This window comes from Bos javanicus, chromosome 2 (assembly GCF_032452875.1).
Source record: "Bos javanicus breed banteng chromosome 2, ARS-OSU_banteng_1.0, whole genome shotgun sequence".
Classification (NCBI taxonomy): domain Eukaryota; kingdom Metazoa; phylum Chordata; class Mammalia; order Artiodactyla; family Bovidae; genus Bos; species Bos javanicus.
Genome location: NC_083869.1, coordinates 121,691,120 through 121,763,208, shown reverse-complemented (window position 1 = coordinate 121,763,208; position 72,089 = coordinate 121,691,120). Strand labels below are relative to the sequence as shown.

The following is a 72,089-nucleotide window of genomic DNA, read 5'->3' as shown; positions in this document are numbered from 1 at the left end:
TTACAACAGTTCTAAAAAAATTACCGGGCTGAGGAACTGCCGTTTATGGGATTTCACCTTTCTTGGATTCTACCTAAACCCCAGCGGAGGAGCCCTTTTTTGGGCGCCCGCTGTCCATCCCGAGGGCAGGTGCTCCACCTATGGTGGAGAACAACATGCAGACATGTCCTCACAAAGCTCCCAAGCGGGTAAAAGACAGTTAATGTGTGGTTTCCACCAAGGGCGATGGAGGCAGGTGCAGGTGGTGAAGAGCTTTTCTCCAAATGCCCAGTGACTAAGTGGTTGGTCCTCCAAACAGTGTTTAAGACCAAGGGTTTTAAACCCAAATTAAAACCCTGGTTTCATTCCTTTAGCTGTGTGAGCCCCACACCACCCCCATCCCAGGTAATAACTAAATCTCTCGGCCTGGTTTTGCTCTCTGTAAAAAGGTTCGTTGAAAGATCAACTGAGACTATTGTTGTTGTTCAGTCACTCAGTCATGTCCAACTCCCTGCGACTCCGTGAACTGCAGCACACCAGGCTTCCCTGTCCTTCACTATCTCTCAGAGTTTGCTCAGATTCATGCCCAGTGAGTCAGTGATGCCAGCCAACCATCTCATCCTCTGTTGCTCCCTTCTCTTCCTGCCCTCAATCTTTCCCAGCATCAGGGTCTTTTCCAGTGAGTCAGCTCTTTGAATTAAGTGGCCAAAGTATAAGAGCTTCAGCTTCAGCATCAGTCCTTCCAATGAATCTTCAGGGTTGATTTCTTTTAGGATTGACTGGTTGGATGTCCTTGCTGTCCAAGGGACTCTCAAGAGTCTTCTCCTTAAGGAAAATAATGCATGGAAAATACTGAGCTCAGTTCCTGGCCTACAGGGAGTCACTGATATTAAAGGCATTTGACCCAGCACTCCCAAATCCAAGTTTGTTGCCCTTCTCAAACAGTGAGAAAAGTGCTCTTCTCGCTGCCTCTAATGAGGAACAGGCCTACTTCCTCAGTCACAGAGGTGCTCCCTGCAGTGCTGTAGGAACTTTGCAGCATGCTCAACTGCTCAGTCAGGCTCTCTGTGACCGCCATGGACTCTAGCCCGTCAGCCTCCTCTGTCCATGGAATTTTTCAGGCAAGAATACTGGAGTGGGTTTTCATTTCCTCCTCCAGGGGATCTTCCCGAGCCAGGGATTGAACCCGTGTCTCCCGCATCTCTTGCATTGGAAGGCAGATTCTCTACCACTGAGCCACCAGGGAAGAAATTGTTGTCTCTAAGGAGAGAGAACTGGGAGGCAGGGGTGGGGAGACTGCAGAGCCTTCCAGACTGTTTGAAAACATTATTTTCTCCTTCATGAATTCTTCTCAGGTTCAAAAATATAGGAATGAAATGATTTTAAGAATTTGAATTAATTAATTCCTCAGTGACTTCTTCTGCTTTTCCCTCTGCAGAGCCGGGCTTTCCTCAAAGCCGAGTCTGAGGACTACCTTTATGAAAATCTGTGCTCCCCTCCACTGCCAGCTCCAATGAATCAGAACTTCTGGGGCTGTGAAGGAGGGGGGCGCCTGGTTGGCCTCACTTTTAATTAGCTCCCCTGGTAATTCTCCAAGACACCAAAGTAGAAGAATCACTGCTTTATGAGCCCTTCGGCATATCAAGTGCTCAGAAATGTTACCTTCCCCTTAGTCTGCCTTCCCTGAGATGACATCACAGCCCAGCAGGCCTAGAGAATCCACCTATAACTTTGACATGATTTACTGTGCAAACTAAAATTATTCACCCTGTCAACTGTTGTCATACCAATACTGGTGGTCAAGTGCTGCCTCAACAGGTTAAATCCAGCACAGTAGAATTCTATGTAAATGTTAAAAAAAAAAAAAAAGAATGAGCAGACTCTTTTCACCGTACTATGTACAAGTTCTAAATAAGATAAGTAAAGTGAATAAAAATCAAAACGTACGACAATGTGCTTGGCCTGTTAGCACTTGTGTAAAAGTGCTTCACACACACAAGATGTACACATGTGTATTTGTGTATGTAGTATATGCAAATCTCTGGAAGGATAAACAAGACCTGGGGAGGGAGGAGTTGTGGTTTGCCTCCGGGAAGAGGAAGTGGGGATGTGGGTAAGAAACAGGCCTTTCACAATGCTGTATACCCACCCAAGCTCTCGAATTTTTGAGCCATCTGAATGCATTCCTTTTTCAGAAATAAACTCAAATGTAAAAGCATGCTGCCACTGTCTTGAAGCTGCTCTGAATGCATGAGCCTCGTTCTCAGCTCATCCCGATGGCTCCCTGTTCCTCAAACCGTCTTTTCATCTAAGGCTCTCTTTCCACAGAGTCAATCACTGACCTTGTCCATCCACAGGCGTATTTTGATCAGACTGCTAAGTCAGACAACTCCACTGGCACTTAACATTCCAGTCCAGAGGCAGCGAAAGCATGCTTGCAAAAGATTTCATGATTTTAGACTCTGGCAAGAGGCAAGAGGTCAGTGTGCTTATGTAAGCCGACACAGCTTCTCCACTGAGACGTGCTCAGGAAGGCAAGGTGCACTGTGGCTCACACAGGACAGAGGCAGCTCGGAGACACTCAGAGAGGAGGAACTGAGTCCGTCTCCTGCAGAGGGCCTTGACTGATCCTAAATTGATGAGTTTCAGCCAAAAAGGAAAATAGATTCTTAAGAATATCGCAAGGTGGGGCTTCCCTGGTGGCTCAGTGGTAAAGAAACCACCTGCCAATGTAGAAGACATGGGTTCGATCCCTGGTCTGGGAAGATGCCACGTGCCGCAGAGCAACTAAGCCCGTGAACCACAACTACCGAGCCTGCACTCCACAGCCCAGGCTCCACGACAAGAGAAGCCTGTGCACCGCCACTAGAGAGAAGAGAAAACCCACAAGCAGGGAAAACCCAAGCAACAGTGAAGATCCCAGCAGAGCCAAAACGAAAATAAATAAATAATTTTTTTTTAATTTAAAAAAGAATAACAGAACGGTGGGAAGTCCCTGGCAGTCCAGTGGTTAGGACGCTGTGCTTCCACTGCTGGGGGTCCAGGTTTGATCCCTGGTTGGGGAACTAAGATCTTACAAGCCACGCAGCCAAAGAAATAAGATAATGCTGTGAATGGATGTTTTGCAAACACGTCAAAAATAATGCTGTGAATGGATGTTTTGCAAACACGTCAAAGTTTTTTAAAAAATAACAACATAAGGATAGCATAGGATGCAACCACTCCACTCCTAGGTATTTTCCCAAGAGAAAAAGAAATATTATGTTCCCATGAAGACCTGTACATGAATGCTGATAGCAACTTTATTTGTAATAATCTCAAGCTAGAAACAGCCCAAAATGTCCAACAAATTGTGGCATATCCACCCAGTGAAATGCTACTCAGCAATTAACTACTGATTCTTGCAACAAACAATATGGATAAATGTAAAAATAATAATAATAAATTGCTGAATGAAAAGAGGCAGACCAAAAAAGGAGTGCATGATTTCGTTTATAAAAATCCCTAGACAATGCAGGCTAATCTATAGTTACACAAAGCAGGTCAGTGGTTTCTCTGGTTGAGGTAAAGAGGGATGGGAGGGAAGGATTACAAAGAAGTGGAAGAAATTTGGGGGGTAATAGAGGTGTTCACCATCTTGATTAGAGTGACGGTTTCATGGGTATACACATATGTCAAAATATCCAGTTACACACTTTAAATACATGCAGCTTTATTGTCTATAAGCTCAACAAAGCTTTTTTTAAACAAAAAGAATCATGGAGTATCACGTGGAACTCAAGTTCCACAGGTTACGCTTTGAGGATTGAAGGAACTATTCTTGATTTTGATTGTAGTGGTAATTACATGACTGTCTACGGCATTAAAGTTCATCAAATTTCTTTGAATCTAAATACTTAAAAGCAATGATTTTTGTTGCGCGTGAATTATACCTCAATAAAATTGATTTTTAATAAACAGGACACACACATGGGCACATCCACGCAGAGAGACCAGGTTAGCAGCTGGACCCCAAAAGCATCTGGTGCCCACCTGCCACTGCTGCAAATACACTCTTTCTCCTCTCTCTCTCTCTCTTTCTCGTCTCTGGCTCTTCATATGCCTCTCTCTAACCTTCCCACAGATTGATTCCCTTCCAGTCCTTTGGCCCAAAAGGCAGAACATTCAGCTGTCAGTACTTTCTAAGCTTTATGTCTTAAGGCTCAGGTATCAAAAAAAAAAAAAAAAGGAAACTTTTTCTAAGCCTCAGTACCTGGTTTGGAAAACGCGATGGTTGGAATAATTTCAGTAGTTCTCAGTGAGGAAATACCCACTACAGAATGCTGACCTTTAGAGAAAGAGGCCAGGGACTCTAGATATCTAGAAAATATAAATATCCCAACAATAAAGAATCCTCCTGTGGTCCACTTTCAAGTGCCCCACTGCACATAAAGATGAAAAACCTGTAAGTTTATCTGAGCCTAGAATCTACATCCATTCTACATACAAGCATGGTTTTTAAAAATACTTCCCAGGAGGTCAACTCAAATGAAAATCAACAAATTTGATCTATTTAGAGAATTGCTTTTGATAGAACTGTCACCAGTCAAAGTGCTTATAGTGTTTGAATTGCAACACATACCCACTTGGGCTTCCCCGGTGGCTCAGCAGTAAAGAATCCCCCTGCAATATAGGAGCCGAAGGAGACCGGGTTCGATCCCTGGGTCCGAGAGATACCTTAGAGGAGGAAATGGCAACCCACTCCAGAATTCTTGCCTGGAGAATTCCATGAACAGAGGAGCCTGGCAGGCTACAGTCCATGGGGCCACAAATAGACGACTGAAATGACGTAACAGCAGTAGCAGCAGCTGCAGCCTTCAGACTGCATTTACAGCCATGGCTTTCAGGGTGATTCTCCGTGTAGGTACAAACATCTATTGCAGTCTCTAGGGTATTTACAAATGTAAAATATATTTTATTATAAATTCCTTCTTTTTTCTTATGGGTCAGGTCAGTTCAGTTCAGTTCAGTCACTCAGTCGTGTCCGACTCTTTGCAACCCCATGAATCGCAGCACGCCAGGCCTCCCTGTCCATCACCAACTCCTGGAGTTCACTCAGACTCACGTCCATCGAGTCAGTGATGCCATCCAGCCATCTCATCCTCTGTCGTCCCCTTCTCCTCCTGCCCCCAATCCCTCCCAGCATCAGAGTTTTTTCCAATGAGTCAACTCTTCACATGAGGTGGCCAAAGTACTGAAGTTTCAGCTTTAGCATCAGTCCTTCCAAAGAAATCCCAGGGCTGATCTCCTTCAGAATGGACTGGTTGGCTCTCCCTGCAGTCCAAGGGACCCTCAAGAGTCTTCTCCAACACCACAGTTCAAAAGCATCAATTCTTCAGCACTCAGCCTTCTTCACAGTCCAACTCTCACATCCATACATGACCACTGGAAAAACCATAGCCTTGACTACACAGACCTTTGTTGGCAAAGTAATGTCTCTGCTTTTGAATATGCTATCTAGGTTGGTCATCACTTTCCTTCCAAGGAGTAAGTGTCTTTTAATTTCATGGCTGCAGTCACCATCTGCAGTGATTTTGGAGCCCCCCAAAAATAAAGTCTAACACTGTTTCCACTGTTTCCCCACCTATTTCCCATGAAGTGATGGGACCAGATGCCATGATCTTCGTTTTCTGAATGTTGAGTTTTAAGCCAACTTTTTCACTCTCCTCTTTCACCTTCATCAAGAGGCTTTTTAGTTCCTCTTCACTTTCTGCCATAAGGGTGGTGTCATCTGCATATCTGAGGTTATTGATATTTCTCCTGGCAATCTTGATTCCAGCTTGTGCTTCTTCCAGCCCAGCATTTCTCATGATGTACTCTGCATATAAGTTAAATAAGCAGGGTGACAATATACAGCCTTGATGTACTCTTTTTCCTATTTGGAACCAGTCTGTTGTTCCATGTAGGAAACTGCAATCCTAATATACATTGTAATCCTAATATACATTGTAATCGTAATATACATTGTAATCCTAATTCCGCCATTAGGATTACAATGTATATATGAATATATATACTAATATACTAATTTAGTTCTCAAGCAATCATATGAGGTATATACTATCATTGGCCCCATTTTATAGATGAAAAACTGTGGCACAAAACAGTACCCCAGTTCACACAGCTAATAAGCAGCAGAGCAGGAATTTGAACCCAGGACTTTTACTCCAAGAATCACATGGTCTGAAGTTCTACATCATACAGACTTTAGCACTACATCACATAGACTTTTAGCCTAAAAATCTAGAGTCTTTAAGCTACCTAAAATAGCCCACAAATTTTATTTCAGGCTAGGAGGGTTGTTAGCGGCTTCCCAGGTGGCACTAGTGGTAAGGAATCCGCCTGCCAATGCGGGAGCCTCAAGAGATGTGGGTTCAACCCATAGGTCAGGAAGATACCCTGGAGAAGGGAATGGAAACCTACTCCAGTACTCTTGCCTTTAAAAATCAGCCCATGGACTGAGGAGGCTTGTGGGCTACGAACCCTGGGGTTGCATAGAGTTGGACATGACTGAGTGACTGAGTAAGGCTGTTACTAAATAATGACGATGAGGATGAGATCCAGTGGTCTAGATGCCCTGGGTCTCTCCCAGTTCTAGAATCTATTTATTCTGGCTATGTTCCTAAACAACTCTTCCTGTTCAGTTTAGCCTTATCCTTGGAAGCCTGAGGAACTTCCCTGAAGAGGAAGAGTGTAATGTCAAACTAGTGACATTTTTAGCTGTTAAAAAACAATCACAACCTCTAGTGAGGACACAATACAGATCCTCTCAAACACTGCTGGTGAGAGGGCAATGAGTGGCTACTTCTCAACAGAAATTCAGCGAAATATCGTATCCTTTGACTCAGACTTCATTTAGAAAATCTTTCCTAAGGAAATAGGTTTCTAAGGTGGTTTGTTGTCGTTCAGTTGCTCAGTCATGTCCAGCTCTTTGTGACCCTATGGATTGCAGTATGGCAGGCTTCCCCTGTCCTTCACCAACTCCCGAAGCTTGCTCAAACTCATGTCCATGGAGTTGGTGACGCCATCCAACCATCTCATCCTCTATCATCCCCTTCTCCTCCTGCCCTCAATCTTTCCCAGCATCAGGATCCTTTCCAATGAGTCAGTTCTTCACATTAGGTGGCCAAAATATTGGAGTTTCAGCTTCAGCATCAGTCCTTCCAATGAGTATTCAGGACTGATTTCCTTTAGGATGGACTGGTTGGATCTCCTTGCAGTCCAGGGGATTCTCAAGAGTCTTCTCCACACAGTTGAACTCCACCACAGTTCAAAAGCATCAATTCTTCAGCACTCAGCTTTCTTTATAGTCCAAATCTCACATCATAGATGGACCTTTTTTGGCAAAATAATGTCTCTGCTTTTTAATATGCTGTCTAGGTTGCTCATCGGAGAAGGCAATGGCACCCCACTCCAGTACTCTTTCCTGGAAAATCCCAGGGATGGAGGAGCCTGGTGGGCTGAAGTCCATGGGGTTGCTAAGAGTCGGACACAACTGAGTGACTTCACTTTCACTTTTCACCGTCATGTATAGGAGAAGGAAATGGCAACCCACTCCAGTGTTCCTGCCTGGAGAATCCCAGGGATGAGGGAGCCTGGTGAGCTGCCGTCTATGGGGTCGCACAGAGTCAGACATGACTGAAGCAACTTAGCAGCAGCAGCAGCAGCTGGTTAGTCATAGCTTTTCTTCCAAGGAGCAAGCGTCTTTTAATTTCATGGCTGCAGTCACCATCTGCAGTGATTTTGGAGCCCCAAAAATAAAGTCTCACTGTTTCCAGTTTTTCTCCATCTATTCGCCAGGAAGTGATGGGACCGAATGCCATGATCTTTGTTTTTTGAATGTTGAGTTTTAAGCCAGCTTTTTCATTCTCCTCTTTCACTTTCTTCAAGAGGCTGTTCAGTTCCTCTTCACTTTCTGCTAACTGAAAGGGTGATGTCATCTGCCTATCTGAGGTTGCTGATATTTCTCTCAGCAATCTTGATTCCAGCTTGTGCTTCATCCAGCCCAGCATTTCGCATGATGTACTCTGCATAGAAGTTAAATAAGCAGGGTGACAATATACAGCCTTGACGAACTCCTTTTCCTATTTGGAACCAGTCTGTCTACTCTTCCATGTCCAGTTCTAACTGTTCCTTCTTGACCTGCATACAGGTTTCTCAGGAGGCAGGTAAAGTGGTCTGGTATTCCCATCTCTTTAAGAATTTTCCAGTTTGTTGTGATCTACACAGTCAAAGGCTTTGACCTAGTCAATGAAGCAGAAGTAGATGTTTTTCTGGAATTCTCTTGCTTTGTTGGTGATCCAACTGATGTTGGCAATTTGATCTCTGGTTCCTCTGCCTTTTTTAAAAACAGATTGAACATCTGGAAGTTCACGGTTCACATACTGTTGAAGCCTGGCTTGGGGAATTTGGGGCATTACTTTGTTAGCATGTGAGATGAGTGCAATTGTGTGGTAGTTTGAACATTCTTCGACATTGCCCTTCTTGAGATTGGAATGAAAACTGACCTTTTCCAGTCCTATGGCCACTGATGAGTTTTCCAAATTTGCTGGCATATTGAGTGTAAGCACTTTTACGCATCATCTTTTAGGATTTGAAATAGCTCAATTGGAATTCCATCACCTCCACTAGCTTTGTTTGTAGTGATGCTTCCTAAGGCCCGCTTGACTTCACATTCCAGGATGTCTGGCTCTAGATGAGTGAGCACACCATCATGGTTATCTGGGTCATGAAGATCTTTTTTGTATAGTTTTTCTGTGTATTCTTGCCGCCTCTTCTTAATAGCTTCTGCTTCTGTTAGATCCAGACCATTTCTGTTATTGTGCCCATCTTTCCATGAAATGTTCCCGTGGTATCTCTAATTTTCTTGACGAGATCTCTAGTCTTTCCCATTCTATTGCTTTCCTCTATTTCTTTGCATTGATTGCTGAGGAAGGCTTTCTTATCTCTCCTTGCTATTCTTTGGAACTTTGCATTCAAATGGGTATATCTTCCCTTTTCTCCTTTGCCTGTAGCTTCTCTTTTCTCAGCAATTTGTGAGGCCTCCTCAGACAACCATTTCACCTTTTTGCATTACTTTTTCTTGGGGATGGTCTTGATCACTGCCTTCTGTACAATATCATGAACCTCTGTCCATTGTTCTTTAGGCACTCTATCAGATCAAATCCCTTGGATCTATTTGTCACTTCCATTGTATAATTATAAGGGATTTGATTTAAGTCATACCGGAATGGTCTAGTGGTTTTCCCTACTTTCCTCAATTTAAGTCTGAATTTGGCAATAAAGAGTTCATGATCTGAGCCACAGCTTGTTTTTGCTGACTGTACAGAGCTTCTCCATCTTTGGCTGCAAAGAATATAATCAATCTGATTTTGGTATTGACCATCTGGTGATGTCCATGTATAGAGTCTTCTCTTGTGTTGTTGAATTAGAGTGTTTGCTATGACCAGTGCATTCTCTTGGCAAAACTCTGTTAGCCTTTGCCCTGCTTCATTTTGTACTCCAAGGCCAAATATGCCTATTATTCCAGGTATCTCTTGACTTCCTACTTTTGCATTCCAGTCCCCTACAATGAAAAGGACATCTTTTTTTGGTGTTAGTTCTAGAAGGTCTTATAGGTCTTCATAGAACCATTCAACTTCAGCTTCTTCGGCATTAGTTGTTGAGGCATAGACTTGGATTACTGTGATATTGAATGATTTGCCTTGGAAACGAACAGAGATTGTTCTGTCATTTTTGAGACAGCACCCAAGTACTGCATTTCAGACTCTTTTGTTGACTATGAGGGTTACTCCATTTCTTCTAAGGGAAGTGGTAGAATACACATAATATAAAATTTACCATTTTAACCATTTTAAAGTGTGTAATTCAGTAGCATTTAGTACATTCACAATATTGTTGTGCAACCATCACTGATATCTAGTTCTGGAACAGCTTATTACACCAAAAAGAAATCTCATAACCTCATAACCATTCAGTAGTCACTCCCCATTCCCCTCTGCCCCAGCCTCTGACAACCATTAATCTGCTTTCTGTATCTATGAATTTATCTATTTGGATATTTAACATAAATAGAGTGACCTTCTGTGTATGACTTCTTTTACAAGAATATTGTCTCTAAGGTTCATCCATTTTGTAGCATGTATCAGTACTGTATTACTTCTTTGTTTTAACTTTTTAGTAAAATCTATATAACATGAAATAAAACATTTTAAAGTGTACAATTCAGTGACATTTTGAACAGTCACAATGTTGTGCAACTACCACCCTATCTAATTCCAAAACATTTTCATTACCCAAAAATTAAATCCATCCTCATTAGACGGTTAATTCCCATTCTCTCCTCCTCCCCTGACAACCATCAATCTGCTTTATTTCTCTATGGATTTATCTATTCTGAATATTTTATATAAATGGAATCATATCTATAAGATTATATATATATGATCATATATATATGACATACGAATCATATATATATTGTGTATAAATGGACTCATATGTATACTATATATAACTTTTTTGTGTTTGGCTTCTCTTATAAACATGACTTTTTTAAAGGTTCGCCTACACTGTAGTATGTATCAGTATTTCATGCCTTTCTATGGTTGAGTAATATTTCTCTGTATGGATGCACTACATTTTGCATTTCCATTCACCCATTAAGGGACATTTGGATCATTGCCACCTTCTGGTTACTGTGAATAGAGCTGCTATGGGCATTTGTGTACAAGTTTCTGTTTGAACACCAATTTTCAATTCTTTCAGGTATATACCTAAGATTGGAATTGCTAGGTCATATGGTAATTCTTAAAAACTGATTTTTTTCTTTTTTTTTTTGGTCATGCCACATGTTAGGCAGGATCTTAGTTCCCTGAGAAGGGATCAAACCCATGACCCTTGAAGTGGAAGCACAGAGGCTTAACCTAGACCACCAGGGAAGTCCCAAAGGGTCATATGCTAATTCTAAGATTAACTTTTTGAGGTACCACCAAACAATTTTCTAGTGACTACCACTTTTACATTCCCCCAGGGATGTTCCAATTTCTTCATCTTCATATCCTGCTAATGCTTATTTTGTTGTTGTTGTTGTTGTTGTTATGGCCATCCTAGTGGGTATAAAGTCATATCTCATTGTGAGAGTTTGGATTTGCGTTTTCCTAATGACTATGACGTTGAACATCTTGTGCTTATCAACAATCTTTATATCTTCTTCGGGAAAATGTCCTTGTCCTTTTTAAAAATTGGGTTGTTTGTCTTTTTGCTGTTGAGTTGTGCCTGAGGAAATAATTTTAAATGGGAAAACTATTTAAACATAAACATCACAATATTATTTACAGTGGTGAAAAATTCAAAGTGACACTAATCTATAATAATAGGGGATATAAAAACAGTCCCAGCCCTTAAGGGGCATTCTGTCCTGAAAAAAAAAAAAGAACACAAGAAACAATGAATTCAGTAAGACCCACGTTCAGGGTGTGCACAGGGTTATGAAAGGCGCTCAGAAGAGGGCTGGGGAGAGTCGGGGACATCTTCCCCAGACAAATGAAGAACTATGAGGGTGATTATATGCAAAGCAGAGGAATGGTGCATGTCCAGAGTTGCAAAAGAGAATGATACAATTGGGGAACTACAAAGAGTTTTTTGGTCTGTGCTTTTGTCAAAGGTTCAGTGTAGAGAAGCAGGAAGGAGCTGGAGCAAGATCGTTCTTTCATGCTAAATCTTTACCTGAAACCTCAGAGGGCTTCAGAAGGAGGCAACATGATGAACTTTATGTTTTGGAAAAATTACTCTGACAGCCACATGGAGAATGGGTGATGGTGGGGCCAGACTGGGGTCTAGTTAGGAAGAGTTACCAGACAGAAGGACTAAGACGTGGCTCTAGGGAGAAGAGTTAATAAGGTCAGGGATTAGATATGATCCCTATATCATACTTCCTGCCTGTCATGAATTAGACTGTGTCCCCCCAAAATAGATATGTTAAAGTCCTAATCCCCAACATTTCAGAATGTGACCTTCTTTGGAAACAGGGTCAGTGCAGATGTAATTCGTTAAGATGAGGTCATACTATAGCAGGATGGATCCAATACGACTGGTGTCCTAATTTATTAGAAGACAATCATGTAAAGACAGAGACACTCAGGGAAAACTCCATGTGATGACAAAGGCAGAGATTGGAGTGAGGTAGCTGCAAGCCAAGGAGTGTGAGAGATTGCCAGAAAACCACCTGAAGTTAGGAAAAGGCAAAGAAAGATTCTCCTACAGATTTCAGAGGGACTGTGGCCCCAGTCAGAAACAGCTAACATTTCTAGAGTGGTTACTCTATCACAGGTTGGGTTTTAAGTGCTTCACTCAGCACAATCATTTCAACCTCTGAGTTCCTTGTGAAAAAAGATTCTATTATTATTTCCACTTTATATTTAAGAAAACTGAAACCAGGTCTTCTCTGGTGGCTCAGTGGTAAAGAATCTGTCTGTCAAGGCAGGACACCGGGTTTGACCCCTGGTCCAGGAAGATCCCACATGAGGTGGAGCAACTAAGCCAGTGTACCACAACTATTGAGCCTGTGCTCTAGAGCCTGGGGGCCGCAACTATTGAGCACGTGTGCCACAAATAACGCAACTCGTGTGCTCTAGAGCCCGCTCTGCAACAAGGCACTGCAATGAGAGGCCTGCAGACTGCAGCTAAAGAGCAGCCCCTGGCTCTCTGCAACTAGAGAAAAGCCCAGGAGACAACGAAGACCCAGTACAGCCAAAAGTAAATACATAAATAAAATCATTTAAAAAAAAAAAAAAAGAAAACTGAAACACAAGAGTAGTTGAGTAAGTTTCTCAAGGCTACAAAGCTAGGGAAATGGCAGAGCCAGAATTTCGTGCTTGGCAGACTGACTCCAAGCTCTAGTGTTCTTACTTGATATACTATGCTGCTGATGCTGTGGCTGCTGCTAAGTCGCTTCAGTCGTGTCCGACTCTGTGCGACCCGAAACGGCAGCCCACCAGGCTCCCCGTCCCTGGGATTCTCCAGGCAAGAACACTGGAGTGGATTACCATTTCCTTCTCCAATGCATGAAAGTGAAAAGTGAAAGTGAAGTCGCTCAGTTGTGTCCGACTCTTAATGACCCCATGGACTACAGCCCACCAGGCTCCTCCATCCATGGGATTTTCCACGAAAGAGTACTGGAGTGGGGTGCCATTGCCTTCTCCAATATACTACTCAGCCATTCTAATACATATTTACTGAAAGTTCAATGGAAGGATGAATGAATGAATTGTTGAGTAAATCTAGATTTGTTACCAGGGGGAAAGGTGGAAGTGATGAAGAAGAGAGAAAAATCAAGGATGAAGCCCAGATACCTTGCTTGGAAGACTTAGTAAATAAGGCATCGCCATTTACTGAGGCAGGAAAAAGAGGGGCAAAGTCAGATTCAGGGGTGGCAGCTAAAAGCTCAATTAATATATTTCTTGAAATGCTGAGTTTGAACTTCAATGGGATGAGTAAGTGGGATGTCCTGTAGTCTGTTGGACACATGGATCTGGAGCTGCAGAGAAAGATGTCGGTTGTAATTATAGATCTGGGAGCCAAGAGTGTGCTTCGTGTCAGGGGCTTGGGTGAGATCACCAAAGCAAAATGTGTAGGAAGAGAAAAGCTGACTACCTATGACAGAGCTTTGGGGGAAACTGGAATTCAGTGAGCCAGTGGGGGAAGAGGAGTCTTAACTTACTAGCATAGGGTCTGTCATGGAAAGGACAAAAGTCAGGTTGTGGTGGGTTGAGGAGTGAACAGAAAAGGAACCGAAGGGTAAGCATACATGCTGCAGGTGGGAAAGATGGATGATGACTGGGACAGCAAATAGGCGCAGAGGCAAGCGTACCCAGTGCTGTGTGGAAGTCACTCACGCCAAGTGATCATTAGACTTTAGGAATTTTGCAAGCTGGTTGTTAAATACAGCCATTATTAAAAATTAAGTTATTAATAACACCGTCCTACTACATAGCACTGCTGCTGCTGCTGCGTCACTTCAGTCGTGTCCGACTCTGTGCGACCCCATAGACGGCAGCCCACCAGGCTTCCCATCCCTGGGATTCTCCAGGCAAGAACACTGGAGTGGGTTGCCATTTCCTTCTCCATTGCATGAAAATGAAGAGTGAAAGTGAAGTCACTCCGACTCTAGCGACTTCATGGACTGCAGCCTACCAGGCTCCTCCGTCCATGGGATTTTCTAGGCAAAATTACTGGAGTGGGATGCCATTGCCTTCTCCATATAGCATAGGGAACTATATTCAATATCCTGTGATAAATCATAATGGAAAATAATATGAGAAAGAATACACATGTATAACTAAACCAGTCTGCTCTCAATGAGAAATTAACACATCATTGTAAATCAACTATACCTCAATAAAATAAATTTTTAAAAATTAGTTATAAAAACATAAATAATAAAAACAAAGCTTATACATTCTTAAGACTCTTCACTTTCTTTTACTATTATTATTATTTACTATTATGGTATCTGTTTGGTGGAAATATTAAAATGGTGTGCCACTGCACCTTTTCAAAAATCTATGTCTACTGGTAGCTTGTGATGGGCCATGGCAGGAGTATTTATACCATGGAAATTGGAAAATGCTACAGACAGGGCTTGTTTTTGTGATTGTGTACATTTAAGAAATTAATGGAGAAAATGTTAGTGATGGATATCAAACTTTAAAGTGCATCCTGTCTGTAGCCATTACATTGTAAGCAGCATCCAAAGAAATGGAGGAAGTAGTCCTCCAGTGTTCAGAAACTATTTTCCAATTCCATAAAGAAAGCATGTCACTGATGAATGAGTAAAGTTCTAACATAAGTCTTCATTGTTCTACTTCCATGTCTGTAACAAAAAGGAAAATAACAACGATCATTTATGCTGGGTTTGTTACCATAGGTTGGCTAGGATATAAGAGTTGTGGAAAAATCAACAAAAGCATTCTGTGATAATTAATTGACTGTATGGAATTTACAGTAAAGATTTATTATTTTAAAATTGCATGTTTCTTTTAATTTTCTTCCAGAAACATCTTAATAAAAATTGGCCATTTCCAAGAAACACTTATTGCATGCCCACCAATAAAAGGCAATCATAACAAAGTAGAAAATTCACCATATGGCTATTACTTAAAGAAAAAACAAAAACAAAAACAACTAGCACACACTCAAGCACATCAGCAAAGTCCAGTACCAAAGTCACATTGTTTCATACGGGCTAGGATTCAGAATAGACACTGAAATAAAACTTAATTCAAACCCTGAACTATTCAGGTCAAAGGACCTCTACAGAAGTATCTGTCCTCAAAAGCATTCCGGTTTGAGACATGATTTCAGAATCAGTTCAGTTCAGTCACTCAGTTGTGTCCGACTCTTTGCGACCCCATGGACTGCAGCACGCCAGGCCTCCCTGTCCATCATCAACTCCTGTTTACCCAAACTCATCTCCATTGAGTCGGTGATGCCATCCAACCATCTCATCCTCTGTCATCCCCTTTTCCTCCCACCTTCATTCTTTCCCAGCATCAGGGTCTTTTCCGATGAGTCAGCTCTTCGCATTAGGTGGCCAAAATATTGGGAGTTTCAGCTTCAACATCAGTCCTTCCAATGAACACTCAGGACTGATCTCCTTTAAGATGGACTGGTTGAATCTCCTTACAGTCCAAGGGACTCTCAAGAGTCTTCTCCAACACCACAGTTCAAAAGCATCAATTCTTTGGTGCTCAGCTTTCTTTATAGTCCAACTCTCACATGCATATGTGACTAATGGAAAAACCACAGCCTTGACTAGATGGGCCTTTGTTGGCAAAGTAATGTCTCTGCTTTTTAATATGCCATCTAGGCTTTCAGAATAAAGCACAACAAATGATCACAAGACATTCAGTGTACAAGAGGGATTCTATAATTCCCAACATACTCTGAACCTGATAGAACAAATCTAACTTTCTAAAAAAACTGTATGTTATACATCCTTTGTATCAGTAAAATGTACAGTAAACATATATGTGCATATGTATATATATATACACACACACACACATAGAGTCCATGGAATTCTCCAGGCCAGAATACTGGAGGGGGTAGTCATTACCTTCTCCAAGGGATCTTCCCAACCTAGGGATTGAACCCAGGTCTCCCACACTGCAGGTGGATTCTTTACCAGCTGAGCCACCAGAGAAACCCATCACGCATTCTTTTCATCAGTAAAATGTACAGTAAACATATATGTGCATGTGTATACATAGATATATATGTGGGTACATATACACACATACACATATACATACAATTGTTTTTGCCCAGATATTGTTCAACCTCCTCACTACATCAGAAGCAGAGTGGTCTCATTACCAAGGAAATGAGGTATGGATTTAAGGTAGTAAAGGCCTCTGATGCTGAGGGGCTGGAAGAGGCACTCAGTCAGCCAAGGATGAGAGAATGATGAGGGGTGGGCTTTCAAGGCCCAAGGAATTCCTTGCTCTGAGTGATGGGGAGGGCGACAGAGGAGAGCAGCAATGAGCGGCAGTGGTTGACTGTCTCAACTGGTATTGCCCAAGGGCAGAACAATAATCTAGATGTGGCCGACCCCTCATCTCCCTGTGACCTTTGTAGTACACAGGTCATGGGAGAATGAGTAACTTCTGTTTTTTGAGGTTGCAGAGAAAACAGTTGTCCTCAGGGGGCAACTTGGTTTCAGTTAATAATAGCTTCACTTATTGAAAGCAAGGGGAGTGTACCACAGAGATATGATCAGGGTTTCCGAGTGAGACATTTCAAGTGTGATACTGGGCAAGGTAGGGACCCTTTCTGAGATTCCATGTCCTCCTCTGTAGAATGAAAGTAAAGTGATCTACCATTCAAAACATAACACATTTCAAACACTGAGTGCAGTGCCGGGCAGACGGTAAACTTTCAATAAATTGTAAATACTACTTTGGCTATATAACTAAAAATGGAAGACACATAATTACATAAATACACATATTAATACATGGAGGTAAGGAGGTAAAATGAAAGAAATACCCATAATAAAGGTTGTCCCTGGATGGCAGGACAATTAGGATTTTTTTTTTAATTCCACATCCTCTGTATTTCCCAAAGTTTCTACAGTAAGCCGATTTTGACTAAAAATTTTTTTTTCTAAAGCAAGGAGTGTGCATAAGAAGAAAAATCTTCATTAAAAAAAAAAGGAAAGAAAAAAAGATCAGTGTTGTCTCAGGGCATGAGAAAATAAGTCCTCCACAGGACACACAGGCCTAGCATCTGGGCAAATTATTGCAAAAGGCAGAAAAAACACGTGAGGGTTTAGCATTTTCTAGTCATCCTTTCCCACCTCTAAAAAATTGATAAGCTCAAAGGCTATCTCTTCTTCTCTATTTTCTGTCTCATCTTTTGATTTTTAGATTTCAAGAGGACTTGTGATGAATAAAGGTGTTATAAATTAATCTAAACATGATTCAAATCTCTAATTTATGTATTCATTAAAATTTTACCTGTTATCAATCTTAGGGTTCCAGGTGTTAATGGCAACTCTAAGCGAAAGTCAAATATAATCATTTACATAAAAGCATTAGAAGATGATTAATTGGTATTTTTGTGCAGCTGTGATCTATTCTGCACTTCACAGGTGAAAAAAAAATGTTTCACTAAAAACATTTACCTATGCTGATCCTCATGAAATCGCGGAACATCCTCCAGGTTTTCATGTACTCGGTTACATTTATAGCATTTTCATTACTGGAATCACATTTCATATTTCCGGATTTCAAAAGGCATTGCAATTGCACACCCTTGAAAATTGGGCTGATTTCCACATCATTCCTTGTATATTTATGTATTCTGTTCCAACAGGAAGATAGAGATTAAATCTACTTGTGTTAACAAATTTCTGTTTGTGTGTCTTAGCATGATTTGGGTAATATATTCCAATTTCAAGGGGCCTAAACTTGCAGTGTCCTAAAAAAAAAAATGTCACAGGGCTTAGGTAGAGAAGTATTTTCAGAAAAGTGATTTATCTATGCTGAATAAAAGCTGTAGCATGGCCAGCTCAGATCCAGTTAAGATTGCTAAAGCATGTCCAGGCTGGTTATCTAATGCTTCTGCAAGAATTTAGGCCACGCATTAATGCACTGAAGATAAAATCAATTTGAAAATTTCTTAAATCAAATACCAATCCTGGAGTAATACTCTCTGTGCAGGAGTATCAGCCAACAGTAATAGAAAGCCAATTATAAATTATAAACCACTCTGCTCAAATGTCCTGGTTTGTTGCTGGTAGGGCCCATTACACACAATTTGCACAAGTTAAATCCACTGACTAGAGAGAACTGCTGTTCACACAGACACTTGCACTCCTCTCTGCCTCACTCCCCACACTTAATATAAAGATGCAGCTCAATTAATAGGGATTCACTGAGTAAGAAAACCCAGAGCAATGCGATCATAAACATCTCATTCTACTATAGCAGTACAATCAAGCAGTTAGCAAGAGTGGAAGCCTAAGAAGGTTAAATGATAATGCTTATGAAATTCTGAAGCCAGTTATACTCAGCAGATACTGGCTAGTGTCATCCTCTTGTTTCTGTCTTCCTGACTGCCTCAAGCCCAAAGCAGCAGAGGAGACAGAGGCCCCAACACTAAAAACACATCTCCTGGACTACTATAAGCCATCATCAACCTTGTTGTTGTTCAGTCACTGTCGTGTCCTACTCTTTGCGACCCCATAGATTGCAGCATGTCAGGATTCCCTTGTCATTCACCATTTCCTGGAGTTTGCGCAAACTCATCTCCATTCAGTCAGTAATACCATCCAACAATCTCGTCCTCTGTCATCCCCTTCTCCTCCTGCCTTCAATCTTTCCCAGGATCAGGGTTCCTTCCAACGAGTCAGCTCTTTGCATCAGGTAGCCAAAGTATTGGAGCCTTAGTTTCAACACCAGTCATTCCAATCAACTTTTAGGATTGACTTCCTTTAGGATGGACTGGTTGGATCTCCTTGCAGTCCAAGGGACTCTCAAGAGTCTCCCCCAACACAATTCAAAAGCATCAATTCTTCAGTGCTCAGCTTTCTTTACGGTCCAACTCTCACATCCATACACAACTACTGGGAAAAGCATAGCTTTGACTAGATGGACTTTTGTCAGCAAAGTAATATCTCTGCTTTTTAATATGCTGTCTAGGTTTATCATAGCTTTTCTTCCAAGGAGCATCTTTTAATTTCATGCCTGAAGTCACCATCTGCAGTGATCTCAGAGACTAAGAAAATAGTCTGTCACTATTTCCATCGTTTCCCCATCTATTTGCCATGAAGTGATGGGGCTGGATGCCATGATCTTATCTTTCTGAATGTTGAGTTTTAAGCCGGCTTTTCCACTCTCCTCTCTCACTTTCAAGAGGCTCTTTAGTTCCTCTTCGCTTTCTGCCATAAGGGTGGTGTCATCTGTGTATCTGAGGTTATTGGCATTTCTCCTGGCAATCTTGATTCCAGCTTGTGTTTCATCCAGCCCAGCATTTCTCATGATGTACTCTGCATGTAAGTTAAATAAGTAGGGTGACAACGTACAGCCTTGCCATACTCCTTTTCCAATTTTGAACCAGTCCATTGTTCCATGTCCGGTTCTAACTGTTGCTTCTTGACCTACACACAGGTTTCTCAGCAGGCAGGTAAGGTGGCCTGATATTCCCACCTCTTAAGAATTTTCGGGTTTGTTGTGATCCAGTCAAAGGCTTTAGTAGTCAATGAAGCAGAAAGCCTACCACCCATAAATGGTCTCTCAGCTTCTACTCTCTCCAAAACATTGCCATTCATTCAGCTGTTATTTATTGCACGCATAGTATTGCAGCAACTGAGTTTCATAAGAGGTATGGCCTCTACTTTAAGGACTTTTTAATATAATTTTATGGCTGTGCTGGGTCTTTGATGCTGTGTGGGTGTTTCTCTAGTTGCAGTGAGTGGGGTTTAGTGTCTAGATGCTGTGCACAGGCTTCTCATTTTGGTGCCTTCTCATTGCGGAGCATGGGATCTAGGGTGCACAGGCTTCAGTTGTGGCACATGGGCTCAGTAGTTGCTCTTTGGCTCCAGAGCATAGGCTCAAGAGTTTTGGCACACAAGCTTAGTTGCTCCACAGTTCGTGGGATCTTCCCAGACTAGGGATCAAACCCTTGTTTCCATCATTGGCAGGTGGATTCTTTACCTCTGAGCTACTAGGGAAACCCTAATATAAAGACTTCTTGAATAAGCTTTTTGAGCACAGATCTATGTAATTGCTATGTTTACCAACCTTCAAAGGCTCCTCATTACCCAAAGATATTACCAACTCAAGACTGATTCAGAATGACCTTCAGTTCAGTTCAGTTGCTCAGTCGTATCTCTTTGCGACCCCATGAATTGCAGCATGCCAGGCCTCCCTGTCCATCACCAACTCCCAGAGTTCACTCAAACTCATGTCCATCAAGTCAGTGATGCCATCCAGCCATCTCATCCTCTGTCATCCCCTTTTCCTCCTGCCCCCAATCCCTCCCAGCATCAGTCTTTTCCAATGGGTCAACTCTTCGCATGAGGTGGCCAAAGTACTGGAGTTTCAGCTTTAGCGTCATTCCTTCCAAAGAACACCCAAGGCTGATCTCCTTTAAAACGGACTGGTTGGATCTCCTTGCAGGCCAAGGGACTCTCAAGTGTCTTCTCCAACACCACAGTTCAAAAGCATCAATTCTTTGGTGCTCACCTTTCTTTATAGTCCAACTCTCACATCCATACATGTGAGGAAACCACTGTGAGACCACTGGAAAAACCATAGCCTTGACTAGACAGACCTTTGTTGGCAAAGTAATGTCTCTGAATGACCTTAGTGATGCCTGAACATGGACATTTTTAATAAACCACATAGGTGAATCTGATGTTTCCTCCTGAGTAAAAAATAGACTTTCAAATTTCTTGCTGTAATATGCAATACCCTCTACAATATGACCCCAATCTTTCCAGCCTCCTCAAATCCACACAATTTGGTCTCTGCCTAAATTTCACCATTACTCCTTGCTGGACTTCAGCCATACCACCCATTGCTACCTCCTGAACATACAACTTGTGTTTCAAGTTGAAACATGCTGTTACACTGCTTGGAAAGTACTTCCATTGCCTTCACACAGCATTTGCACATAGTAGGCTCCCTTACCTTCATCAGAGACCTTCCCTGACCCTTCCATCTAACTCCATACATAACCCCATCAATAACCCCTTTTACTTTCTTCGTATCTTCATAGTTACTAACCACTATCTGAAAGTGTATTACTTATCTTTGTATTTATTCTCTATCTTCACTAGAATTTAAACCCTGTAAGGGCATTTATTTGCCACCATATCTTAAGTGCTTAGAATAGTATAAGTATGTGGCAGGTGCTCAAATACTTACTAGTAAATTATCACTCTTTCTACAGGTGCTATAGTCACAGCACTTTAACATGCTATTTGTATAATCCCTTCAAGGCTCTACTATTAAGAAACTACTCAAAAGTACTCCCGACAAGGATGTGACGGTAGGAGCCTGTGGAATTTGTTTCTATTTTCTAAGTTAAAAAAAAAAGTCATAGGTTGAGAGTGAGAGCTAGAAAAATTTTAGTTTCAAGAGTACCAAGAGAGTAAATGGGACAGTGAAATGCAAATAGGATCATCAGATGATACTAAGGTCTACTTGAGATTGTGACTTTAAAACACAGAAACTGTGCCAGCAGGTTCAGCTGACTAAACTTGCAGAGGTGCCATATTGATCTTAACCAAAAATGGGAGTTCAGCCAGGCAAGTATAATGAAGCAAGAGATGGGGCAAGGCAATTGACTATGTAGCTAAGTGATTCTAACACTGGACCACAGAGTCTAAGCTGCATAATGAAAGACATGAAGTGAAGGATCAGTGAACTGTTAAGTCACATAGCTCTGTAACCACTGTCTACATATCTGGCTCCTTTACTGGACAGAGGTCCTCCAAAGTGGGATCAGTGTCTTATTTTTTCATTCTCAGTACCTCACCCATGAATTTGTTATCCAGATGGATGGAGAGATGTCCACCCATAGTTTAAGGGAGATTTCCCACCCCCAAATCGAATGATACATTAAGTTCCTCCTTTCTCACTGTTCTTGAAGCTTTCCAGTAAAAAGTTTCAGTGCTTCATCAAAACTCTATGGAATAAACAAATCCTTTGAGATGAGAAGAGATGCTGAATTCCTACAGTGCTACCTCCAAGAACTGAACCAGAAAGTGAACCTCATGTATCCCAACTACTGTTAAGTCTGCCCTTACTGAACACCCAGGAGGCATGAAATCTTCAAACTTGCCAACATCTGATTATTTCACCTCCTTATAGTAATTATAAGCAGGACCCAAAAGAAGCCTTGATAATACCAAGATTTCTAAGCAGACATAAATGAAATTCAACCTGAAGACAGAGAACAAATGCACAGACAAAGAGCATGTAAAATATGTTTTATTGTTCTTTAAAAGGGCTCAGGGTTTGGTTTTAAATCAGGCTGCACACCTTTCATCAGTCTGACATCTCTCTCACCATGTCAAACTGGCTTCAGCTAGCAGTACTTCATTAAATCCGAAAGAAAAAAATTTTTTAATTTTGAAGAAAATCCAGTTTTGAGAACAATTAACATTATTCTGTAATTTACAACAATATGAGGGCTGATGTTGCATGTTATTGTACATACCCTTCTCCTCATACAGAACCAGGAATGTCACTTTCCTAACTCAGGCAGGCACTGTTACTGGTGGGTACTGCACACTCGATCGCTCACTCACACACACACTCTCTCTCTCTCTCTTCCCCCTTTCTCTCCCCCTCCCTTCTTCTCTCCCTCCAAACAACAAAACCCAGAGTATGTCAAAGGAAAAAGGTTTGTTATGGTATTGATCAAAACCCTTGGAGTCAACAGTCTGTCTGAGCTTAGAGGGTATGCTGTTTTGATCTTGAGCCTATGTTAAAGGAATCCACTGTCAGATTCTGAAATAAAGAACTTTGGATAGTACCATCATTTTTTCACTTTAAAATCCTAGAGACAATTTCAAAAAGCATTATTTTGCTTTGTTTTCTGGGACAGGGGAGGAGAGAATCTACAGATTTTCATTTATTTAAAAATCAAAAACAGCTCGGCACAGGAAATAGGCAGTTCACATAGCCAGCCAACATCTGAGGTATCATCAGTGTGAGACAAGGTCCTGGTCCATTCCTACTGGCCTAGCTGATCCTAACAAAATGGGAAGTTTAAGGCTCTGCATAGCAAATTCCAACAGGACAAGATGACCCTAAGACTCCATTCAAATCCTTAGAAGCAGAGCACTATTAATTATGCAATATTCAAATGGAGAGTGCAAGAGCCCCTGATGGTATCTTCCAACTTGCTCTGTCAATGCAGCCTGGTCACAACAGCAAAGGAGCAGAAAAACAGCTTTTCTAGATCAGTACATTAAACCCAGCAAAGAATCTGCAGAAATGACACTACACCACTGCACTAGCCACAGTCCCTTTGCTGCTCTATGTCTCTCTTCTAACCCTGTTATGGCCTGTGGACACATACTCACTAGGCATTGTTGGTTTTGAACCAGCAAAAAAAAAATTTTTTTTTAAGTCTCATAAAGAACCTAGTAAGAAAATAACAAGGCAATCAGTGGTTAAACTGAACTGTACATATAGGGAGCAGTTTGGAAAATACCCATTTCAGGCATTTCTCAGGTCTAAAATATTGTGTCTTTGCTGCTACTCCTTTGACTGTTCCTGAAAATTCAGAGTACAAATAAGTCCTAAAATAAAAAACTTTACACTACCAGCATTCTCTGACATCATCAGACAGAAAATCAGAGTAATGCTACAGCCCACAGTTCTACAAGGTGTAGAAAGTGTACTAAGGCTCTGCCTGGACACATCTTTAGTGATGGCCTGGAGTACTCCCCTTCTGAAACAAACATCTCTGGGACATCCACTTAGCTTCATTGGTTGGAAAAGAGATGAATTCGACTCTCAGCTAAGCTCTCTGAGAGACTCCTCTTAAAATGCCATTTCCCTACAAATTTATCAAAACAAAAAATTCCTGGCTACTTTGCCTAATGCTGAATAGGGTTTTCAAGAAAAGAAACTAACATGAATACCCCATCATCAGTAAAGACTAAGAACCACCTGGATCATACAATATATATGTCACTGCCTCTTTTTTTTTTTTTTTGGTGTTTTTTGTTTGTTTTTTTCCTAAAAGTGCCCAGGTGGGCTTAAGGCTGCCAGACTGCACACACATCTATAGCAACATGGGCTTCTCCTATTCCACCTACAACTTGTATCAGGGGAAAAAAAACAGGGATAGGAGAAAGTGAGAAGAAGGGAAAAACATACCAATCTCCCCCCACCCCCCTCCCCCAAGAAAGAAAGAAATCCCACAACAGGGATATCTATGTGCCAAGCATAATGGAAGAGTGTGCTCCCCAAACAGATGGTTCTGTAGAGGCTCATGTTCTGCTGGTTTTCCTTAGAGACCTATTTTGAGAAAGTTAAAAAAGACAGGAGATTTTGAAATAAATTCAATCCTGGCAGAAATTCAAACTCCAACACTAGAAGCAAAATCATCCTTCACTAAATTAATCCCTATTTTCTTTCTCTTTTTCTTTTCTTAAACATTTTATTCACGTTATAGAGGGATTTGTGTTTGTTTTTTTCCAATCATTAGGAGAGTGGTTGAGGAGTACTGAATCCATCACTACTTTGATGACACAGTTAAGATTCCAGATTCACATTTCCAGGTACCAAGAGTTCCCTCTAAATGCTACAATCAAGTCAGCCTTCGTATACACTTCTTTTTACTGAACACAGCAATGCCCATTGGTATCTCTGAAGCGTAATCGCATCTTAGGTCGGTATTTCTCCAGGTAAAGCAGCTGTTTGGAATTGAATGCTCCCCTTCTTTTTCTGAAAATACAAGAATGGCAAACTTTATCATGTAAAAAAAGAGCTGCCTGACATGCATATTTATGGCCTATGGCCTTTCTAACTCTACACAGCTGAAAACCAGCATATTTCCCATACATCACTTCCTATGAGAAAGGGCTGAAATGAACAATGAAATTTCTGTGCCTTCCTAAATGAAAAATAGACAAATTTTCTTTGCTCTCATTAGAGTCTATTAATTGTTAATAAGTATCAGAATGGTTTATCCAAAGACATCTGACTATATTCTTCCCAATTAATATATTCTTCATATTAGAATTGGCAGCAAGTATTTAGGATAAATGAGCAAATATTTATATAAAGCAGCAGACACAGATGACATTCCTTGAAACACGTTACCTTCCAAGAGGTGCTACCATACATTTCATACCCTTTGTCACAAAGTGTCATTTTTTAATTTTTTTGGTAAGAAAAGGCTAAAAAGAGAAAGGGCAAGACAATAATTGCCAAAGAAAGAACAAAACAGCCTGTTATTCCAGACTGATGTCAAGATTCTGTTTGGGCGCTACCATCCTGATTCTGTGACTGAACAGGTCACTTTAGAGTCCTAGGTGATTACTCCCTCTGGTTTCTTCCTTTCCTCTTTGTCACAGAGTTACATCTGTAAGGCATTTTGGGCATCTATTAAAAGAAGCACTAGATCACTGAAACTCCATTACCTAGCTATTCATTTTAAAGATTTCTAGATATTCAAGTCATATACTGGACATATTCTACAATGTCCAAATTTGCCATCTAAATGAGAAAATATTTAAATCTGGGAGCCAGAGTGTTACTGTGAGTCTTTTTATCGCTTGCTATTTTTGGTATCTTCAAACAACATTCTAAGCCAAAGACAGCAAATTACTCTGTACTATAATTGGATACTTTTTATAATTGCTCCCTCTTGTATGATTTTGCTTTATGTATTTCGGAAAATAAAACTTCATACTCACTGTCTTATAAACTGAACTGCATCCTCGTACTTCATTCCACATTCAATCAAAGCAAGTGCAACTAGCACAGGTGCCCTGCAGAGAAACACTCACTTGTAAGTTAACCACAGGTCTTTGGAATTAAAGGATTCTTTAAAACCCAGGGTTACATATTATCAAAACCATTTAAAGCCTGAGCTTTCCTTATTCCTATATACTAAAATATCAGATATTTTCCTACATAGTAAAATATCTAAATTATAGATTCTAAGTTATTTTCTATTTTTAGTAAAAAGCACAAAAATTTAAACCTTTATTTAGAGATCTTTACTCTTTAAAATATTATCACGTTGTATCTTAAATTTCCCATCATTTTATATCACCAAAAATTCACTGATCTTTAAGCATTATCATAGTAAATGACCAGATGTATTAACCTGAGTGTCTCAGAATTTTCATTACAAATCAATTTATTATCATTTCTTCACCAAATACGAAAACAGTGCTAGATTTCCTCAACAAAATCGTTTGTATGAGGTAGGGGACTGTCAGAGAACTGGTAATTAGGATTTGCTTTCTATATCAACACATATATGTATTTTTTTTTTCTTTTTTAATATAACAAACGAAACAATGTTTTTAAAAAGTCCATTACAGAGCACTAACTTTGGACTGGCTACCTAACTAAGACAGCTATTAGTTTAAAAAATTTCCCCACGTCAGGAAAAGAACTGAAACTTCTTGACACTGAAGAAGAAACTGTACTAAACTGCAAAAAGGAAAACAACAAAAGGGTTGAGCAGAGGTAACAGCCTGAGTCACCACCACCATGAGGCAACAGCAGCCTTCATTAATGTTTTGAGTCAAAGTGCAGATCATAAATTGACAATCTACTGTTGTTGAGTGTTGCAACACCATTTCATGAAATGCTCAAGGGAAAAGTTTTTAAAATCAAAGTCAATTTTCATTCTCCATACATTTCCTTAGAAGAGTTTAAGGTTCAACCATCTGCTCTTTATCTATTAATTTCCTATTCATCTCAGACCAAAATGAACCATGTACAAATTCTTCAAATCTAAAGATATTTTACCATTGTTGTCAATTTAAAAGACCTAAACCTTTGATTACTGGAAATGGGAAGAAAAAACTAACATATTGAATTAAAGCTGTATTTTTGGCTCAAAGATAAGAAAATTACATTAAAACAGTTTCAAAACAACTTGAGAACCATCACCCACTAAATCTAGTATAGTATCAGACTCAGACAAACAATGAAACCTAAGTTACTTTGAGAAATCATGACACCAGCTTTTACTCTCATTTCCTTTCAGGCAATTTAGTATTTAGTGTAACAAATACACATCTCTACCAAAGTAAAAGTTTTGATAATGAATTCACAGACAAAAGGAGAAGAGCTTACCTTCCCAATCCTGCAACACAATGCACTGCAACACAGCAACCTGGTTCTTCACGAAATTTGGTTTTTAGTAGGTTTAGCCAATCATCTACTATCTGATTAGGGGGTGGCGCTCCATCGTCAAAAGGCCAATCCTAGGAGGAAAAGATCTTTGAAATTAAATTGATACTTTCTCTAGGATGAACATCCTAATGCACAACAGCTACACCATACACACGAGAGGCCTACCTGCACTAACTGTACTAACATGTACCTGTTCTTAATCACACAATTCTGATCACTTCTGAAAAATGATCAAGATCAAAATTCAAGCATGCCAAACAACTCAGCCTTCTCAATGAAGCACAGCCAGCATCAAAAGCATCGAACTTTATCTTTGGAAATAACTCTTATCATAGTGACAAGAGGCTAGCATTCTTCAAACATCTTATCTGAATAGAGCAATAATTAGACATAATAGAGAAAATTAAAATTAAAACTGAAACAAAGTAAGAGAGGACACAACACCTGTCAATAAGATTTAAGTCCAGTCTGGCAAAGAAGTGTACCAACTAGTATCTCATTGTTCTCTACAAACAAAAATAATTTTGAAGATTACCCTCTAAGTAGCTCTAAGTTACAAGTACCTTTTCTTTAGAGCAAAACTCTCTGATAAGTAATTTCCAACAGCAGACCATAACAGAAACAGACTACGATCTTTGTGCTTACATATGTATTTGGTAAAAGTCAAGCAGCAAATATTTTTAAAGCTCTGCCTAAATTATACATATCCCATTTTATAAGCACAGTGCCACATGATACAATCCTGAGAAAAAAATACCATTTTCTCAAGTATTCCTTTCTCCTTTAATATTCATTGATCTCGGTTGTTTTTCAATTAAGACCAACCCCATGTGAGTTCACAATACAGGCAGGAGTTTATCTTCCTTGTTACCAAAACACAAGGTTCTGAGAAATCAACATAAGTCACCTTTGAAGAAAGGAGAGAAGGGAGATTCACGAGTTACATACCCTCTCTCCCACCTAGCTTCAAGGACAGAAATGCAAAGACACTGGAAATATTTTTTAATACTATTCTAGTGAGACTGCATAAGGACACTTTAAGATACTAGAGAAGGAAAAAGAGAAAAGTGACAGAACACTAAACTGATCCTGCCCTTACTCTGGGCACCACTAGAGCACTTCATGTAGCCATTAGCCACGACAGCACATTACGTTTGTCAACTATACCCCATAATTAAAGAGCTGTCAGTGTTGTTATCATAAATGTTGCTAGAGTTTAACTGTAAATACCAGTAAAACCAGTATCTTAGTTAAGAGCTTACTTCCTCTAAAACTCTGAAATGCATCTGGTTAAGAAACAGTAGTATGAAACATGCCTTTACTGACTCATACGAGCAGTTTCTATCAAAAATCCACTAAAGTAGTAAAGGAGTACGTCAAGGCTGTATATTGTCACCCTGCTTATTTAACTTATATGCAGAGTACATCATGAGAAACGCTGGATTGGAAGAAGCACAAGCTGGAATCAAGATTGCCGGGAGAAATATCAATAACCTCAGATATGCAGATGACACCACCCTTATGGCAGAAAGTGAAGAGGAACCAAAAAGCCTCTTGATGAAAGTAAAAGTGAAAAAGTTGGCTTAAAGCTCAACATTCAGAAAATGAAGATCATGGCATCCAGCCCCATCACTTCATGGGAAATAGATGGGGAAACAGTGGAAACAGTGTCAGACTTTATTTTGGGGGGCTCCAAAAATCACTGCAGACGGTGACTGCAGCCATGAAATTAAAAGACGCTTACTGCTTGGAAGGAAAGTTATGACCAACCTAGATAGCATGTTCAAAAGCAGAGACATTACTTTGCCAACAAAGGTTCATCTAGTCAAGGCTATGGGTTTTCCTGTGGTCATGTATGGATGTGAGAGTTGGACTGTGAAGAAGGCTGAGTGCTGAAGAATTGATGCCTTTGAACTGTGGTGTTGGAGAAGACTCTTGAGAGTCCCTTGGACTACAAGGAGATCCAACCAGTCCATTCTGAAGGAGATCAGCCCTGGGATTTCTTTGGAAGGAATGATGCTAAAGCTTGAAACTCCAGTACTTTGGCCACCTCATGCGAAGAGCTGACTCATTGGAAAAGACTCTGATGCTGGGAGGGATTGGGGGCAGGAGGAGAAGGGGACGACAGAGGATGAGATGGCTGGATGGCATCACCGACTCGATGGACGTGAGTCTGGGTGAACTCTGGGAGTTGGTGATGGACAGGGAGGCCTGGCATTTGCAATTCATGGGGTCGCAAAGAGTCGGACACGACTGAGCGACTGAACTGAACTGAACTTCAAACTGATGGTTGAAACCATCAGTCTTTTCTAATAAGCCTCTGATTTACAAGAACACTGGTCAAAGTGTTGAAAGGTCTCAAGTTGGATATCTTCACCTAGCAAAGGTAAATTATTGATTACACTTAAATTAAAATTTCTGCCTAGGAAAAAAAAGAAATTCCAAGCTTAATTCTAAATGTCCCTTTTTTTTCAAGCTTTAGTTAGACCTTTAATTTTACCTGATCACAGCTCTTCAAAACAAAAGGCTAGATTTAAAGGCTTGGAATAAATCTCAGATCTACCATTATCTTCTACAAACTACTTCAAGTTCTTTAGTTCTATTTTATAAAGGTGTTTACCAACATTACTGATTCAAACAGACTACGGTCACTCTGCAGTTCATTTTCTCACCCTGCCAACTGTCAAAACAAACTGATTTCTCATCTATACTTACAATACAGGAAAAGAACTTGTATTTTGGTTTAATTTCAGAAGTTAAAATTCTGTTTTTGTTTTTTTTAAACATAGGGCTACATTTACCCATGTTTATACTTATTCCCAGTGATCCAGCCAGAGGACCTTAAAGCCATTCGGAAATAGGACTGCAAGCAAAGTATTATTACCATGTCATACTATTAAAATACATTTTCTTAATAAACCATAATGTTTGGTTTTTTAGATTTTATGTTTTCACCAAAGTGGAGGTGAGGAAACTTTACGGATCAGGTATGAGACAACTGCCTTACCAACAGGACATTCATTTTCTTTGTATCAACTGCCTTCTCAACTAGTAACCAATGCAATCAAAAAACAGGAACATAACCTTGTACCATTACCTTGCTTAGTACTTTCTTCCTATCCAATCATTTCAAAAATCTCTAGTTGTCTTTGCACTACAATGCCTTCCCACAACTATGTCAAACAGCTCTAAGACACCAAGACTACAGGGTCAATCAAATATGTGCTACTCTAATATAGACAACTTTTTAGAGAATCAAGTATAAAATTTCACCTAATGTGAGGTTCCTATTTCCACTAATAGAATATTTAGGGGGCAAGGAGAAACTTAATTTAAAATAATTCCAATCACTATATTCAAACTGAACTATGAAAGAAATCAAATCATACAAAAGCTTGTTAGAAACCTACCCCAAAATATCATAGAGTATGTTAATTATTCTCAAGCTAGGTGGCTTCTCCCTTTCCCTTCTTTTCCTTTCTCCCACCTTTTTGTCTCCTACAAGTTATCCTGTGTCCGATATAAACTGGACTCCTACAATATAAAATATTAAGTAACCAATCTGTACTTGCAAAGTGAGAGAGAATATTTCCACGTGATTTAAGAATGTCTAATGGAAAAGTTAGATTCAAACCAGTAGCCTAGAAACAAAAGCTAAATATCACGTTAATCGCCTAGAGAAAAATGAAATTTCCGATTCTTAAAATAAGTGTACGCTAAATTTTGCCTTTTATTTGTTGAAAATACTCTGCATCTGTAGATTTTAAGGGTACAAATGAACAAAATTGCCAACCCAAAGGAATTTTACTAGATTGCTATGATTGTTGTATCTCCTGTAAGTTTAAAAAACAAACTACGAGCGCCAAGTTTTAAAAATGTCTATGTTTGAAAGGTACAACTTGTTTGTAGTGAAAAATTAGAACACTACACACTCACTAGAACGTGGATTCCTTCTTTTTCAACTGGTGCTTTATCATATGTAGCATCACAAACTCGAACCAAAGTTGTCACTCCATACTTCTTAAGTTCCTTTAAAGGAAAACAAATAAAAAGAAATGTTTTTAGAATCTGCAATTAAAGCTTTAAAAACATATGCATATAAATTGAAATGAGACTTCATTCTTAAACAAAGATCAAAATCATTCTTCTTATAACAACATAGACAATGGACACTCTTGTATTCACAGCGGAAACATCAATAAGACTCACTTTTGTACAGGGCAATTTAGTAGCATAACACAAAAACTTTAAAAACACACATAAACTTTGGCCTAGAAATTCTACTTATGGAAATTTATACTAATGAGATGATTAAAGATATACACAAAGATTTAGGTACTAGCATGTTCAGCACATGCTGTTTGAGACAGTAAAAAGCTAGAAATATTAATAGTCCAAAAACAGGCAAACGGTTTAAGAAAGTACAGCGCATTCATACAGAATACTGTCACAGCTATATTAAGGAGGTTGGGGGAAATTTTGTTTTAAATACACAGTGTAATCCTATCTATATGTATATTTATAAATATACACATAAATACAGAGAAAAATGTCTAGATAGCAGGCAGCAATAGTTAAGTATTTTTAAATTGTCTTTTGCTTATTTGTATCTTCTGATTTTTTATGTAGTAAGTGCTTTTTGCTTTTTGTAATTTAAAGAAATAGTAATTTTGAAATTAAATTTAGAAAGTGGTTTATATTACAAAGTCAAGAACACAGAAATAATTATATCCAGAATTCTTGCTTCTTTAAAAGTTTTCCTATAGGGCCTTCCCTGGTGGTCCAGTGATTAAGACTCCTCCTTCCAATGCAGGGGACACAGGTTTGATCCCTGGTCAGAGAACTAAGATCCCACATGTTGCACAGTGTGGCCAAAAAACAATGTAAAAGTTTCCCTACAGTAATGCTACCAATATCTTTTTATAGTTGCAGGAGTCTATGACCAAGGAATCCACAGGCTGAAAATAGTATCATGTAATTCAGCCAGGCTTAAAGGTGACTGAACAACCTGAGGGCATACAGGCTTGGAATCAACTTGGACACTGTGTACACAAGGTTAAGAAGCTCAGAGAATTAAAATATAAATAAGCAGGAACAGTGATATCCTACAAGTGTCAATCATCTGGTTATCTAAAGAGAAAAGTTATTTTAATTGGTAAAAGACTTTATTTTTCACAGAAAGGCCTCTTTATAAAACAGACTCAGGGAAGTTGTGCTATATATTGAGTCAGGAATTTTAAAAAATTTCAAAACACAAATAAAATCCCATTAAAATGAACTCTACAGTAGCTGTTCATTGAAAGGTTCCAGTACAAATTTTTTATGGTAAATATTCGTGACCTTCAGCAAGTCAAAAGACCTCTTCTGAACTCAGTTTTGCCATCTGTCAAGTGACAGAGGTAGATTTAGGATCCTTGGCCATTCATCTAGCTCTCCAAGTCTACTTTACAAACATATCAACAGAAATCACACTGGAATTGAACAATCTGAGAATGATTTAAAAGCTTACATTCAAATGTCTGTTGAATAAAGTACAAAAAGTTTCTCTACTACTACCAACAGAAAAAAATGCAGGATCTGACATAAAAATGCTGCCTCTAATACCTTTCCCTCCCCCAAATTTCTGGACACATGTATACAATGGTTACTATTCCTAAGTTGTTTGACAGTAGCTTTTCATCAAAAGTGGTCAGAACATTTGAGGCAGAAATGGGTTTTAGTGTCAGAGATAATTCCACCACATACTTGGGTGCATTCAGACAAATTGCTAAATTACTAAATCACTCTGAACCTCAGTTTCTTCATCTATAAGAGGGAAACAATGGTACCTATACCTCACAGAGTTATTGTAAGGAGTAAATGATACAGTGTATAGAACTGCTTATTGTAGTGCTGGGTACATACTAAGTATTCAATAAATGTTAATTACCTTTATTATTGAATGTGTAACAAAAGAACTGTTAACAATGTTGAAAGGATACAGTAAAAAAACACAGTACTAGATATATCTCTAAGATATCCCCAAATTCCATAAATGTTCTTTTAAAAATCTGTTTTAACTAATTCAGCTCAATTCAAACAAAGACCATCCATACTTCAACCACAGAAATAAATGGCTTTGTGGTAAAAGATTTCTTTACAACGGTGTTAATTTTTAACGTGACTTTACCTATAAATCAAAGGTGGATTATATACCAAAAGGTAGACCATGCTACAATCTTACCTCTGTGAACTTGTTGAGGGTAGCATTGGTAGGGTTGTGGGTTATCAAAAAACGCATGTTCTCATAAGAGATCTCCACAGGGGCTGGACGGTTCATTATGGCAAATAAAAAGTGTGAGCGTGCGTGTGTGAGTGTGATGGGGAAAATGAAAAAAAAAATCAATAAATCTTGAAATGTTTCACAGCAGAAAACATTAAAAAGACCACTAAAATGCCTAAATCAGTGTTCTCTCTATTCAACTTGTTTATTCTTTCAGAAACTTCTCTCTTCAAGATAAGCAGAAGTATTTAGAATCCACTTGAATCCAAATTCAACTTGGGCCTCAATGTCTGTTGATGGATACCTTCAGACTACAAAAAAATTCCAGCTACATACAAAACTTAAGCAGCCTTTACTACATTTAGGCACTAGTGAGACAAGTTAAAAGTATAGGTCGCTTTCCACTTTTGTTTACTTGATGCTTAATTTTACTGGAGTCATTAAAAGAAATATGCTTGCAATTAAAAAAAAAAAAAAAAAAAGAAGCCAACTATTTCTGAGGCCAATCTCGGTGTCCAGAGTCTTCAAGGCAATGTTAATTATGGCACATGAACCTCCAAGCTCACTTGTCAGCGGAAACGCTGTGCTGAGCCTGGCAGAAGTCTGCCCTCACGCTCAGAATCGCCATAAATGTGCAACGTATATTCCAACGAAAAACCTGGAGGAGAAAAGCATAAGTAAAATAAACTGGAGGTTGACAGCATAGTAAACACAATGCCCAAAGTCAAGAATATATTTTTTATGAGCTCAAGACATCTGAAATGGTGCCGCTTCGAAACTATTGCCATCTATCAATAAAAGGATAAAAGTGTATATACCAAGGCTTTTTTAAAAATCAGAGGATTCAAAAGTTAAGTATGCCAAGGACTTCCCTGGGGGTCCAATGGTTAAGACTCCACACTTTCACTCCCCTTTCACTGCAAGGGACACAGGTTCAATTCCTGGTCAGGGAACTAGGATCATGCTTGCCATGTGGTACACACATACACAAAAAAGTATGCTTTTCTTTTTACAAAATGCGGTTCAATAAAGTTCTGTACTAATAAGATTTCTAACTCAAGTCATTTTAAAATGATTATGATTGAGTTTTTAAAAAATCATTTCTAAATAATTAAAAGATTTTAACTTAAAACCTCTCTTTCATTAAACCTCTTTCATTAAAAAGTTCACAATGATCTTGTTTTTCTGCTGTGATGTTAACGATTTCTGATTAAAACTGTATCTATAAATGGATAAAGGATATTTACCAAAATTCCATATGAGGATTTAATTCTTTCTATACAAAATATATGCACTGGCCCCAATATGATATCAGTTCAAAAAGTACTTTCAAGAAATTATCTTCTTTTCCTCACAACTCTGAGTAGTTTTTAACTACCTATGAAGAATGACGTAAGAGGTTCAGAAAAGTGAATTGACTTGCCTAAGGTGAATGAATTAGTTGAGCCCAAATTCAAACTCAAGTCTTCTGTTAAGTCCTATATTTTTTCAAAGGTACCACAATGCCAGCTGACTCAACCAATGAACAACTCCTCTATTTTCTCATTTCTAGTTCTATTTATCTTTTTACTATTTCACATATCACTGACTCAAGAGTACAAAGGCATCTAAAGGTTGATTCACACAGCAGTCTTCTGTCCGAATATTAATTCCTACTAAAAACAAGGCAAGAAGAGAAGTGACAGAATTTTCAAAACAGTAATCTGTATAGCTGGCTCAGTCAGTGTATCAACATAATCATAAACTCCTCTGGAAACAGGAACAAGGTCTAAGTTCTTTTACCTGCCTCTTCCCTAAGCCACCAGTAAATGCTTACTTAGAACTCTAATAAAGATCACTGTGACTAGATGAAAGATGATGACAGAGGCACTTGAAGGGAGAAATTTAAACAGATAAGAATGAACCTAAGCCTCAAGCTTTCAAGCCTAACCTTCTATCTTCCAGTCTCCTTTTTATAATATTCTATAACATTTTATTTTGTAAATTATATACTTCTGATCATATTACCACAGAAACAAGCACGAAACTAAAACATTCCTAAAATATGAAAGATATAAGATACTCAAAAAAGGAATCTTAAAAACTTCAATACCCCAGCAAACTGAGTTATCCACTACTTGTGAAAACAAAACTTCTGCCTTCAAACTAAGAAAAACATAATACACACCATCACTCTCATTCATAATTCCATCTGGTAACCCTAAAACACAGCCACTTTAGATTATACATTTCACAGAGGATTCCTTGCACAGTCAAGGAATTTTAAAGCTAGCAAAACTTAAAGAGATCAAATACACTGACCTTAAAAAAAAAAAAAAGAAAGAAAAAAGATGCTGTTTGGGATTCAGAGAGATTAAAAAGATTTAACTAAGACCATACTGCTAATTAGTAGCAGATCAAGGACAAGAAGCCAAGTCTTATTTTTCCTTCAATTTTGACTAATGAAGGTAACCACTTATTTTTTAAGTCATAGTCTTATTCATGACAATGTAACTGCTCTTCAGATATTTACTTGGATGTTCATCTGCAATTCTTTGACCTTTTAATAAGGGGAGAAAAGATTATTAAGTAACTACTCAAAGAACAATGGTTTGTGAGCAGCTCAGAGTGAAACACAGTGAAATTCTAACCTGTTAGAATCCCTTCATTTAATGTTATCATAGCCAATGTGTGTGTCAGCTGAGAAAGACACTGAAAGACCAGCATTGTAGTGATGGCCAGGCTTAAAAGGTTACAGCTCTAGCATTAAGCTTTCTACCGAGTCAGTGTTTGTCTGCTCAGCAAACAGAACAACCTTTATCCCATCTTATTCCTCCAAGCTCATTTTGAAAGGACCACTTCCAGGGATAAGGATAATTTATTATTAGTTTCAATTCTTTTTTTTCTTTTTTGGCCACACAAGTTTAGTCTCAGTAACCTAACCAGGAATCAAACCCAGACTGCAGTAGTGAAAGCGCTGAGTCCTAATCACTGGTCCATCAGGGAATTCCCAGATTTTAAATTCTTAATACCATACTGAGATCCCCAGCAAAGGAATTTCTGCCAAATGAAACAATATGGTCTATCCAAGTTAACAGATACATGATAAAAGCCAAGTTTCTGTTGCTTCCCCTCCCCCACAAGTTCAACTACACATTAACTGTTAAAAGCTCTTGCACCTGTCAATTCAGATAAACTAATGTTAGTTTCTGTGACACCCTTAAGAATGAAAAGCAAACAGTCTGTTAAAAAAAAAAAAAATCATAAACAACCCACCACAGCTGGAAAGTACTCAGAAGTTACAAAGCTGTAAATTTTAGCATAAACTCAGCACCTGCAGACTTTACTGGAAAACTTTCTCAAGTTTTCTAACATTGATTCTGCTCTACCTACTTAAGTAAAAATTGATTTTTTTGTTTTAATTTACCAAATGGTAGAAGAGGCTTGTTTACTTGACAGTGATCAAATTCAAATACACATCCAAATAGTTCCTTCACCCTTTATCTGTTATCAACTCTAACTTTTAAAATGTTGAATTTGGGATATTTCCATTTCCCAACCAGTATTTCCATTTTGAAGAAAAGAATGTAACTTCACTGAAGAATTGGAAAGGATGGTCTGTGACAGAGAAACCCATTTAAATTATAGAGGGAGAGAAGGGGGCAAGAGAAAGAAGAATGTAGAAAGAGGGGGCTAAAGAGCAAGTAAGCAGAGGCCTACCAAGCTAGAATTGTGCACTGCCAGTAAGACTAAATCAGTAACACAACAGAGACCACTTAAAACTCTGAAAAGCGTATGTCACAAGTTTAAATATCCAGTGTCAATACTCAAGGAAATGGCAACCCACTCCAGTGTTCTTGCCTGGAGAATCCCATGGACAGAGAAGCCTGGTAAGCTGCAGTCCATGGGGTTGCACAGAGTCGGACACGACTGAAGCGACTTGGCAGCTGGCAGCGGCAACATCTACCCAGATGAGACTCCAAAGTCAAAATGCATGAAATAATACAATTTATCATCTAATTATGGCACAATGTTAAAATAAAAAACCACAGAGAGGTTAAAAAAAACAAAAGATCAACGTAAACTGGTATGGAAAGATGGCTAAGAGACAATAACAAGTGAAAAGAGTAAGGTGCTTACAATATGAACAATATATAAAGAAATATTTGTGAGTACTGAATGTATTTTCATTCCTACAGACTATCTGGAAAGTAACAAAGAGAGGAGGCTAACAGTGACTGCCTCAGGGTGGAGGCGACGGAAGCTGAAGGAGCATGATTTACAATATATGCCTTCTGAACAGTTTCTGGGTTTTTACCTTAATTTTAATATTTTATCTTTTTTTTTTCCTGTTAGCTGCGCCATGCAGGGCATGTGAATCAGGGATCAAACCTGTGGAATCTTAACCACTGGACCACCAGGCAAGTCCTTTTACTTTTTAATTCTAGGGTGATAAAGAACTCTACAATGATTTACAATTCCACTACAACCTTAACTGCTATGGTCACTGGATTACAAAGAGCCTCAAAAGGGGGCTAGTCCCTCTGTCCCCACCAAGTCTGTACCCACATATTTCCAGAAAGACAGCTTTCTTCTTTGTCAAAGATACTACTGAGTAAAATTCAGATCCTGCTTTGGCAACTGTTAATTCTAAGTTCAAATATAGAGAATTCAAGTGCATGAGAAACTTTACAAAATCAGCCCCATTTAATGTAACCCAAACTTACTGAGGGGCTTCCTTAGTGGCTCAGTGGTAAAGAACCCACCTGCCAATGCAAGAGACACAGGTTGAATCCCTGGGTCAGGAAGATCCCCTAGAGAAGGAAATGGCAACCCACAACAGTATTCTTGCCTGGAAAATCCCATGGACAGAGAGGCCTGGAAGGCTACAGTCCATCGAGTCACAGAAGAGTTGGACATGATTCAGTGAAAAAACAACAAACTTACTGGGCATTTACCTTTTAAAAATCCTGTCAAACCACTCACACCAAGCTTTCCACTGAGAATCACCTCTATTCTTAAATTAAAGTAAATGATACAATAACCATTTGATAGATTATGCCAGTGTTCACCAAATTAAAACTGCACGTTATAAGTAAATATACAATAAAGAACTCTAGATCTTCGAAAATAAAATCTAAAAACAAAGGTCTAAAGAACAAATATACATTTACTGTTTACTCTTCTTACCAGAAATTCTACAGGAAGTCATGCAAATTTGAGTCAGCTTGTTTCTACAGCAGACAACATGAAAGCATAATACAGTGTATAAGACTCCAGGTAAGTTTTATGGTATATAATTCTCCATGCAAGAATACTGGAGTAGGTAGCATTCCTTTCTCCAGGGGATCTTTCCAACCTAGGGATCAAACCCAGGTCTCCTGCATTGCGGGCAGATTCTCTACTGTGTGAGCAACCAGGGAAGCCCCATATAAGACTAAAACCTTGCAACAATTTTTTCCTAAAACAAATTCATTTCACTTCATTGAAGACATCTGCATTGGCCTTAAAATAAGTATGAATAATCTATCAAAAGAAATTCATTCTCACTAAAGATCAGACATTTTTCCTGCAATTTAGCTAGTTAAGAATTCATAAATTCAAGTATTTATTGGACACAATGTGTATCATATATTCTTATAGGTACAGCAAGAGCAGTAAGCAAAACAAAAATTCCTGCCAAGATGGACCTTATATTTTAGTAGACAGAAAAAGACAAATAAAACGTGCCTTTGCTATGAAGAAAAATGCAAAGCAAGTGAGCCTGCAATGTCAGAAGGGAGAGGGGATTCCACTTTTATTTATTTTTTTTTTTTTTGGAAGTGGAAATATCACCTTTATTGATAAGACAGGGCCACAGTGTGCAGCTCCACGGAACACAAATAATACAGTCCCAAGATGAAACTGCAGCAGACATGCTAATACTCGTCACCCTCATCATCTCCCTCTGCACTGTCGGCTCCAACCTCCTCATAATCCTTCTCAAGGGCAGCCATGTCCTCACGGGCCTCAGAAAACTCTCCTTCCTCCATGCCCTCACCCACGTACCAGTGAACAAAGGCACGCTTGGCATACATCAGGTCAAACTTGTGGTCCAGGCGCGCCCAGGCCTCAGCAACAGCTGTGGTGTTGCTCAGCATGCACACAGCTCGCTGTACTTTGGCCAGGTCTCCGCCAGGTACCACAGTGGGAGGCTGGTAGTTAATGCCAACCTTGAAGCCAGTGGGGCACCAGTCCACAAACTGGATGGTACGCTTTGTCTTGATGGTGGCAATGGCAGCATTGACATCTTTGGGAACCACGTCACCACGGTACAACAGGCAGCAGGCCATGTATTTCCCATGGCGAGGGTCACATTTCACCATCTGGTTGGCTGGCTCAAAGCAAGCATTGGTGATCTCTGCTACAGAAAGCTGTTCATGGTAGGCTTTCTCAGCAGAGATGACAGGGGCGTATGTGGCCAGAGGGAAGTGGATGTGGGAATAGGGCACCAGGTTGGTCTGGAACTCTGTCAGATCCACATTCAGGGCGCCATCAAACCTCAGGGAAGCAGTGATGGAGGACACTATCTGGCTCATGAGGCGGTTAAGACTTGTGTAGGTTGGGCGCTCAATGTCGAGGTTTCTACGGCAGATGTCATAGATGGCCTCATTGTCTACCATGAAGGCACAATCAGAGTGCTCCAGGGTGGTGTGGGTGGTGAGGATGGAGTTGTAGGGCTCAACGACAGCTGTGGAAACCTGGGGGGCTGGGTAAATGGAGAACTCCAGCTTGGACTTCTTGCCATAATCGACAGAGAGGCGTTCCATCAGCAGGGAGGTGAACCCAGAACCAGTTCCCCCACCAAAGCTGTGGAAAACCAAGAAGCCCTGAAGACCCGTGCACTGGTCAGCCAGTTTCCGAACTCGGTCCAAGACGAGGTCAATGATCTCCTTGCCAATGGTGTAGTGACCTCGGGCATAGTTATTGGCGGCATCTTCTTTGCCTGAGATAAGTTGCTCAGGGTGGAAGAGCTGGCGGTAGGTGCCAGTGCGCACCTCATCAATGACTGTGGGTTCCAGGTCTACAAACACTGCCCTGGGCACATGCTTGCCAGCACCCGTCTCACTGAAGAAGGTGTTGAAGGAGTCGTCTCCTCCCCCAATAGTCTTGTCACTTGGCATCTGGCCATCGGGCTGAATGCCGTGTTCCAGGCAGTAGAGCTGCCAGCAGGCACTGCCGATCTGGACACCAGCCTGGGCAACGTGGATGGAGATGCACTCACGCATAACGGAGACTTGTACGGTTCTGCAGGGCTGGAACAGGGGAGGGGACGGCCGCGAAGATCTCCCACTGACAGACTACTAAGGAGTCCGGGGGAGAAGTAGTGGGATTCCACTTTTAAATAAGGCTAGCAGAAAACGCCTCAATGAAAAAAGTGACATTTTATCCTAGACCTATGAGCCAAAAAGACATTTGAGGGAGCACTCTAGGCAGAGGGATTAGCTCCTGCAAAGGTTATGAGGTGGAGCCACGCTTGCAGTGCTCGAGGAACAGCAAGGGGACTAGTGCTACTGGGCCAGGCCAGGCAGGGGAACGAAGAGGGTCAGAGAAACGGAGAGGGCCTTGTAGGCCAACAGAGGTATCTGACTTTTATTCAGAGAAAATAAGAGGTTTCAAGCAAGAGTGACAACTTATATTTAAAAGGATCATTCTAGATGCTACCTGGAGGCAGAATGTAAGAGCAGTAAGGGTGAAAAGCAGTGAGATCTGGGAGGAACTTGATGCTACAATCCAGGAGCTAGATAATGGTAGCCTGAGCCAAAACAGCAGCAGGAGAGAGAATATGAATCAGTTTCAAGATATACCTTAAAGTAGAACTCCAAAAGACTTGTCCAAAGATTAGACATGGGATCTTGGGGAAAAAAGTCAAGGCCTTGAGTAACTTAAGAACTCTCAGATAGCTGACTATTCAGACAACAGACCATAAAATCTTCAAAACCATCAAGGAAGAAAAGCAGAGAAATGCCTCTGTAAAGAACTCCTGAATCTACTGCATTTTGACCATTTGAGATAAAAAGTATCTTAAGACTTGTAAACTAAAGAAGACTCAACTCTGCTAATTAAACTCTCATTTTCTGGGCAGGGGCCTGGGAGAAGTAGGTGAAGGGGATTTAGAGGCACAAACTTCCAGTTATAAATTAAGTCAGTCATATACAGCATAAGGGATATAGTCGATAATACTATAATAACTTTTTATGGTGACAGATGGTTACTAGACTCACAGAGGTGATCATTTCATAATGTATTTAAACGTCCAATCACTACATTATACACCTGAAACACATACTGTACCAACTAAACGTCAAGTAGGAAAAAAAACCTCATCTTCTGGGTAACTGGTCTCAAACTGGAACTTTTTACTCATCTTTCATAACCTACCCAACTCATCAGAGCCCCGCAGAAACAAAGTTCTACTCTCTGTACTACTAATATTTGTTCTTCCCTCTATTGTTGCATTTATCAAACGAAAAGCAGATGCCATTTGGCAACCTAAACTTGAGGCGATTCAAATTAATGTTAGTTCTCTTCCCTTACTGACTACAGTCCTGGTGAATTGATAAAGAGGTATCATTAAATTCTACACAAATTAGGATCCAAAATATCTGTAAACAAGCTAAAAATAGCAACATGCTTCTTACTGATTAAAAAAAAAAAAGTTTTGTAGTCACTCCCTTGGTTATTCCCACTTCTCTACTTCCTCATTTAAGGAGGGAACTTGAGAATCAAGTTCCAGTACACAAATCAATAATCAGTTCTATAAAAAGAAATTATGACCTTGTTGGTGGGAAAATATCTTAACATTTCAGAACCAGCAGGACATACATGGCCTGCCACTCAGAAAGGAAAGGAAAGCAATTAACTAGCAATCACACCCGCTTCTGAGGACAGCGCCAGTTCTTTTCTTGAGTCCTGTGGGCTGTTTCCACTCAAATGAAAAGGGAGTGGTTTTTAAATTTGTATGTTCTCTGGTGATTAGAAGCAGTTGTCCTTTTCTGGTAATTCCTACCTCTACAAATAACTGTAATACCAAAATTGCATTAAATTATTTTCATGCCACACTTGAAAATATTTACTTTTCAACTTTGGACTTCATTGTTCCTCTAAAGATTAGCAATTCTCTAGCTGAATCTCTTTGCCCAAACACGTTAAATATTTTTCCTTCCAGAAATAAAATTTAAATGGAGATAACAGCACTATGGCCAATTTTCACTTAAAAAAAAAATTATTTGAATACCAGCAAAAACATTAACATCCTAAAACATCATTCTAGTATTGGACATAAGCTTATTTTTTTCAGTGACTCTTTTAAAGATTAAGTTAAATAGCTCTATTAAATTGATTCTATTCATTCTCTTCCATTTCCAGGCAAAGGTATCACGACTATACTCTCCATGGGCTTTATGTTTAAAGACTTCAGTTTATGTACAAGACTCCCAAGCCTCTTTATTACAAAATTTAAGCACCTTCTTTTTCTAAAAAACTGTAGTACTTTCCTATATGGAATAGGTAAATATTTCAAATTCAGCTGCATTCCCATAAAATTAAATATTAATATTTGTTTTCTTCTTTCCTTCCATCTTTATTTCTTTAATCTCAAAAGGCTAAATAATTTTTCTGGAGAACAATTTAAGTCCTAATCATTTTACTTTAGTTTATCACTATATATACATTAACCCAAGAACCACTGAATTACTTCATTAATAAAGAAATGTATTTGAGAGTCTGAACTTCAATTGTAATAAAGCAAACTCAGAAGTAAAAATCCAAAAGGGCACCTGAATTCACCCTGTCAACACCACTTTGAAATGTTTTCTGAGCTATATCAGGACAGTTAGAACGACTATAACAGCTGCAAGTTCCCTGAGGTTGCAAAATAGATACTTGGGAAAAGGTTATTTGAATCACCTTTCAAAATAACCTACAGCACAGGAGCAGCATGCAAAGCAAAAACTTCCAGGCTATTGTTAGCATTATTTAAAATATATGTTTCAGAGCTTAGCAGTTTATGGGTCAGCTTAACTCTTTCATTTCCCCATTCTGTCTAACCTATTGAGCATATTTAAAGGTCCTCTTCAAGTATCCACCACTAGAAGCGGGGAAGGAAGCTCTCTATGTACAGGATATGGAATAAAAACATTCCAAATTACATCTTGTCAGCATAAGTTTTGTTTGAGCCCCAGAAACTTTTCTGCTGTTAGGGCATTTTGGTCCAAGTTTCCCCTAAGTCAGTTACACTTCACTTCCTCTCCTAAACTTCTTATAAATCACATTATACTTCTCAGCCATCTCTCTGTGCACTGAGTATAGTACAAGATAAACAGACAAGAACCCAAATCATTCAATTTGGATCTGCTGGTGGCCTTTTAAAACATACTGTCTATCCACTAATTGCCCAATAATGACTTGATGTTTATTTTCATAAAATGCAACGTTCAAAAATCTTCAGAAACCATACAGTGAAGGCAGCTGTTTCACATTACATGTAAATGTGAAGTAAAAAGGGTGAAATACCTCTATAATGCCAAGGGATTATTATTCTTTGCTCACCAGCTTAGTTCAACATGGATTCACCTTCCCTCTCTTCTCACTTAAAGAATGCAAAATTTCATCTTTCATGTCCTCTTCCTCCAAATGCTTACTGAAGTGAGAGAGAATACACCAGTTCGGAATGATACTAAAACGCAGTCATCTACTCTTACAACAAAAGCATTTGTGGGGCTCTGTGTGCATACCATATTAATCAGGATCCTAGAGAATACATGTGGGTGAAAAATATTTGATGGTGGGTATTACAATTTCATTATTAATGCTACATACTTTGAAGACACAAAATAAGCATGAGTAGAATGGAGTGGGATTAAGACTTAGGAAAGATAAAACTTTTATGACAAGACTGGCAGAAATAGTGACAGGCCATGGTAGCACGACTTGAGAAAGGAACTAAGTCTTGGGTTAAATAACTCTCAGGAGGCCTTGACCATGCTGAGAATTTCACACCGATTCAAACGCAATAAAAGCTCTCAGGGATTTTAAAAGCAGAGTAATAGTAACTCTTTGCTCACTGAGAGAAAACAAATATTGCCGTATTGGTGGGCATCTCCTGATCTACTAAGCGGCTCCGTAATTACCAGCAAGCTTCACAAAAATAGCCTCTCAGCTTACTAAAATCTACCTGACAGTTGAATTCTTTTCTTAGTAAACAGATACAAATTTAACTAAATTCTACTTGTGGATGATCTCTAAATGAATATCTCATCTCACTAGAAAAACAGTTCAGAGTTAAGGCTATGGCTTAAATTTGATGTGCTCTTCATCCAGAAAGATCTAAATTATTTGAATGATTTAAACCAATTACCAAGAGGAAACCTGTTTGTAACCACATGTGTGGAATGAAGAATGCCACTAGAATCTATTGTTTTTCCATCATATCCTTCTCAATTTGCTGACAAATCCTGCTGATGACTCATATCCTTCTGCACTAACCAACCAGTCACTCTGTTCCCTCATGATAGGCTTTCACTGATAATGGAAAGAAGGAAACTCACCAATTTTCTATTAAAAACAGTAAATATCAGTATGTGTATATAAATCCAATCTACAAAGACTACGGTGGTACAACACAGTGAATGTTTTCAGTGAAAGACTGCAAAAAAAGTTACGCTCAAATCTCAAAACTTAAAGACAACTGGAAGAAAGCAGCCTTGACTGTGAATTTGAATTCTCGTCAAACAATACATTAGTTAAGAGCCAACATTTTTGACCACTGCAGAAATAAAAATATAAAGTAATTTATCTGATCTGCTAAAGCAAATATATCATGTGTGCATTTTATGCCAAAAGAATTAACATTTTCTGAGAAGAATGAAATTTCAACCCAGAAATACTATGAAGAAAATTAAATACACTAATTTTCTAAAAGGTAAAGACTGTTCTAATGGTCAAAATATTTTTTCAAAACAGGCTCAACTAGCAAGGAAAGGGTCACAGAAAAGTTTAATCTTAAAATTCTCTACAGTTTAAAAAGGAATGTTATGTAATGTAAATTTATATTTAAATGATGAAATTTAGTTTCTATGCCACTTAAAATGGAGTGGATGCTGTGTTACAGAATCTACGGGTAAAAAATCAGCGCAGGCAAGCAAAACGTATCTGTATTCAAGTCACATAAAGCTGTTGCTATAATCTGTCAACCCCTCAGCCATTTTTTTGGCAGAGAGTTTATGCACTGTAAATCTACACTGACTAAACAAACAGGGCAGGAAAAACCACCTCAGCGTGTGCAAGAGATGGGCTCCATCCTCACACAGGCTCCAGGAGCCCCAGAGGGGAACGACTGGCAGTGGGCAGAGCCTGCGGTGCTGTGCAGCTTCTCCTGTGAAGGCGTCATAGAGACAGTTTCTGGTTTAGCTTAAACCTCTACTACTCCAAGGAGGGAGAGATTCCCGATACAGTATCCACTTGAGCCTTGTATCAAGCAGTCCTGTAAGGCTTCAAGCCGAGGTCAAAGGAGCCAGAGAACGTGTTTCAGTCAATAAAATGAAGGCTAACCAGAGAAAGCAAGCAGACACCTCTAAATATATACACTAGTTCTGAAACTGAAAATGGATAATATTTCAAAGTAACAGATTCAAATCACCATTTCCCAAGTAATTTTAGTTGGTGGCATCTGTTTATTTAACAAACCCAAGATACAAAATTACCTGAACTGTAACATCAAGGACTCTTGCTTTATAAACTTAAGAGAATAATCATTAGTTTCTACATAATCCAACTAGTATCTTGAGAAAAATCTCAAACAACATGCCCCAAAGAGCAAAAAAAGTAACTGAAGTATCCTTAATTAAAAAAAAAAAAAAAAGAACTAAATACTAAATTTCAAGCAAAGAAAAAGGTAATTTCCTTAAAGTCTACTAATTCCTACACAACTCATGTAAATGACTAGAGTTAACTGAGGAGGGTGGGGGGAGAGTTAGAAAGAGACTTAAGTACTTTAAGCCCCAAGGGGAAAAATTTTTTTTAATCCACTGCCGCCATCTATTTACTGATACTCTTTAGGATTCAACAATTGATCTCTAAACCAATTTTCTCATCTACAAAACTGGAAGGCTGCCATTACTTACTCCCAGGGTTATTATGAATTTAAAATGATATCATTTGTGTTTCAGCACAAAGAAGATTCTTGAGACGATTATGTTGAAACCTAAAGCATGCTGGACTTCACAAGTATTCCAAGACTTCAAAATCTCAAGCCACCACCCTAATTCAATAAACATAACTAAGTCTGGTATGTCAGAACTACCGGTCCTGATTTCCAGTTGCTTAAAATTTTTAAAGATCACTAACTTCTCTAAGTAGCAGAGCTGAAGCGACAGCACTTGAAGAAATCAACCTAACTTGGGCTTTCCTCTAAAGTTTCACTCAAGAGCAACAGCTAAAAATGTATATATTGTTCCTCTGCATCTTATTTGTAAATGCTTTTTCCAGAGGCTTCACTGGTTACCAATCCCATATTCCGACAACAACAAAAGTACAGTCAAACCCTCTAAAATAAATCTCCATTAAATTTCAACTTTGTGTCTCAAAACTATAAAGTGTTCTGGAACTATTTCATATAGAAATACTGTCTTTAAAGACAAAGTGAATAAAAATAAATCTTTTTCCTTGTTCATACAAGGGTCTTTTCAAGTAAAACATAAATATGAAGCTTTCAGATTTTTTTAAAAGTATGTGCAAAAGCATTCAAACATTTACTCTTCCCTAGTGCCACCAAAGTTCAATGATGTTGTAAATGGTTTCTGTCTATAAATTTGGTTCGCTCAAATTAAATATTAGTTGCCTGACTCATTGAGGGAGTGGTTTGACTTTTGCTGTTCTGAGTCAGAATATACCCGGTTCAGCAGTTCTAAACAATTTTTCATTTGTAAGGTGGTCTACAATGCTAGCAGCCTTTTCCAGCTACTAAATATAACAAACTGTTACCTCAGTAGTAAAGTCTTAGTGATTATAACACTTTGAATCTGTAGTCCAATTTATAAATAATGAAGTATTTTCATATATATTTTCTTCACAATCTCACAGTCTCCTGAAGTAAATATATCACAAAGCTGAAGAGAGATTTTTACAAAAGACAACTTCTGTGACTCTTAGACCCAATTAATACACTCTTCTTCTTTCCCCAAAAATAAAAAACACAAAAGTCTATTGGGTTTCTTTAATCAGACTTTTCTCTCCCAGACATATCCCAGGTGCCTCATAAAAACTCTGTCTCAAAGCACACACCCTAAGGCCCCAAGTGAGTTCCAAGGCAGCATTTCCACCCACATAAAAGCCTATCCTAACTTAGGCCCCAGAGAGCCTCAAGTCAGCATGTCCTTAAAGATCTACTCGCCTCCAGCCAGTCAGTCTTGTGCATTAACCTCAACACCTCTTACCTGTACAAGCTGCTAGGTCACTGTGTGGACGAGAAACTTCAAAGACAGACAACCTAGCGTGAGGGAAATTAATGGTATAGTGGAGAAATCAAAGACTTTGGAGTCAGACTGACCTGGGTTTTTAATCTAGCTCCCATTCTTTTACGTTCTGACCTGGGACAAGTTAATTAACCTCTTTGAGTCTCCATACTGCCTCATTTCATCACTGTAAGTCAATGAGGGCTCATCACTGTACCCCTAAAGTCTGGCAAATAGAAACCATATGTGTCAAATGAATGCAAATGAGAACACCTACCACCTTTTAATAGTAGCTGTGAGAACTAAACAAGAGTATAAAAAGCACCTGGTACACAGTAGGCACTTAATACTAATTAATCCAGTCACCCACCGAATGATAACAATACTACTCACTGTTTCTCAAAGTAGAGAGCATGCTAATGATCAAGAAAATGACACTGTAAGAAATTTATAATTTCTGACTTCTAATTACACACGAATGCTTTTGCTTGTAGTTCTATCACATTTAATACCAAAAGGACCACACTACTCTTTGCATGAACTGAAAAGACTTCCAACTTCTAAGAGACTTCTCATCATTTCAGTATAAAATCCGTATAAGGCACTCTTCATCAAGAACCCCTTCTTCCTTCTACAACACAAGAATCTGGAAAAGCCCATGGCAATGATTAATCCATTCACAATACAACATGAAACTACTTTTAAAATGAATACCAGCAAGCAACTTTTCATCATCTTCACCAACACAATGATTATGCTGGCAAGTGATGATGAAGCCTTAATTTCCTTTTGCATGTGGAATAAGGCGTAATAACTTCACTGACTTCCTGTCTGAACGACTCTGTAACACAGAGCAAGGCAGCCAGTAACTACCAAATTTAATCCAGCAGCAGCTACAACTTGGTGACTCCACACAGAAAACCATTTGCTGAATGCATACAATGATGCTAGAACTGCTATTTTATACATTTCTTGAAAAATTCTAGAAAATAATAAACTACCCTATGATTGAGCTTCATCATCAACATGCTACACCATTACTATTTCTTAAAAGCTTCTCTCCAGAAGGGTAGCAAAGAGCTAAAATCTAAAACACATTTCTTATATATTTACCTAACAATAAAACACCTCTCACCTGAAAAACTAGCAGTACTTTACAAGTGTCTATCTGAACATTCAAAAGGCAAGAGTCTAGGATCCCAGGCAATACTCAAACTTGTTTTAGTTAGCTTTCAGAACCCAGACTAGGGTGGGATGCCAACCAATCATGTGCTCGACAAATTTGGAAATTGATGTCCATGTTCTGAAATATTGGGGGGGGGGGTGGCGGGGGGAGGCACAGGGCCAGAAAATGATTGCCACTGGAATAGACTTCTGTACCCTTTGCTCATACTTGAACCCAAGGACCCAGGAACAAGATGCTCCTGGAAAGAACTCCTTAACCCAGGACACCCAGGTTCACTACGGCCCTAGAAAACGATCAAGGATGGTCCCCAAGGATGCCTGCTCACAGACTGGACAATCACAGGCAGACACTTCCACGCTCCCTCATCCGCCTGCCCTTCACCTTCTCCCCAGCTCGCTCTCACGCTGCTCTCACGTTGTCCCGCCCATCACTCTACCCCTAGCACGCAAACTCTCCCTCCCCCACTTACTCACGCTCCCCATTTACCCCACTCTCCCACACACAAGCATTCTCCCCTCACTCACTCGTTCCCACATGGCTCCCAGCTCCCTCTCCCCTACACTCACCTCCCACCCTCCTGACACTGTACCCGCTACCGCCCCCAACTCACACTTCCCCTCACTCTCCTCTGCAAGCGAGCGCGCGCGCGCACACACATACACATAGCCCCCCAACTCCCCCATCTGCACTTTCTCCCCCGCCACGCTTTCCCCACATGCACACTCAGCCCTGTTCCCCAACTCACTCTCGCCTTCACGCACGCACATTCCCCCCCACACACACACTCCACATTCTTGCACACAGCACTCGCTCCTCTCCCCTCCCTTACGCGCGATCCCCCCCACCCCCACCCTCGCTCTCCACGCTTCCCGGCCGCGCTCCCCCCGCCCCCGGCCCCGGCCCGGCCCTCCTTCCGGGGACGTGTCTCGGGCCTGCACTAATGGCTGCGGCGCCTCCCGCCCTCCCCTGCCCCGAGGCCCCCGGGAGGCGGCGCGGGGGGCCGCCCGGGAGCCGCGCAACTCACGCTGGCGAGCTGGGGACTGGGCATTGAAGTCTGGCGGCGGCGGGAGCGAGGAGGCGCCTCTCTCCTCAGTCACCTCGGCGGCGGCGGCGGCGGCGGTAGCGGTGGCGGCGACGACTCCCCCCCAGCCTCGGCGCGCGACACCCGGCCCGGCCCGGCGGCGGCGACGGCGCGTGTCCACGAGTCCGTCTTGCTGCTGCTGCTGCTGCTACGGCCGCCGCTGCGTCTCCGGCTGCTGCCGCTGTCCTCGCTGCCGCCGCTGCCCTGTGGCCTCGCCTCGCGCCGTGACCGGCCGCCGCTGCCGCTCCAGCCGCTACCGGACGGACGACGGTTACAGCCCCGGCCGATCGCGCCGCCGCCACCACCACCGCTGCGCGCGCAGCCGGAACCAGCTCTCGCCGCCGCCCCTCAGGGGGCGCTGCGGGGCGCGGCGCGCGCGCCCGCCGGCCCGCCTTCCGCGCCCGCTGACTGGCTGGCGGGCCGGCTCGAGGCGGTGGGGCCCGCCCACCTGCCCCGCGGGGCGCTGACCCACTGCCCTGGGTGCCTCCCCCGCTCCTCCTCGTGGTTCGTTCCGATCAGCACTTCTGGCTGCGGAAGGCGCGTCCATGTGACAGGGAAGGCGGGGGGGTGCAGAACCTGACCGGGGGAGTCATTAGCCCACGCCGTGGCCCGCCCATCCGCACCTGGGCTGAGCAAGGGCCGGAGGCCGCAGGGTGACCCTCAAGGTCGAAGGGTGTTTTCCCGAGACAGGGCCCTGAGGCCTGAGGCCAGACCCTGATGGGACGAGGCGGAGACCGAGCCCTTTGCTCGGGGATTTCCAACCCAGAAGTGAGAACCGGGGCAGCTCAGTTCTTGGCTGCCCTTTCTCGAGGCCCCAAATAAATGGCGTGTGTGTCTGCAATTGCTCAGGATATTTTTGCGTGCCCCTACCCTCGCTCCCCGCCCGCGACACATACACGCGCGCGCGCAAACCTAGGAATCCGAGGAGATCAAAATTCAAACTTCCGGGAGATAGCATCTTGGGCAAGTTACTTCCTATCTTCGTATTTTCAACTATTAAATAAAAATGATTATCAGCTACCTCGTGGGGCTCTTTTCATTACGTATGAAAAATGCGTGATAAAGAGAAGACCCTGAATTTAAAGACACGGATTATTCTAGAGCTCTCAGTATTCTCTCTTGCATTTAGAAGGGGGGCAGAAATTCTTTGTCGGACCATGAATTAGGAGTTTTGGTTTGGAAGATGTGGTCACCAGTGACTTGGGAGATTGGTCTGGGCCATTGCCAGATGGCAGCAGGAAAGCAGCACTGGAGGCTTACCCTTGAGAGCTGGGGAAAAGGGGCAAGGGGCTCTGTTTTCCTCCTTCACCCTGGGAAGCCTCATCTTCTCAGAATTGTCATTCAGATGCTAAGTAGTGGCCTACTCTTTGCAACCCCATGAACTGCAATATGCCAGGCTTCCCCGTCCTTCACCATCTCCCTGAGTCTGCTCAAACTCATGTCCATTGAGTCAGTGATGCCCTCCAATTATCTCATCCTCTGTGGTCCCCTTCTCTTTTTGTCTTCAGTCTTTCCTAGCATCAGGAAATGCTATGAGTCATTACAATGAGTCCCCTCTTCACATCAGGTGGCCAAAGTATTGGAGCTTCAGCTTCACCACCTGTCCTTCCAATGAATATTCAGGGTTGATTTCCTTTAGGATTGGCTGGTTTGATCACCTTGCAGTCAAAGGGACTCTCAAGACTCTTCTCCAGCACCGTAATTTGAAAGCATTCTTTGGTGCTCAGCCTTCTTTATGGTCCAATTCTCACATCTGTACTGGAAAAACAATACCATTGACTATATGGACCAAACAATACCATTGACTATATGGACCTTTGTTGGCAAAGTGATGTCTCTGCTTTTTAAAATGCTGTGCCGGTTTGTCATAGCTTTTCTTCTAAAGAGCAAGCATCTTTTAATTTTGTGGCTACAGTCACTGTCCTCAGTGATTTTGGAGACCAAGAAAATGTCACTGTTTTTCACTTTTTTCCCCATCTATTTGCCATGAAGTGATGGGACTGGATGCCATGATATTAGTTTTTGGAATGTTGAGTTTTAAGCCAGCTTTTTCACAGTCCTCTTTCACCCTCATCAAGAGGCTCTTTAGTTCCTCTTTGCTTTCTGCCATTAGAGTGGTATCATCTGCATATCTGAGGTTGTTGATATTTCTCCCATAAGAAGCAAGTGTTAGTCACTCAGTCATGTCCAGCTCTTTGTGACCCCATGGTCTGTAGCCCACCAGGCTCCTCTGTCCATAGGATTTCCCAGGCAAGAATACTGGAGTGGGTTGCTATTTCCTTCTCCAGGGGAACTTCCCAACCCAGGGATTGAACCTGTGTCTCCCACATTGCAGGCAGACTCTTTACCACTGAGCAACCAGGGAAGCCCATATTTCTCCTGGAAATCTTGATTCCAGCTTGTGAGTCAGTCAGACACCTATCTAGAAGGTACTCCTGCCCCTTGGGCTGCCTCTCCCCAACCTCCTCACCCCAACACACATATTCACTTGGCCCTGTGGGGAGAAGCAATGGTCAGTACACCTTCCCCAGAAGGTCAACCTGGGGCTTTGCTCTTGACAAGAAGGCATTCATTACAGTTTAGCAGTAAAAGGAAAGGTTTTATGACTCAGCCACCTCACCACAGCACAGATCCCAGGATGTTCACCACCAGTAGGTAGCCCAGGAAAAGTGAAACTGAAGTCACTCAGTCGTGTCTGACTCTGCGACCCGACCTCACTGGACTGTAGCCTACCAGGCTCCTCCATCCATAGGATTTTTCAGGCAAAAATACTGGAGTGGGTTGCCATTTCCTTCTCCAGGGGATCTTCCCGACCCAGGTATCAAACCCAGGTCTCCTGGGTTTTAGTCTGAGCGACCAGGGAAGGAGGAGATAGGTATTCCAGGGCAAAGCCGGCTGGTGGGCTGTGTGGGAGTTGAGAGGCCTTGAAGCAAGAGGGGCTGCAGATCAGAATCCAGGCCCTTTGGGTGAAGAACACAGGCTCAGCTCTCACATTCTACTTGGCTCCAGCAGACAGCATTTTCTACTTCCTCAAAGCACAGGTTTGAAACAGAGAACTACCTGCTCTGCAAAACTTTTGTTGAGTCTCCTGGTTATTGATTCTTCTGCTGAAGTCCCAAAACACCTTATGCAATCCCCTATCATAGCCTGTATCACGTGTATTATAAATGCCTAGTTTCATGTTCTCCCATATTTAGACTGTGTTACTTGAGGCAGTGTAGCAGACTGTTGAGTAAACGAATGACTCTTCCCCCTGTCTAGCTCTCAGTCCAGCCCTAAAATGTCAGTTAATAATGTAATAACAACATAAAGATATTAATAGCCATCATAACAGGTACTATTTATTAAGCATCTACTCTATTCTGAACCTGCACAAGGTGTTTTAAAATATATTATCAAGTTTACTCTTCAAAATAACCCTGTGAGGAAGTGGAAAGGAATTCCTCATTTTCAAAGGAATTGGACGGAATTCCCTGGCAGTACAGTGGTTAGGACTCCACGCTTTCACTACCAAGGGCTTCAATCCCCGGTCAGATTGAACAAAGGTCCTGCAAGGTACGTGGCGCAGCCAAATAATAAAAAGAGACTGGAGGCTCAGAGAGACAAAGTGACAGAAGCAGGATTCAGCCCGTGTCTGCTTCTGAAGCCTACACAAGCATGAGGTTAGCCTCCGACTCCAGTCAATAACGTGTGTGTCAAATTAAGCCAGAATCCCTTCTAAGATGTTGGCGACACCCTCCTCTGGGAGCAAAAGGCCTGAGACCAGGGCACCACCAACTCCCCACACTCCCAGGACAGCAGGGAAATGCTGTCCTTATGCATGAATGACCTTATGCAAACGGTTTCCCAAGGAAAGTTGCACACGTCAAACAGATCACGAACTGGGCTGCAGGCCCCTTATTACGATGTGAACCACCCTTGGCAGTGAGTTTTACACATAATAAGTGCTCTGAGTTCATCCAGCACCTTTGCTCAAGCATTCCAAGTGCCATTAGCTTATTAATCCTTCCAGCGCCCCTGTGAGGCAAATTTGGCGGTCTTCTCAAATGATTTTATGAAGCATTAGCTCCTTGAGAGCAGGAGCTGTGTGGGCCTGCCACACACGGGGGTTAGAGAAAGAAATAACGGTGGTGTGGCGAAGAAACCAAGACCCTTAGGGAAGTGGTTTTACATAGAAGTGGGTGCACAACACAGGTGCCTGGTTCCCACTGTGAGACCCTAGACTGTTTCATCAGGCATCCTTGCATTGCCATTTTATTGCTTTGTAACTTTGGGAAGTTACTTCACCTAGTCTCAATTTCTCCATCTGTAAAATGGAAAAGGAAACAGTACTTACCTCATGACATAGTTTTGAGCTTTACAGGACTAGTGTATATAATTCAGGTAACACCATACTGGACACATAGTAAGTGTTCAATAAACGTTAGATATTATTACAATCGTTAGAGTGGTACATGGAACTGTGGGATGAGTAAAGGGCATGAACTTTGCTACTACTGACTCTATAGAGTTTATTTCAAAACTGCAGGCTCTGCAGTTTTGTGATCTTGGACAGATGACTTAACTTCAGGAATGAACCTCTGTCCTCATCTGTGAAATGGGATAGCTCTGAAATGACGATCTTGAAAGTGCTCTGTAAACTGCCAAGCACTACAGAGACATTAACTGTAGTTTTATACTATTACTCTACAGGAATCCCCCCTCAGCCCCACAAATTCCCAACTTCTAAAGTTGCTTCCCTGGTGGTCCAGTGGTTAAGACCCCACCTTCCAATGCAGGGGGTGCAGGTGCTAAGATCTCACATGCCTCCTGGACAAAACCCCAAAACATAAAACAGAATCAGTATTGTAACAAATTCAATAAAGACTTTTAAAGTGATCCATATCAAAAAAAACAAAAAACCACAAAACTTAAAGTTGCCTGTTGTGTAATAGGGCATTGATGATCATATCTATCTCAGGGGGTTGCTGTGAAAATAAATCCTTAAAGGCTTCCCTGATAGTTCAGCTGGTAAAGAATCTGCCTCCAATGTGGGAGACCTGGGTTTGATCCCTGAGTTGGGAAGATCCCCTGGAGAAGGAATAGCTACCCACTCCAGTATTCTGGCCTGGAGAATTCCATGGACTGTATGGCTTTCAGTCTTTAAAGACATATTTAAAGTACCCAGCATGGTAGGAGGTAGTCCATACATGTTTCTTCCCTATCCCCTAATGGATGCTGCCTTTCAAAATCTTCAAGTTAAGAAAGCTGCAGGGTTTGGTAGGAAATCTAGGGAATCAACGGAGCTGGGATTATTCTTGACTCTGCCACTGTGTGACTTTGGGCAGGTTACCTAACCTCTCTGCCTAGCTATCAGGAGATAAAGTATGCCTACACTGCGAAGTTTTAGGGAGAAAAGACAGAGCCGGGGCTTGCCTAATAATACATGCGAGCTACTGACAAATGCACAGACAGGCCGGTGGACTTCTCTATGGAAAGGACCCAATGGGAAGCAACGACCAATTCCCCAACCCGAAACCAAACGGGGTCACGAGCTGCAAAATGAGCGGTCCGGGCTCCAGAAAATTCAGCTGAGCTTGGGAGGTCCCTGCCCAGCACTGCTTAGCGCGTCTGGACCCTGCCAGTGGACCGGTCAGGAGAAGGCCAAGAGAGGACTCAACCCTCTCCAAAGTGATAACGGGGGAGGGGGAGGCAGGAGGAGGAAAGAATGCACTGATTCACCGCCCCACCCATCCCCTGCCTCTAATCTCTCTTCCGGAATTTTACAGCCCTCTTTACAGGGGCGGAGGCCCAGGGGGCAGGGCCCGGGTTACTGCGGGCTGCGGGCACCTACTCCCCCGCCCCTGCCCTTGTCAATCAGCTTCTGCGGGAAGCCTCGGCGAGAAGCGCAGACCCTGGCGGTCCGCCCTCGGACTGCAGTCGGCCTTCGGGAGCTCCTAACCGAAGAGCCTCGGCGCGTGCTGCTAGGGGGAGCCGGGTGTGGAGGGAGAGAAGCTGTGAATTCCGGGAGACGTCCAGGCTGGCTCCCGGGATGGGTTCGTGGGTCAGAAATTCCCTCCCCCGGTGCAGGTAGGAGCGGGAAAGCTGCCGCTGAATCAAGGCTGGGCCTGGGTGCTCTGCAAGGGCCCAGCCTCCTTCTGGATCCGGCCCATCAGCTGTCAGGATCCCCCTCTCAACCGCCGTCAGGTGTTACTGGATTTCAGTCAGAAATCCAGAAAGAAAAGGACTTCAGGAACTGGCAGCGAGGAAGAGGGGAAAGTTTAGAAACATGGCTCAACCTCCTTACTTTATCTTAGTATAGATGGGGCAACTGAGGCCCCGGGAAAGTGGTGCTGAGAGTCAGGGGAGGACTCCGAGCCAGCACTTTAAGTTTGGCGCTGCTCTGACTGCTCGATTCAGTTCACAGCGTTCCCTGATAACCTTGAGTTTCCCTGTTGGGCAGTTGGAAAATACCAAAGAATTTATTAAGAAGTGAAAAAGTGCTGTTGGAAGTAGTGTAGCAAATTTCCCTACACAGCGAACGCAGTGATTGGGAAGTAATGATGCTCACAGCTAACACTTCCTGAGACTTACTCTGTGCGAGGCACCATTGTAGTAAGCTCTTATGGGCTTCCCTGGTGGCTCAGAGGGTAAAGCGTCTGCCTGCACCACGGAAGACCCGGGTTAGATCCCTGGGTCTGGAAGATCCCCTGGAGAAGGAAATGGCAACCCACTCCAGTACTCTTACCTGGAAAATCCTATGGACGGAGGAGCCTGGTAGACTACAGTCCATGGGGTTGCACAGAGTCGGACACAACTGAGTGACTTCACTTTATAGGTATTGCGTCCTCAATCGCTAAGTCGTGTCCGACTCTTTGCGAGCCCACCAGGCACCTCCATGGGATTTCTCAGGCAAGAATACTGGAGTGGGTTTGCCTACTCTAGGGGATCTTCCCCACCCAGGGATCCAACCGGGGTCTCCTGCGGCATCTGCATTGGCAGGCGGATTCTTTACCACTGAGCCACCGGGGAAGGCTTATAGGTATTAGGAGTTCAATTTCACAACAGTACTAGAAGGTGGAAATTGTTATCCAAGGTGAATAACAGAGAGGCCACTTGACCAAAGTCACACCCAGAGGGATTTGAACCGAAGAGTATCTGTCCTGAGCCCCATACCCTCAACACCATCTACACCTCTGCACCATCTGCTTCTCAAATGATATCAAATGTGGTTATGATCTACCTCCATGAGGGATGTTGGTTTAACGGTGTAAACTCTTTTCTTATGGCAACTTCTTTCAGAGTGACTTAGATTGTCTGTGAAAGTGAAAGTTGCTCAGTCGTGTCCTACTCTTTGTGACCCCATGGACTATACAGTCCATGGAATTCTCCAGGCCAGAATACTGGAGTGGGTAGCCTTTCCCTTCTCCAGGAGATCTTTCCAACCCAGGGATTGAATCCGGGTCTCCCACATTGCAGGCGGATTCTTTACCAGCTGAGCCACAAGGGAAGCCCAAGAATACTGAAGTGGGTAGCCTATCCTTTCTCCAGGGAATCTTCCCAATCGAGGAATTGAACCGGGGTCTCCTGCACTGCAGCTGTATTCTTTATCAACTGAGCTATCAGGGAAGCCTGTGTATATGCTCTCTGACCATATATTAAGTCTCTGACACACTAAGACTTCAAAGTACCAGGTTAAATGGGGCAATCAAGGTCACATATGGAGAAGGAAATGGCAACCCACTCCAGTATTCTTGCCTGGGGAATCTCATGGGCAGAGGAACCTGGCTAGCTACAGTTCATGGGGTTGCAACAGTGGGACACGACTTAGTGACTAAACCACCACAGCCCCCAAAGTCACATTGTGAAACAGAGGACTCCTTCCTCGATGGTGCAGGTCTTGGTTCCGTCAGGTGCCATGGCCAGAATCTTGACTTTTTGCCCTCACAGTGGCTTTCTGCCCTGCTTCCATCAACATATCACCTACTGTGTCCTCAACTTGCGTACATATAAACTACACAATTGAAGGTTTCTTCTTGGCTGAAAGCCAAAACTATAGCTTATCTTTTATTACAATGCAAATATCACAAGAGGGGAAAACTGGGTCTTACCAGCCATTTGCATGTATTAAATAATGAGACTGGGATTATCAGCCCCTCCCTAAAAATCAATTTTGGTAGGAGAGAGAAAGAGCAGAAGGGCTACAAACTTACCAGAGCTAATGTTGGAAAGAACTTCAGAAGTCATCTAGTGTAGCCTCTCATAGGCCCAGATAAAGAAAACGAGTTTCCCAGGCCATTTAAAGATATTGAGGGCCTGAGGAGGGTTGTTGTTTAGTCGGTAGGTCGTTTCAGACTCTTTGTTACCCCATGGTCTGGAGCCCATTGGGCTCCTCTATCCATGAAATTTCCCAGGTAAGAATACTGGAGTGGGTTGCCAGGGAATCTTCCTGACCCAGGGATTGGGACTGAACCCAAGTCTCCTGCATTGTAGGCAGATTCTTTACCACTGAGCCACCAGAGGGCCTGAGGAGGGTGGGAAGACCCACTGTGGGGAAGGGAACAGGACAAACAAAAGAACTGAAGATTAGATTAGCCTCAGTGTCAGAAGCCTTTCCTTTCTAGCTTTGTTCTAACTCCCAGCCCCAGCCTTAAAAATTATATGCACCTTTTATAATATGTAAATTCTACTTTAAGGCTGCTAAGGGAATTGCCTGGCAGTCCAGTGGTTAGGAGGCAGTGCATTCATGGCCAGGGCCCGGGTTCAATCTCTGATCAGGGAACTAAGATCCTAAAAGCTTAGTGGTATGGTCAATAATAATAATAAGGCTGTTAAAAAATAATATATGCTTCTTATAAAAAAATTTTTAATTATAGAGATGAATGCTTAATAAAGTAAAAGTCCCCTGTAATCATACCTAAAGAAAGAAAACCATTAACAGTTTGTATTATATTGTTCTTCCCTATCTTTCTCTGTACATTCATATTTTTTGATGTATTCCTATATGCACGCACATGTGTGCATGTTTAATAGAAATGGGATTGTTTCTCTTAGCAATATGCCTTGGACACTTTCCCATGTCAGTTGCATTTAGATCTACATTATTCTTTTAAAGGCTGCCTATGTAGTATGGCTAAACTATAATTTAACAGGTTCCTTAATGATAGATACTTGGATTGTTTCCATTTTTTTGCTAACACAAGCAGTACTGGAATGGACATTTCTGCACATACATCTTGGATTCCTTTTAGAGGAATTCTGTAGGATAAATTCCCAGAGAAACTGTTCCTTTTAAAGCACCATGCTGCATAGATTATCACTTTCATCTTATTCCAAATACCCTAAGATAAAAGGCTGACCCTGATGTAAATTACACAAAGTGCTTAGGCTATAGTACACTTTTAAAAAATATTTATTTAAAATATTTATTTCCTGGAATAGGAAATGGCAACCCACTCCAGTGTTCTTGCCTGGAAAATTCAATGGACAGAGGAGCCTGGCGGGCTACAATCCATGTGGTCACAGAATCAGACACAGATGAGCATGCAAACACATACCCACCATTTATTTACTTGGCTGCACTGGGTCTTTAGTTGCATCATGCAAACTCTTAGTTGTGGCATGTGGGATCTAGTTCCTTGACCAGGGATCGAACTGGCCCCCCTGCATTGGGAGGATCAGGTCTTAACCCCTGGACCATCAGGGAAGTCCCAACTAATGTGTTATTTTCATGATTATTATTACAATTATTTCATGATATCATTAGTCTGGTAGGCAGAAGTTCATTTCTTCAGTCAACAATTAGTAATGAGCTTCTACCAGTGATGAGCCAGAGGATCCACTAGCAAACTGATGTACACCCTGCCCCCAAGAAACCAACGGTCTAGTTGTCCATGAATGTATCACCCAGGGAGTACAATAGTGTAGGATAAATGCTACAAAAGTGGTAACTGCAGGAGAGATAAGGGAGAATATAAGAGAGACAATAACCAACCTGAAGAAGGGCAGGCAAGAGAGGGGAGAGGAAAAAGAAGAAACAGGTTCAATTATCAAAAAGGGAAGTAATGAGCACTCCAGCCACTAGAAGTAACTAAGCAGAGCCCGACACCATCTCCAAGAACTACTGGTAGAAACAGTAAACCAAACCAGTGGTTTCTCAAATGTCTATGTGAAGACTGGTGCTTGTGGATGGAGACAGCGGAAAAGTAAGGATAAAAAGGTAAATTTCAAAAACAAAAAAGGTACATTTCATATGCGAAATTTATTCAGTTTAAGGAACAGGCTTTCATTCTGACAGTATACTCTTCCTACCTTTTTTGGTATTAAAATATCCTTCCCTGGACTGCAACGGAACTGGCACCTTTGCTGTGCATCTGTGGTGCTACAGGGTGGACCCTTGTGATGCGCACACAGCAGCCGGTGTTAAGACCAAGGGGCTCCTTAGAGTACCAGCTCGGACTAGCAGTTGTCTCAGATTCCCAGAACCCTGCTCCTGTGAAAGGCTGAATTTAAGATGAGGGAATTTATGATGTATATTTGTGTAAATATATACACAAATGCAGAGTAATTTATAAATTGGGAATTTTGGGGAAAGATATTAAAGTTCAGTTGCTAAAAAAAATAAAATAAAATAAAATATCCTTCCTTTCATGAAGTAGTGGTTGTAGTAAATGATAGTTGTTTTTCTTTAATGTTGTTGTTTGGCCAAACTAAAAGCTAGCAACCACATCTGGATCCCCTTCCCCACTTTTTAAACTTCTGGGACCTCTGAGCCAGGTGACTTCTAAGGCTCTTTCCATCATTGTGTTTACAAGATCTCTGCTCAACAATGATCATGACCTGAAGCTAAGTTAAGTTTGCACTCTGTGAGCCAAAGCCCATTGCAACAGACCCAAGGTTAAAAAATAATAATAATAAGTACGTCAGTAAGTAAAAGGGGGGAAAAAAAACAATTTGGTAACCTCTTAAACAATTATTTTTTGGTTCCCAAACCACATCAGAGTACCTCAAGTTTCCATGTAGACTTGCTCTCTTGCTCCCAGGAAATGCAGCACTGAAGAAGAGAAACCACAGAAATAACAGATAGAAGTGATATGGGAAAAATCAATTTGGTGCAGTTTTCACAAACCTTTAAAATAGAGCGATTTAAGTGACGATGGGGTTTTATGACCAGCAGTGGCAGAGCCTCTAATGGCACTGCTGGTGTTTTTTGGCATTTCTCTGTGCAGGTGGGGAGGGGATTTTTTTTTTCCTCTCCCTTTCCACTTAGAAGCAAATGGAAGCAATGAAAAGCAAAAGTCTCCTGTAAGGTCCCATTAAGAGAAACAAATGAAATGCGGCTCCCCTATAACCAGAAATCATAAAATCCTCAGACAAGCACCGGGCATGACTTCCCTGCAGGAACTGAGTATTCACCAGCACACCTGGCTCTGCTGTTACCATGGCAACTCCTCACCTTTACATTCCTTGACTTGGGGGGTTGAGACTGGTTCAGGGCACATTGGAGTTTTTCATGTTTCTCCTTGACTTCTGGAAAAAGGAAAGGGGAGGAGAGGGAAAGGATTCTAAATCAGCTGACCTCCTGCCTTGGCTGTTTGCTTTTCGGCTTGTGTAACTAGGCCTCACTGCTGAGGGGGGCCTGCAGTGGGTTGAGAGCGTGGGAATGGCTCTGCCAGAGCCCAAAAGACCTAGGTTCAAATCTCAGCTCCTCAACTGAATCCATTTATTCATTCCAACAAACCCTCCTCTGGGCCAGGCACTAGCAGTGCAGAGAGATGACTGAATAGCCAGAATTGGCCCTCAGAGAGCTGACAGTCCAGAGGGAAAGTTGGGTCAGCAGATGACCACAAGCCAGCGTGACAAGTGACTTCACCAAGGCAGGTGTCGATTCTATCTCTGCCCAGAGAGGTGACCTTGTAGGGAGGGGAGAAACAAGCTCACACTGCATTGACAAGGACTCTTGGAAACACTCTAGCAAGAGTTCCTTCTTCTTGGGCCCAAAGAACTCAGCATGAGGGCCCGAAATTAAGGGTGACAAGAGTTGAGATTTGCACTGTGGATCTCAGACATGTCAACTCACTTATCTGAGCCTCAGTTTCACCATCTATAAACCAAAGCTAACATTAACTGCCCTACTCCTGCTGACAAAAATTACATTAATTACTACAGAATGATGATTCAAAGAACAGACAGAACCGGATCCAAAGCCTGTTGCTCCAGTGCCCAACTGTGACGTAATTCTGGACTTTAAACCCTCTGAGTCTCACTTCCCTCACATGTAAAAGAATCATCCTATGAATCTAGGCTCTGAAATACAGAGTGAAGTAAGTCAAAAAGAGAAAAATATTGTATATTAACACATATATATGGAATCTAGAAAAATGGTGCCAATGAACTTACTTGCAGGGCAGGAATCGAGACGCAGACATAGAGAACGGACCTGTGAACACAGTGGGGGAGGAGAACATGGGACAAATTGAGAGAGTAGCACAGACATAGATATACACTGCTGCTGCTGCTGCTGCTGCTGAGCCGCGTCAGTCGTGTTCGACTCTGTGCGACCCCAGAGACGGCAGCCCACCAGGCTCCCCCATCCCTGGGATTCTCCAGGCAAGAACACTGGAGTGGGGTACCACTGCCTTCTCTGACACTACCATGTGTAAAACAGCTAATTAGTGGGAAGTTGCTGTATAACACAGGGAGCTCAGCTGGGTGCTTTGCGATGACCTAGAGGGATGGGATGGGGTGGGTTTCAGGGAGGCTCAAGAGGGAGGGGACGTATTTATACTTCTAGCTGATTCACGTTGTTGTATAGCAGAAACCAACACAACATAGAAAAGCAATTATCCTCCTATTAAAAAAAAAAGAATGTATAATGATAATCATACAACACACAGTGATGTGAGAATTAGATGGGATGAGACAGGTGAACCATATAGCAGCCCCAGACAAAACGTGCTAGTTACTTATTACAGAATCCCCTGATCTAGTGCCTGATGTGTCCCTAAGTCAGATATTACTGTTGTCATTATTATGTGGCACTCAGTAGAAACTCCGTAGACGTTACTTTCCCAGCCTCTTTGGACCCTGTCCTCTGACCACTCCACCTTTGCATCGCCTCTATCTTTCACATGTGTTGGCTGTTTCTCTCCCAAGCTAAGGAGAGGGCAGTTTAAGCTGCATCCCTCCCCAGCAACCCCTTCTTCACCTTGGCCTGAGCCTCTCTCCTGGGCTGAATGAAGGTGGAAAGGGCCTGGGCTGAGCCCCAAGGGCTCCTCTGGAGACCGAGGTGGGGGAAAAGGCAGGGAGTGCGTCAGTCCTGATGCAATCGCAGGCTCATGGCTTGGCCCACTTCCTCCTCTTTGGGTGTTTACCGGAGCCTGGATTCCACAGGAACCCTTGGAACAGAGCACTGACGAGGGCAGGCAGCACACAAAACTGTGTCTTCTTGGGGGACAGTTTAGACAAAAAAGCGATACCGCGTGTGGGCCTCAGGTGCCCTGGGCTCAGGGACACAAGAAAGAGATACCAGGTGTCGAGTCCAGAGGAGGGGCCAGGCTGGAGGAGGGGGACTGACCGCAGGCTGCTGCCTGGCCACTTCCAGACCAGCTAGGAGAGGCCCAGTGAATAGGCCCTTTATTCCTGGGCTTAGACGCTCGGGGGAGGGAGCTCTGGAAGGGTGTCTCAGGTGACAAGGAGCCTCAGAAGAAGCTGAGAGGATCCTGTCCCTTCCTTCCCAGTAGAAACCTGAGCCGGAGAGAAGCTTGTTTCCAGGCATTTGCTGAGAGCTTCATCGCGGAGGCCCCTGGCCAAGCCCACCACCTTGTGGGTCACCTAGCCACAACCTCAGAAGTGCGGAGTCACACGGGGTAGAGAACACAGGTTTTTGGCAGTCATGTCGCAGAACTTCCAGTTACTGGCTGGGTGCCCCAGGCAAGTGACTTCACCTCCCTAACTCTCAACTTCCTCGTGTCAAACAGAATCATCAGAGTAATAGACTTCAGAGATAAAGCCCCTAGGCCCTTAGAACAGAGTCTGGTGAGGGCGAAAGCGCTCACTACCTGTTGCATATTGTTATTTTTATTAAGACACAGCAGGAGGCAGAGAGGCAATGGAGCCCAAAATCAGCTGTTTGCTTCCAGGTCCAGGCACTGAAATTCTTTCCTGCTTAGAGAGCCTTCCCCTTTTTTTTTCTTTTCCTCTCCCCTGCCCTCTTCTCCCTCCCTCTCTCTCTGTGCCCCTGAAGCTGAGGCCTAATTGTCCTCCTTTCAGTATCTAATGACTGTTTCCCAGTTATCAGGAAAGCATTCGACCGCCCCTCCCCCAGAACTGTGAAACCGAGTAAGCAAAGCTTGCTTAAACTCCTGAGTCATTCAGCAAAACCGGCCCGAGATAATCAGTGGATCAAGGAAACTAGATGCAGAATGGGGGAAACCCAGCAAAACCCAACCTCAAAACCAGGGCCTCCTCTCAGGGCAACTTCCCTCTGCTGGGCCCTAGGAGGGGCTTTCATTCAGGCTCCATAAACAAGACAGCACGGGGCATCTGAGACCTTTCCATTCCCTTCTGCTCTCAGAATAAGACATGAGCTACACCTGGGTCTCTAGCCTGCCGCCAGGCCTTCCCATGAAATCTTGTTTTACACAAACTCTTCGCTGTGGGACAAACTCTCTTCCTTGCTGCCACGCCCCAGTCCCAGGGAGAGTTGACACCCTGCCTCCCATCCTCCCTGCCCGATCATTTCTCAGCCCCTGCACCTTGCCTTCGGCCCAACCACTCCACGGCCATCACAGTCATCAGTGGCTTCTTAGTTGCCAAATCCCAAACACTGTCTCCAGGCCATTCCTTCTTGCCCTCTGCAAACATTCAAACACTCTGACGACCCCCTTCTTTAAACTCTCCCTCCTGGGGCTTCTGTCAGACCACAGCCCCCTGGTTCTCCTCCCCCTGAGACCAGCACTCTGGGTACTGGCTGCTCTCCCTGTCCTCATGACTCTGCTCTTAGCTGTCTTCCCTTCCTTATCTTCAAGCCCCTTCCCAGGTTTAATCTGTTCCCAGGTCTTTAACTTCCACCTCTTCACTGGTCACTTCCCTGGTGGCTCACATGGTAAAGAATCTGCCTGCAATGTGGAAGACCAAGGTTCGATCCGTGGGTCAGGAAGATACCCTGGAGAAGGAAATGGCAACCCACTCCAGTATTCTTGCCTGGAAAAGTCCATGGACAGAGAAGCCTGGCAGGCTACAGTCCATGGGGTCCCAAAGAGTAGGACACGACTGAGCAACTAACACCTTCCCAGATCATATCTCCAGCCTAGATCTTCTACCAAATGCCACCAAGCAGCTCTATTTGCATGACCCCAGGCACAGCAGGCTCAACACACCCTAAACCCAACTCTTTACTTCCTCCCTAACCTGCTCCTCCTCCTGGGTTCCCCATCTTGACGAATGACACCACCTTTTACCCTTTACCCAAGCCAGAGGCTCAAACATTGTCTTTGCCATCTTCCTGCCCTGCCCACAAATCACCATACCCTTAGCATCTCATCGATCGCCTCCTTTCTCCTCCATTCCCATTGTTTCTGCTCCACTTCAGGTCTTCATCATGACCTGCAGCCTAGATTATTACACGTCTCGCAAGTAGGCTCTCAGTCTTAATTTCTTCCCCCTTTGTACTGGATTTGTCTGGGAGTGTCTGTCCAGCTGCAGTTCTTTTCTTGAGGACCACTGTTGCCCACAGACCTCACAGAGAGGTGCCCTTAGACTCACGATCTCACCAAAGCCTGCCCTGCAATCCTCACAGTGCTTGAACCAGAGGTGTACATTTGACCCAAGCTGAGCTGTATTCTGTCTTCTGGGACTTTGAAACTGGGGCATAGTGACCATAGTCCAAGCACCACCCCAGGGGTCGCATCAGTAACGACAATGAGTGGAACAGCCCAAGGAGAGACAACAGGGAATGGGCGACGGTGGCACATGGAGACTGTGGGCCTTGTCTATGACAGCAGCTGTTACTCTGCTCTAGCAGATGGTTGCCATGGGAATGTAGGTCCAGACTTGTCAGATATTGTGATTTTCCATACTTTCATGTGAAATTTCCCAGTTTTCAAATATTGGGCACTAATTCATTTTTTAATGCCACCGACTAAGAATATCTTGTGCATCATATTTGACCTACAGGGCTGCCAGTTTGTAATCAGCACCAGGGAGTCAGACACCGGCCCCAAAGCTGGGGACGGCCACTTTCTGCCATGTATGGAGACTCAGAGAAGCCCTCAGTGTAGCCGGAAGAACAAAGCCTGCTCCTGCTGGCTCCTTGCCCTCTGCCCCCACCCCCACCCCAGGAACACTACAGACCCACATTTCCTGGCCTTCTTTCTCGGCCCTCCTGCCCTTCTTTCTAGGCCCAGAACTGTGTGATAGTTAAAGTGATGGGCTCTGAAGTCAGAGAGACCTGGGTTCAAGTGCTGACTCGCGACCTCTGGCTGCGTGCTCTCGGGAAATTGACTTCACCCCTCTGAGCCCCAATTCCTTCCTTTGTAAGACAGGGTACTTTCTTCATAGGGTTGTTATTGGGGTTAAAGGAGATAGAGCTCAGAAAGCTCTTAGCACAGTGCCTGGCATCCAGTACACACTGAATGAATGTTACCCATTATTGTTATTTTTATTATTGCCATGTCGTAGCATTCCTCCTCAGCACAGCCCTGTCTCAGAGCCCTTTCTTGTTTGTGTAACTCTCTGGGCACTTAGCATTTGTTCTTATTACTTTTTTAAAAAATTTATTTATTTTAATTGGAGGCTAATTACTTTACAATATTGTAGTGGGTTTTGCCATACATTGACATGAATCAGCCATGGGTGTACATGTGTTCCCCATCTTGAGCCCCTCTTACTACTTATCACTATTTCATCAGCCTTGGTATATTGTAAACTCCTCTTAGAGGGAAAGGCCACCTTCTCTCTCTCTTTATATGAATGAGAGGGGAAAGAAAGTAGTTGAAACTATTTTGTATATAGTGGGTGCTCAAGATACATGTATTTGTTGGTGCACTGCTGGAATTTAAGCTCCATGACAGCAAGGACCTTGTCCATCTCATTAACTATTGGATCCCCTGAGCCTAGTTTTTTACATATATGTTGAGCATATATGGAACCCTCAATAAACATATATCGAATAAAAGAATGAAAGGCATCTCTTCCCCCTCTCCCAGGATTCTTTAACATACTTAGGAGGTTATTGGTGCAAATCCAATCTGCTGTTTTAAAATAGTAGGTTCTGGAATCTCTGTTAAGAGCTCCCCATTTTTCCTTTGGGAAACTGTCCTTCCCCCACTCAAGGTGGCTTCCCCATCTGAACTCTAGGAATAGTCATGTGGCCCAAGACTAGCCAATTAGAGAAAACTACCCCCTGGCCACAGTGATTGGTTCAAGATGGGCTTGTAAGTCAATCAAAGCCAATCAGAGCTGAAAGGATTGGGAAGAAAAAATTCGCTTTCCTCAGAGGAAGCTAAGTCATGAGAATACAAGCCTAGAGCTGCTAGTGGCCGCATTACCACAAAGAGGAGAAAGCTTGCCTAGAAAGGAAGCAGACACAGAAAAAGGCCTGAGAAACAGAAAGAGACAGGTTCCTAATGGTATCTTTTGAGCAAGCGTATCTATTTGTGCCTAAATCCAAGCCCTTGACTGTTGTCTTAGAGACAATAAATTATTTTTTTTTCAAGTCACCTTGAGTTGAGTGCTAGTCACACATCCAAAGGAGAGCAGATTAATATTTGGATTCTATAGAAAGGCAGTCATAGTAGACATAAACATATATCTTTATAGGAATGTGCCCAGCCACAGTGATCTTTCTGTAAGAACTGGTGCCTACCCACAAACTAGACTAACAGCCATGTTAGTACTGAACCCTGCCCTCCAACTATACAACTGGTTGGACCAGAAGTAGATGTGTATTGCAGCATAATCAGATCAGATTCTCTCTCCTGGGGATTTGGGTTTAGGACTGAAGAGATCCTAGTTCTGTCTGAACTACATGCTTAAACTGAGGGGATAGAAAGTTGGGAGCTGGGAGAAAGTCACATTCATGGGGGACCTTAGAAACTGATCTATTCAAGAAGAATGAGGTTGACTCACATGGGAAGAGAGGCCGTGACCTCTCTGAGAAATAGAGAGCAAACAGAGAGAGAGAGAGAAGAGTTGCTTCCTCTTTTCTCATGAGGCAAATTACTTCTCCTTTTAGGCTCCAAGAGATTTCTCTGTGTTCATATAATTCTCTCTTCCACCATTACCCTCCCTGCTTTTTCGAAAACTTAAAATAGCTTTAGTGGTTTGTGTGTGGGGGGGGGTTGTTTTTCCTTATATCTAAAATGTTTTTTAGACAACTATCTTAGAAACAAGTCTGCAGTCAAGGTGTCCTGTTTACAAGGCTGATGAAGTCCCTTTGCTAGGCTTCCTAATCAAGACACCTACACATTCAGTTATTAGCTGTGTAACCTTGGCCAGAACACATGGATTCACTGAACTGGCTTCCTCCTCTATAAAGCAGGAATAATAATGCCCACCCTACCAGGTAGTTAAGAGTGAATGAGATAAGGTGGAAAGATTTTACTTAGCACAGTGCTGGGCACCAAGAAGCCATGTAATCATTTTGTGCCAAATGCAAAAGAGGGGTTGAGTCCAAGTCCAGAACCAGGCCACTAAAAGGTGCCAGTTGGAGAAGACTTTTGAGAGTTCCTTGGACTGTGAGGAGATCAAACCAGTCTATCCTAAAGGAAATCAATGCTGAATATTTGTTGGAAGGACTGATGCTGAAGCTCCAATACTTTGGCCACCTGATGCGAAGAGCCAACTCATTGGAAAAGACCCTGATGCTGGGAAAGATCGAAGGCAAAAGGAGAAGTGGGTAGCAGAGGATGAGATGGTTAGACAGCATCACCAACTCAGTGCACATGAAGTAGTGAAAGACAGGGGGCAGGCTGCAGTCCGCAGGTCACAAAGGGTCAGACACGGCTTAGCAACCCAAGAACAACAGCTACACGAGGAAGTCTAAGGGAACAAGCCTTCTCCCCATCAGCACCCTTTTCATCATGTGCACCCGATTTTCAAAAGCATTGAGGAGGCAAAGAGTGTCTTTATTTTTAAAAATGCCAGTTCTGGGGACTTCCTTGGTGGTCCAGTGGTTAAGAATCTGCCTTGCAATTCAGGGGACTTGAGTTTAATCCCTGGTCAGGGAATTAAGATGCCACGTGCTGAGGAGCAACTAAGCCCACATGTCACAAGTACCGAGCACGCCACAAGCAGAGAGTCCAAATGCTGCAATGGAAGCTCCTGCGTGCTGCAACTAAGGCCTGACAGAGTGAAATTAATAATTTTTTTAAAAAAGGGGTATATAAATGCCTATTCTGGAACTCATTCCAAGGATATAATTCAGACAAAAAATACATTTGCATAAGAATGCTCATTGCAGTAGTGTTTATATTGGAAAAAAATTGGAAATGACTGACATGTTCAACACTGTGTTTCGTTTAATAGATGATAGTACATATATACAACAGAATATTATAAAGACTAGAAGAACAAAAGACAATCTTTTTAAATTAAAATAAACATGGAGTAGTTTGCCAAATATTATAATGTAAAACGCAAAATGTGAACATTTAAGGTTAAAGCACAATATTTCAAAGAAGTTTCTCCTTCTCATCCCAGCATCACACACACTGTCTCACACACCACTCGCCCAGCTATACATTCATCTTCTCTGCCTTTGGGGTAACTAGGGTGGGAAAACTGAAGAAGCATTTATGTAAGTTCAAGTCCTGAGGCCTCTAACATTTGAGGTATCGACAAAGATGGATGTTCACATCATTTTCTGAGCTTAAAAAAAAAGCAGCTTACAAAAATATTGCGGACAATGTGAACAATGGTTATCCCAGGCCATGGGATTTCAGGTGTCTTTTTCTTCTTTGTACTGTCATGTATGGTTTGAAATGTTTTATATTTATGAGAAAAAATGAAGCTATTTTCATAAGGGAAGGGAGTTACCTTGATTTTATTTTCTCCTCTATTGTCCTCAATACATATTCTACCAGATTACCTCTAATATGCCTTCCTTCTTCATGCACAGGGAGACGTACCTGGCTGCCCGGTTCTGTGGAGCTGCTCCAGACAGAAGCTCCTTGTTCAGGGAGGGGAACCTTCCATGAGCCTGGCAGAAACGCTAGGCAGCTCACTACTGCCCTCTTCTGGTCAGAACAGGGCAGTTCTGATGTGCTAAACAGCACACCAGTCACATCGTGATTGGCCAAGGTCACCTACCCTTGCAGTCATCAGCGTGCTGCACACCACCACTTGCTCTAGCAGGTGGAATAGAACGTCTCCTGGGAACCTCTGGCTTGGCGTGGACAGCACTGTCCTGATGGGTTTGCAGTCATACCCTTAGCCTCCCTTAGCCCAGGTCATAGCCTGTTTGAGGGTGGGGTACTGGGTAAGTGATGAAAAACTTTCCTGCTTGCTAAAGAGCACTGATGGTTTGGAGTTCAGGTTCCAGAAAGTAGAAGGCAGGGTTGAAAGAAGATAAATACAATCATCCCAATTATAAAAGCTCTTAGGACCCAGGGGTTAAGACTCCGAGCTTCCACTGCAGAGGGTGAAGGTTCCATGCTGGCTGGGGAACTCAGATCTCACATGCCATGTGGTGTGGCCAAAGTAAATAAATAAATAAAGCTTGTGTTCTTGTATGCTTCTAATTACTTTTCAAGTATTTGTCAAAGCAGCTTGATATGTACAAATAAATTCGCACAAGGATATTTGTTGCAGAATTGTTGGCAAAGCACAAAACTGCAATCTAAATAGCACTCAGTATGGGGGCATTTGGACAAAATGGAATAGTATGCAGCTGTTAAAAAGAATGAGGTGGATCTATATGTGCCACTCTGAAATGATGTCCAAGATTCATTGTTAAGTTAAAAAAAAAAAACAAGCACGATATGTAACTGTCAATAAGTGTAAATGTGTTGTGTCTTAAATAAGGATCTGTGTAACAGTACACATTTCTATTTAGATATATATAGAATACATTGGAAGGAAACACTAGGAATTAATAATAATAATGACTATCTCTGGAGATGGCAAAAAGAAAAGAGAACTAATCTCAGTTCAGTTCAGTTCAGTCACCCAGTCGTGTCTGACTCTTTGCGACCCCATGGACTGCAGCACACCAGGCCTCCCTGTCCATTACCAACTCCTGGAGCTTACTCAAACCCATGTCCATTGAGTCAGTGATGCCATCCAACCACCTCATCCTCTGTCATTCCCTTTTCCTCCTGCTTTTAATCTTTCCCAGCATCAGGGTCTTTTCAAATGAGTCAGCTCTTCATATCAGGTGGCCAAAGTATTGAATTTTCAGCTTCACCATCAGTCCTTCCAATGAGTATTCAGGACTGATTTCCTTTAGGGTGGACTGGTTGGATCTCCTTGCCCAAAGGACTCTCAAGAGTCTTCTCCAACACCACAGTTCAAAAGCATCAATTCTTCGGAGCTCAGCTTTCTTCATAGTCCAACTCTCACATCCATACATGACCAGTGGAAAAGCCATAGTCTTGACTAGACGGACCTTTGTTGGTAAAGTAATGTCTCTGCTTTTTAATATGCTGTCTAGGTTGGTCATAACTTTTCTCCCAAGGAGTAAGTG

At 42.0% G+C, this 72,089-nt stretch overlaps 2 protein-coding genes across 5 annotated transcripts; both read right to left on the bottom strand.

The window, feature by feature from the left end:
* Positions 1-22,502: 22,502 nt before the first annotated feature.
* PTP4A2 (protein tyrosine phosphatase 4A2) lies at positions 22,503-50,458 on the bottom strand. Of its 4 annotated transcripts, none has more exons than XM_061389494.1 (6): positions 50,369-50,458; positions 33,649-34,345; positions 31,362-31,454; positions 27,366-27,496; positions 25,967-26,041; positions 22,503-24,992 (listed from the first exon to the last, which is right to left on the bottom strand). In XM_061389494.1, exons 2-6 carry the CDS (start codon positions 33,742-33,744, stop codon positions 24,884-24,886), a joined length of 504 nt encoding a protein of 167 aa, XP_061245478.1. In that variant the 5' UTR covers positions 33,745-34,345; positions 50,369-50,458; the 3' UTR covers positions 22,503-24,883. The 4 variants fall into 4 exon arrangements, with proteins under 4 accessions (XP_061245478.1, XP_061245490.1, XP_061245479.1 ...); XM_061389506.1 differs by lacking the exon at positions 50,369-50,458 and adding an exon at positions 50,090-50,141; XM_061389495.1 differs by lacking the exon at positions 50,369-50,458 and adding an exon at positions 44,257-44,723.
* Positions 39,490-43,072, bottom strand: LOC133231303 (tubulin alpha-1C chain-like). Its single transcript, XM_061389493.1, has one exon. It carries the CDS (start codon positions 40,932-40,934, stop codon positions 39,585-39,587), a length of 1,350 nt encoding a protein of 449 aa, XP_061245477.1. The 5' UTR covers positions 40,935-43,072; the 3' UTR covers positions 39,490-39,584.
* Positions 50,459-72,089: the final 21,631 nt, after the last annotated feature.

Excerpts from the sequence above, each read along its gene's own strand:
- LOC133231303 (XM_061389493.1), bottom strand. The coding sequence starts at position 40,934 with ATGCGTGAGTGCATCTCCATCCACGTTGCCCAGGCTGGTGTCCAGATC.
- PTP4A2 (XM_061389494.1), bottom strand. The coding sequence starts at position 33,744 with ATGAACCGTCCAGCCCCTGTGGAGATCTCTTATGAGAACATGCGTTTT. Across the intron at positions 27,497-31,361 it reads AAGAAGGAATCCACGTTCTA|GATTGGCCTTTTGACGATGG; the intron begins GTGAGTGTGTAG and ends TTTTCCTCCTAG. Across the intron at positions 26,042-27,365 it reads TGTGTTGCAGGATTGGGAAG|GGCACCTGTGCTAGTTGCAC; the intron begins GTAAGCTCTTCT and ends GTTTCTCTGCAG.